General features: G+C 39.7%; 2 protein-coding genes across 3 annotated transcripts; one reads left to right on the forward strand and one right to left on the reverse strand.

Moving 5' to 3' along the window:
* Positions 1-13,538: 13,538 nt before the first annotated feature.
* LOC107649078 (zinc finger protein 91-like) lies at positions 13,539-16,456 on the reverse strand. Its single transcript, XM_056796871.1, has one exon. It carries the CDS (start codon positions 16,356-16,358, stop codon positions 14,139-14,141), a length of 2,220 nt encoding a protein of 739 aa, XP_056652849.1. The 5' UTR covers positions 16,359-16,456; the 3' UTR covers positions 13,539-14,138.
* Positions 16,457-28,269: 11,813 nt separating this feature from the next.
* Positions 28,270-60,695, forward strand: LOC100018510 (zinc finger protein OZF-like). 2 transcript variants are annotated; one of them, XM_056796873.1, is made up of 4 exons: positions 28,270-28,568; positions 39,447-39,573; positions 41,383-41,478; positions 56,665-60,695. In XM_056796873.1, exons 1-4 carry the CDS (start codon positions 28,521-28,523, stop codon positions 58,068-58,070), a joined length of 1,677 nt encoding a protein of 558 aa, XP_056652851.1. In that variant the 5' UTR covers positions 28,270-28,520; the 3' UTR covers positions 58,071-60,695. The 2 variants fall into 2 exon arrangements, with proteins under 2 accessions (XP_056652851.1, XP_056652850.1); XM_056796872.1 differs by having other exon boundaries at positions 28,276-28,568; positions 41,380-41,478.
* Positions 60,696-60,948: the final 253 nt, after the last annotated feature.

Genomic DNA, 60,948 nt, shown 5'->3' on the forward strand with positions numbered 1-60,948 from the left:
ATGTGAATATGCTTGGAATGCTACATATAAACAGAGAATACTTTGTGAGCACAGTAAGCAGTGCATCTGAAATCAGTTTATAATCAATAATCAAACGCAGTGCCTATATTAGTTTTACAGTCCTCCTTTTATTTCTACAGTCACAAAAATGCCTCAGAGCAGAATTTAGATTGTTCTAATCAAAGATTAAAAATTGAGTGTGACTATGAAATCATTTTGGGGGGTATTTAATCATCTTTCCCTTTATGACTTGAAATAAAAATATCCCAATGTGTGATTTCCATAAACCTTTTTTTCAAAAATCTTACACATTACAGTTGAGATCAAAACCTGTTCTTATTAGTGTTCTGATTTCATTCATATATAATCCATAACCTCAAACAACTTTCTTGTTTTGGGATTACTTATTCTTGTCTGTTTCGAGGAACTATTTTCCTTCAGCTTCTCTAGATAGTCAATGTTAGTTCCCTATTCTTTTCATTCCATATCTCCTTTATATTTGCTTTACTATGATTATTTAAAAAATGTTGTCTTCCTTCTTCCAATTCTTAATTAGTTTGTGATGAGATGGGTTTACTTCTCTTAGAAAATTCTTTAATTGTTCAGTCCTGCTTGCTTAAAATCATAGGTACATTGTTCCTAAATTGTATGAATGTCCGTGCCATAAAGTCAGTGGTGGAATTCTTATTCCAATACAGAATTAGCTTGATTTGTGATCTGTAACTTTCTCTGTTCTGCCAGTGTTGTCTTCTTTGCTCTGAGGAGAGGCTGGATGGTGAGGTGGGGAGTGAGGCAATGTGTGGACTGAAGCAGGCTGGGTAATGGAAAAGAGATGGGGAAGATGAGAGAGTCTGATTTCTGTTTTTTCCTCTCTTATCCAATTCTGTTTCTCTTTGCATTTAAACAATCCCTTAGGAGGTAATCCATTGCTTTCCTTTTTTGTCAAATCCTGCTTTAAGTCTCATTTTACTATGTAAGTTAGTCTGTAACAAAATCATTTTGATTCTTTAACCCCAATGAAAATGGTTATAGGCACCTTTTCTCCTTCTATGTGTCAGGAAAGAGTGAATGGGTTTGCAGAGAGTTTTTAAACTCCTTTGTCAAAGCTGTTTTCTAATGTATGACGTCTCTGTCTCTTACTTTGTTTATATATTGCTGAGGAATGAAAAAAGACCAAAAGTTCTTCACTAGCTCCCTTCTCTTCTGAACTCTTTCTTCATTTTTTGAACTTGCATGTTTGAAAAACTTCCTATTGCATTTCTCCCAAAGGATCCTAATTAGACTCCTTTCAAAGATCACTTTTGTAGATTATTGTTCCGGTGCAATTCTCACTGACTTCTGTTTACTTTTACATTTTATCTCAGAACATTCACTCTTTCCGAAACCTCTGCTTCAGGCAGATTCATGTTGTCGATTTTTTCCTTGTGATACCTCCTCATAGCCACATAGGTTTTTCATACACATCATGTCTTTACATATTGTCTTATCCTATTCACCTTAAGAATCAATTGTCTTGGGGGCATCTGGGTGGCTCAGTTCATGGAGAACCAGTCCTAGAGATGGGAGGTCCTGGGTTCAAATCTGGCCTCAGACACTTCCTAGCTGTGTGACCCTGGGCAAGTCACTTGACCCCCATTGCCTAGTCCTTACTGTTCTTCTGCCTTGGAACCAATACTCAGTGTTGATTCTAGGAGGGAAGGTAAAACAGAATGAATTGTCTTTGCTGTAGAAATTCATCTACCATTTGTGTTTCCCCCAAATTGCATTCTAAAAAATTGCATAGACAATGCTTTCACCATTTTGTTTAATACAGAATAGAATCTATCCTATTATTTAGTATAGAATAGAATAGAATAGAGGATAGAAGTTGGGTACAACCTGATAAATACTTCTCAACCTTCAATGACTTCACAGGACCATACGTACATTTCAGAATCATTAGTAGTTTTTCCACAGTCATATATGATTATCTTTAAAGTGGAATCTAAGTAAGCATCCATTCCAACTGTGGGATCAAATTTCCCTTCTGTCATGGTAGTACACCCTCCTTCCCTGACTCAGTGGCCATCTGAGAAAGAGAAGGAGAGCCATCTTTGTCCTTTATCAGTTATGTACAGTCTTAAAGTTACTTTGCTATGTCCAGAGACTCCCAGGCAGGGAGAATCAGAGTTCTCTTAAGCTCAATCCTCATTTTTTTATTTGTGCACACGAGACTGTTACAGACTATTGTGGTGAAAAATCACCTTTAAAGATTGTTATAATATTAAGTTATGGTCACCGAGGAATTTACTTATGCAATTCCTAAAATGAAACACTCAAGTCAGAATGGAGTTTATGGTGGTTTAATCACAATGGGAGTAAGGAAACAGGACAGGGAGTAAAGGAGAGAGGAGGAAAGGGAAAAGGGTTACCTCAACCTTCTGGCCAAGACAGAGGGAGATTAGGCCCTAAGGCCAAGGTAGAAAGGAAAATCAGTCCTTGACTCATGTGACCAATCTGAAGGAAAGCTGTCTGCGGGCCTCCTCTCTCCTCCAGTTCCTAGCACCAACGGGCTTCTAGCCCTGTCCACAGGAAGTGAGCGAATTCCAGAGGCTGTTCCCTACCTCACTTCCTGTGCCTCACAAGTGCCAATGGTGGCTCAAGCTTGGCTTAGGACAGCCCAGGTGGGCAGTTAGTTATTTCTGATTTGTCATTGACTAGCACATGCCTGTGTTGTGTGGGTGTGCACAATTTTGGGTGCTAGCCCAAGCAAGATGGAGATTTTAAAATTCACAATACAAAAGAATGGTTGCCATAAACTGTGACCATGAAAATGTGGGTTCAAGACTTTTAATTGCCCAAAACATGAAGATAATTTTTAGTGGCTTGATTTTATATCAAAAAATAAGTGGTCGCCATGGAAAAAGTTCCCAAATATGAAATACCCAAGTCAGCTGGGTTTTTATGGAGATTTTAATTAATAAAAATGAAGGAATTAAGGAAAGGGAAAGAGACAGAGTAAGAGGAAATAGTAGGAAAAAGGCCTAGCCAGCCTAGGCCTAAATCTTAAGAGAGACTATTCAGTCTTTAATCACTCACCACAAGATCTTTCCAAGCAAAACTCTAGTGTTCAGGGACTCCAGCTCCTATTCAGCTTCCAAAGCTGAACTAAATTGAACTACCTTGAACTGGTTCAGACAGCTCCTTTTAAAGAGAAATTTCTCTTGTGTCACCTCCCTTAAATTTTCACGTCTACCACTCACAGTAGATGCTTTTCCTAGGACAGCCCATGCTTAGTTTTTAGTTCTCACCTTCTCTGGGTAGATTATATCTTCTGGGTATTTCACACCTCTTTGGTAAGCTTGCCCCTTGCAAGTTGCAGTTTCCAATTTTTACAACAGGAGCATATTATAATGCATCCCTTAGTCCACATTGTGTAGTTCTTAAAATTCTGCAGCTACCTCTTTGAAGTGAAGGAGTGACATGATATAGTTCACAAAATTTTGCACTGCAAAGTAACTTCACTTGTTTGCATAGAATATTGAGGAATAATAGACCTGGCACTCTGATAGAGCTAGTGCTAGTGTGCTAGTGATCTGCCTGCTAAAAAGCAGTGGCCTCTAGGTCTTTTACTTTTGAAATTCCCTCATAGTTAGTTCAAGGGAGTTCATGTCCCTTTACTATGTGTTATAAAGTTTTCACTTTGACTTGGAAAGATAGCATACATTGATGTTTGATATTCACCTTTCAAACCAATAATCATAAAAAACATACAATGCATCATATATGATTTTAAAAGTTAGTTCTATGATCTTAAGCATTTGTCTACATGCAGTCAAGTTTGCTTTCTGCAAAAAACTATACTGTGCCAGTAACCACATAATAGGACTCTCTGCTATAGAATTTCTGCTTCTTCCTGATCATATGCAGTGAAAGTATGCACAGCATTATGAGCAAGGTGCAATGATGCTATTATTTTTAAACTATTACATCTAAATTCATAACTGAAAAATTTTGGTACTATGAATAGAATTAACAATTTTATCTACAAACTTTGCAAAATTCAATTGCCAAAACAGACATTGTGCAAGTAACATTTGAACTTGTATCCTTGTCATTGGTCTTAGACTAACATAAGAATCAGGACCAATATTTGTAATTTGAGTAAGTAGTAGTACTGCCAATTCTGAATTATTAATAAATCACTTTACTGGTCAACAAATTAATTAATAAAATTAATAAGGAAGCACTGGGTAAAAATTTGAATCCATCCAACAATGTGTCCACTCTGATGCCATGCAACAATGAGAGTGTGTCTCATATTTAGAACTGATGCTACATCATTTTGAGAATGATTATAAATAATTTGCTTTTTGGATAAAGTTGCATTAATATGCCTTATATAAAGTTTCTGAACTTCATTCAGGCATTTTAAACAATGTCTAATAATTTCTATCCTTGTTGACCTTTGTAAAAATGGAGACTTGAACTCTGGACTCCAAACCCCAGGAGTCCTTGCTAGCTCCCAAAATGCTCTCTAATCTCACTGAGATTTCCACCTGGGTGAGGTCAAGAATTTATGTTTAACCTGGCTGTAAAGGCTATTGGAGTCTTTCCTACTTCTGCTTCAGAGCAGACACCTCTCTTTCATGATGTAGGTGAGATTGTCTAGGCCTCTCTGGGCCTAGACACGTGCCTTCTTATTCTGTATTTTCACCTTTAATAAACCTCATAAAAATATAATACTCCTTGCAGAGAGAAGCTAATTTCTAACTGCCTCAGTTTCCCCCTAAATTTTAATTATTACAGTTTGGCGTAACCATTTCAGGAAAATGAAATACTCTCAATCTTCTGATTCTTTTCTTTACTGATCTTTTGTTCAGCCTTTAATAGCTACTGCCTAGAAAAAAAAAATTTTTTAAGCCACGTTTCTCCAAGAGGATTTTTTTGAAAACCATCTTGATCAGCTCCTGCCGGCAGCCATCCGCTTCGGACTTTCTTGATTCAATATCAGTAACCTGGTCACAGCCCTTCTGGCCTGACTACTGTTGCCTGTAATCTGGACCTGTTTGATTGATATCGCTCACCTAGTCCCAGCCCTGCCCACCCTGGCTGACCTCTTTGGCTCTGGCTCTGGCTCTGGCTCTGGCTCCTGCTCCTGCTCCTGGCCTCTCTCCATTCTCACCTGGTGCTCCCGGCCCTGATTTATTGCTTTCCTGTCCTGGCCCTGCCCACCCCAGTGGTCTCTCACTCATCTGGCCCAGCCGATCCTGGTCCAGCAAAAACTGGCCTCCGACCCAGAAGGCCAAACCCCAGGACCCAGGCTGCTGGTAGCAGACCCAATTTCTTCAGGATCAAAAACCAGCTTGTAACAAACGGGGTAATTTTCCCTTAGGCTAAGCCTCCACATGGGCAGATCATAGGAGGGGAGAGAGAAAAAGGGAAAGAAGAAAGGTTTTTTTCCAAGCAGGAACTTAAAAACATGGATATTTTACAAGGATATCTTTTTATTGCATTGATCCTTTTATTGACTTCACCTGCGTGTCGGAAAAAAAATCAGCTCTGTACAACCTTTTAGCTAACTTTGGGGAGTCAGCTGGGTGTCTCAGTGGACTGAGATCAGGCCTAGAGACAGGAGGTCCTGGGTTGGAATATGGCCCGAGTCACTTCATGGCAGTGTGCCCCTGAGCAGATCACTTGGACCCCATTGCTTAGCCCCTAACACTCTGCCTTCCAACAATAGGCATCTAAATGGATAACAACTCAAGGAACTTTAAAGAGACTGGAGGTTATATTTTTAAGGCATTTCAGACTCCAATGGTTTATATAAATTTCTATATTTCTATTGCATTTTACTGTTTGCTTTGGTTTAAGGTTTAATTTTGTGATTTTAAGTTCATTACTGGATTCAATATTCTGTTACACTGAATCACTTTAATGTACTGAGTTTTAACTACTGTTATATTCTGTTGCTTTTCCCCTATAACCATACTGAACTAATATCATTGTAATTAATCCCATATATGAAAACAGCTTTTCTATTTTTGACTTTGTAAATTGTCATATAGAGGATAGATGGACTTCATCAGAAATGGTTATAATTGCTATAACAACCTTTGGGAAATTTATTGTGCTAAATATCTCAACTGATTTTAAGGTTGTTTTTTTAAACATGATTTTAGAAAAAAATTTTAACAATCTCTGGTCATTTTTTCCTGCCCCTACCAAGAGGTGTAAGGCCCATTTTAGTAGCTGAATGGAAATACAATTATAACCCCCAACCTTCCCCCATTTCTAAATATGTGAATGGAAGTTGGGCAGTTAATCTCAGGGCATTTGTACCCCTAAAAAGCCTCCCAAAAGGAGCATCTCTCATTTATAACTCTTCAGCTCACCACTTTACTTCCACCAGAATGATATCTAGATTTCTTGATGATGTTCTAAACCTAACATGAGATTTACTTTGTTTAAAAATATGTTTATTACCAAGGTTGAAAGATTTGCTACGTTTGTAAAAATTTGTGACAAATATCCATCAATTCATAGGCTTTTAAAAATGTCATACAGCAACTTATGTGGAACATATAGTGTGTTTGTTTGCTATTGTGCTTAATTGGGCTATTGAGAATTTTGAGGATATTGATAACTACATATTTGTACTACTGCTCAATTCATTTGCTCATACTCACAGTGGATCATGGCCAGATATGAAGAGGAAATGGATCTCATTTTTGGTGAGAAAGCCTTGTAATCTTTATTTTCTCAGCTGACACAGAGTGTTAATGATTATAAGCTATATATTTTTAATTTTTTAAAACTCTTCTATTATTATATTTTTCTTGCATGTGCAATATACTTTTTCAGTTTTTTAATTTTTCTCTCCTTTTTTATATTTCAAGCACATGTCACCAGCATTAAGATTTTCTTTAACTTTTTGATTTTGCAGTAATATAAGTTTAAGATACATTTGTCAATGCATGCCCCAAAAGCTCGAGACTATAAAAATGATGCCATTAATTTTTTAAAATAAATTATGGGACTCTACTTAATAATTCTGTCTGATTCCAGGACAAGATAAACACAAAATAGCCATTGCACAGGGTCAAAGAAACCCCAATACAGGATGGATTGATGCACTTCTAAGCCAATGCAAAGGTTCTGAACCTAGTGTGAAGACTTGAGGTTACTGTGTTTAACATTGTTAGACATGGGCTTTCCTTGTGTCCACACTCACTCTGAAAATACTCACAGACAAGTATCCCCAAAGCTTGGCTCCTATAATCTGGTCCTTTTTCCTGACTTTCATAATGTGGTACCTTTCTGTAGTCCCGGCTATTGACTGGGTAAATGCATCATTGGTTAGATCATTTTAATTGGGCTCTGATTCAAGGACCTGTTATAGATTTATTTTTCTTTTACTTAGAATTTTTACACATAAGACTTGTATAGTCTATATTTTCATCCAGAAAGTTTTCTTTTTTATTTGGATTTTTGTGATTTTTTAAAATTTCTCTTACCAATTGATTCATATACATCATATCTCAGCCATGCATCCCTAAGTGATTTTTCAATCACCCTCTTAACAGGGGAATGTAAAAAATATCATTATTTAAATTGCAAAATTTAAATTCCTTTTGAGAAGAATTTTAGGTAAAGAAAGATGATACCTCTCTGAATCCAGAAACTGAACTGTTGGAGAAGACACCATGAAGAAGCCTCTAGACCACAAGATGCACAAAAAAAATACAAATTGAACTTTGGGTGTAGTTGATTGAACATTTATTTGTATGTATACTTTCATGCCACAGGAGACTGCCCCCTCACTGGCTTTTTTGTCAATGTGCCCAGAAATTATTAGTTTTGTTCTTTTTTTCCTCTTATCCTCAAATTATTTTAATCTTTTGGTTGATTATGTTTTCATGATCCTTTGGGAAAAAACCCTTTTTCCCAGAGGATCAAATGGTGGAATGTAAAAATGGAGACTTGAACTCTGGACTCCAAACCCCAGGAGTCCTTGCTAGCTCCCAAGAATGCCTCTAATCTCACTGAGATTTCCACCTGGGTGAGGTCAAGAATTTCTATTTAACCTGGCTGTAAAGGCTATTGGGGTTTTTCCTACTTCTGCTTCAGAGCAGACACCTCTCTTTCATGATGTAGGTGAGGTTGTCTAGGCCTCTCTGGGCCTAGACATGTGCCTTCTTATTCTGTATTTTCACCTTTAATCAACCTCATAAAATATAATACTCATTGCAGAGAGAAACTAATTTCTACCTGCCTCAGTTTCCCCCTAAATAAAAACAATTGTTCCTACATATTTGAAATTTGGCTATATTAGAAATTTCTCTAAAGTATATACCAATTTATGCTTGTCATTTAAACAATTGTACTTAGTATTAATTTTCCTTTTGACTAATTCTAGTACTTGTGATAAAAACTTTTAACCTAAGGTGCAGGAGATATGCCATCCACGTGGTAGGATAAATTTATCAATCTGCTGGATTAACCTTCCTTCTAATATCCAAATAGGTTTAGAAGCAAGTCATGTGGCTGTACATCTAATTAAAAGCCTTGAAAAATACTTTTTGCATCTTGGTACCTAACCTACAGTTATACTAGAATTTAGATTAAAGTTTTTTTACAGATAAAATATTACTTATCTAAAAAGATTGTGGTATATGACAAATATCAGAACTATGCAACTTTAAATTTGACTTCACAGTAACTTAATCTTTTAGCAAAAATCTTTTAAATTTAGGTTTTTTATCCTTTTGCTTTTACACAATAGTGTGTCTGGATTCTCTGGGAGTGCTTCACAAGAGTCTCCCAGATCCCTTTTTGATATGCTAAAATTGCGCTGAACTTTGCTAAGAAGAACAAAGTTTGTTGCTCTGGCTATCTGCTTGAGAGCAAAATGTCTTTGTTTTAGCTAGCCTTTTCTTCCTTATTCTCAATTTTAAAGTAACTCAGGATTATTTCATCGATGTAGCAATTTTGCTTAGGCCTGTGGTCTCAGTAGAAAAATTTAAGAAACAATCTCTGCTGTAAATTGACCTGATCTTTTGAAGTGTCCAGCTTTGCTTGAGGCAAAGCAAACACATGCTCTTCCTTTCAAATTAAACTGCATTCAGATTCCTCAGGACTAAAGGTAAAGGTTTGTTCCGCGTATAATAATTGCCTACCAGCCTTCAAAATTTACCTGTGCCAGATAATTCCTGATAGATAATGGGCACATGTATTTCCTTATGATTTTTAGCTTGTTCCTTGCATAGATTTTTGAAATAGGCAATTTTTAAGTAAAGAAAAGTCCCACCATAAGCTTAGCTTCAATTGCTATCAATGATCTGGCTTTAGAGATTGCTAACTTATCTAGACCAGTAGTCTTTAGTGAACAGAGCTTCATTATCATACTGAATTACCCTGCTTTAAATTTCTTTAGGAGTTAGGAGTTCCACACCCTTAGGCTGTACCAAATTTAAGTGTGCACTTTCAGAATTATCTCTAATTCCTGTTGGAGAAGCATTTCTGCATGCTCTCTTCTACAAATTTACTGGTGATTGTAACACTGCCTTAAGTTTTCTTGGAGGCAGAGTTTGAAATTGAGGAGTGGGGGGAAGGGGGGTAAAGATAGTCTGTCCACTCCTGTAGTAAGCTGACAGTGGGATAATAGCATGAATAGATAAGAGTCAGTGAAAGGAAAGAGGAATTCAGTTAATTACATTGTTAGTACCGTTAGTGAAAGGAAGGGGAAAAGACTGAGAAGTAAGTTAATCCTCCTTATTTAATGCGGCATATTAATTAGAGTCCATTTGCTCTCAATTGCAGGTAATATTTTTCTTAATTTCCAATCATCTGATGTAAGAAATTGCTGATTATTAGGATCTTCTCTTAGTACTACAGGGCACGCTAAAAATTCTGCTCCTTTTTTTTTTCAGGGGCTGTCTACAGCCTCACTGGTACCCTTTTGGTCGCCTCTGGCGGTAGAGGTCTGCGGTGAGGAGCAGGATGCATTTGAAAAGAAGCATCAAAAGATGAAGATGGCTGAGGAGAGGTAAATGCATTAGCTTGAATTTGTAAAGCTTTTTCTCCCATATCATCAGAATACTGTAATGGTTCTGTGTTTAATGCCATTTGTACAATGTTCCACGTGCTCCAATTAACTTTAAGCAATGCTTTGATCTTTGCCTATGAGATCTTAATACCTCTCTTTTACTAGCAAGTAAAAGAGCAAGGATGAGAGGGGCAAGTTTAATCCATTCCTTAAAGAACTGCATGTTACCTTGCTGGCCAGGCCCAGGTCCTGAGTCCGGACTCCAACCACATTCCACACAAATTCTCCTCAAGTGAGATGTGACCACAATTTTAGCGGCTTGGGTCCCATGTGGAGTGCCAAATATAGCAGTCCGTCCAGAGGTTGCTATATAATTTTTCTTTGTGGGATATAACTTGAGAAGGAAGAAGGAACCTGAGGAAGATGGGTGATAAATAAAGACTCAAAGACAAGTTAATTGATATGGGGAGCAGAGCTGGCCCCTGATAATATTTTACTTAGCAAATTAATTAAAGGAAAATATGAGAAATAAGAGAACACGTGGAAGTAAGAATTCTGAGATAGAAAGCACGTTGCCAAGAGTGGTGGTAGGAAAGATAAAGAGAGATAGAAGAAAGAGCTCCAAGGTTGCAGGAATCAAGAGGAAGAGCAGCACCCCACAACTGCATTTATTGAGGTGTGGATTGGGAGGTCTTCAATGAATACGTAACAAAACATAGTTAATTGACATTGGTTGAAATGGTAATGATGACAACCTAGAGGCCTGGGTAAATCTAACCAGGGCTTTCCAAATGAGTTTGGCTCTACACGCCAAACGTTAATGACCTTTGCTCTGAACAAAGGAAGCATGACCAAGTCAAGAGCCTAGCTCACAAATCATACACTGACTATCAAGAGGCCTGGTAATACAATATTATTACATCAATCATACTTTCATGCCTGGTATGTTACAGTCTCCACCTATCATTGCCATGTTAGCTGGTTTACAAGTCCTTCCTTGCCAAATTCCGTGTCTACATAGCATCTCAAGTGGTGATATGTGCAAATCTCCACTGGGTTGTGTTCTAAGATGGAACAGAACTAATAGCAGAATGTCTGTCCATTTTTGGTGTGTTTCTGCACAAAATTTTCCTATCAATGTTTTGATGTCTTTATTTAATCTCTCCACTTGCCCTGAACTTTGAGGATGATATGGTGTGTGGTGTTGCTTGTATTCCTAGATTTTTATAAATTTCATTTAATATTGATTGAGTAAAGTGACTTCTACTGTCTGAGTCCAATTTTGAGGGAATCCCAAATCTAGGTATGATTTCTTTTAATAGGATTTTGACCACAAATACCACATTGTTCTTTTTGGCAGGAAAAACTTCTGACCATCTAGTCAGTCTGTCTATGATGACAAGGCAATACTTAATACTTTGTCTTTTGGTATATTGATAAAATCTATCTGTATGCATCCAAATGGAGTATATGCTAAGGGATGACCTCCTAACCCTTTGGTCTTATAAACTCCCTGATTGAACTGCATGCAAATTTTACATTTATTTATATTTATTGGAGTAGGTGTGGGGATTGGAAAAATGGGGGATAATGGAAGGTTTGTAGCAGGGTATGGAGTTGAGGGGAGAGAGGGAATATTGCTGGTGGGGCAAAGGAGAGAGATGCCCCCTGCCAAGAGGCAGCAGCAGGGGTCCGATAAGGACTATTAGTCGTTGAATGACTGAACTGATATTCAGCTACCTCTATGTCCCAGAAAAGATAGTCCACTTATCTGACTGCAAATTCAAATAAGATAAAGTTTAATAACCAGTTTGGATTTTAGAGGTATCAGAAAAAAGGGGCAAGGGATGTCCCTAAATATGGTTGGAGTCTTCCTCAGCTTGGAGCTAAGGCCAGGCCTCACAGGCTGGTGGAGGGTTTCTTCCACTCCTGGCCTCTGCACTGGTTTTGTCAATTTCAGAAACTTAGCAGTAGACAGAAAGCAACAAGAAAGTCTGACCTTCAGAGCTGGTTGGGCCTGTGTCTTCAGGCTGAACCAGGAAGAACCCCTCCAAATTCAGACTGCAAAGCCAACATTCCTCCCACCTCCAACACCAGGAAGGAAGAAAACCTGGCAGGAAGGAAGTGCTAGTCACAAGACCCAACTGGCACTCCCAGTTGCCCCTTCCCCCACCATGTGTCAGTCTTGACAATTTCTTCTTCCTTGATATTCCTACTGTTGCTTGTTCCAACACAGTGCAGAAAGTTCAGAACTTATTCCTAGTTTCCTTTCCACACTAAACTCTGAGGAGACAACTTCCCTCTACCCTATCCCACCAAGCCACTTCTACCCTCTGTGGGCAGCTCTAATGTTATATGGTTTTCATCAATGGAGGAAATCCACTCTTCCCATCTTCTCTTGCCAGGTCTTATGAATCTTTCACTTTCATGGATTATAGGGACAACAAAGAATGTGGGGAAAGTAGGGCCCCTACTGGGAAAAGTTCTCTGCCTCCTCCCCAAATTAGCTGTAAGGTGTATGAGGGCTGCCCTTGTAAGATGAGGAAGTAGTCTACACGATTTGTCTAAATGCATCTTCTGAGACAAAATGGAAAAATCTCTCTGGAATATTGCCAAGTTCTCCCACTCCAAAAGACACTGTGAAGCCTGCTTGGAAACCTGGAATTAAAATCATTTGGAAAACTTTTTACAAAACTGTCACCTCCTCACTACTAGTATTCATCCATGGACAGAAGGAACCATTCAAGTGCAACTTGTAAAGCAAATGGAGAGAATTGCAATATAGTAGGGGGGAAAACCCATCAAAACTGAGAGACTTCTTTCCCTTCTCTTGGATTCCAGTGCTCACAACATCATTTTTCCTCCAACTCAATCGCCTTCTCATCTACGAGTCTGAAGCATCCATGGTGATACCCCCTCTAATAGGCTGGCCGCCCAGTTCTGTAGCCTCTCCACATCCAAGTTAACATTGTCTTGGTGACTTAGCCATCCATAAAGTTGATTATATGCTTGATTTAACATCACTCAAAACTATCTACCTCCATTATCTGGAAATCTATCATTTCCTTAAACACCCAATGCTTCCCATTTACTACTAGTCTGCATCTGCCCCTAGTAGTACAGATCCAAACTAATCTCTTTTTCCTCTGCCCTTTACAGACAATCCACCTAATGTGCAGATATTGTATGGATACCAACAGAGGACATATTCTGTTCAGCAATATTCCCTTATTTCTGCTACTGAACTTGTCCATTTACTGTCCCCATTATATGTTTTTGCTATAAATGAATAAATGAATGATGGAATTGACAAAAAGAATAAAAAGAAAATTATTGAAAATAAACTGAAATTCCTAAAATTTTAGAAATAGTTTGAATTTCTTATTAAAATAAGACATGTGAAATGTCTCAATTTAAAAAAAACTTATGATTTTTAAAAACCATTGAAGATAAATAATAAACAAAATCTCTAGTTTTAAAACAAGCAATTATTCTAAAAACAATATTTTATTATGACAGAAACTGCAATATTAACATCAAGATGAAGTGACATTCAAACTAGAAAACATTACCTTGTTTGAAATATATAAAGATAAATATCAATCCTATATAAAACTAGGAATAAATGAGAGGAGAAAATATATTAATAAAAATAATAAATATAAATTATATTATCTGATTGTCAAAAATGAGGTAAAGAATGAAATAAAAAATTGAATTCATTATTGCGCTACTTAACAGAAACACATTTCATGATTATCATACAGCCAAATGAAACTTGTGGACCTAATGTTTTTTTTTTTTTTCAGAATGAGTTTTCTAATGTAGAAAATTTTGTATTTTGTACCAAAACATTCTCACAAGCAGAGTAAGTAAAAGGTTTATATCTAACATGATCAGATGATCAATGATTACTAGATGCTTACAGAGCCCTTTGGCATATTCATCACATTACTGAAGTTTCTCACCAATATGGGCCCTCTGATGGTCAAGAAAATATGACTGAAAACTGAGGACTTTCTCACAGCCTTCACATTTATAAGGTTCCTCACCAATGTGAATTCTCTGATGTACCAGGAAGTTTGTTCTCTTATTGAAATCTTTACCACATTCATGATTTTTTAATAAGCTTTCCAGTATGAATTCTCTGATGGACAATTAAATTTGAACTCTGATTAAAGGCCTTCCCACAATCATTACATTTAAAAGGCTTCTCACCAGTATGAATTCTCTGGTGTATAATAAGTCTTGACCTATGACTGAAGACTTTCCCACAATCTTTACATTTAAAAGGCTTCTCACCAGTATGAATTCTCTGGTGTTGAAGGAGGGTGGAATTCTGATTAAAGGCCTTCCCACAATCATCACATTTAAATGGCTTCTCACCAGTATGAATTCTCTGGTGCTGAAGGAGGCTGGAACTCCAATTAAAGGCCTTCCCACAATCATGACATTGAAATGGCTTCTCACCAGTATGAATTCTCTGGTGTTGAAGGAGGTTGGAATTCTGATTAAAGGCCTTCCCACAATCATCACATTTAAATGGCTTCTCACCAGTATGAATTCTCTGGTGTTGAAGGAGGTGGGAACACTTATTAAAGGCCTTCCCACAATCATGACATTTAAATGGCTTCTCACCAGTATGAATTCTCTGGTGTTGAAGGAGGCTGGAACTCCAATTAAAGGCCTTCCCACAATCATGACATTGAAATGGCTTCTCACCAGTATGAATTCTCTGGTGTTGAAGGAGGTTGGAATTCTGATTAAAGGCCTTCCCACAATCATTACATTGAAATGGCCTCTCACTAGTATGAATTCTTTGGTGAACAGAGAGGTTGGAATTCTGATTAAAGGTCTTCCCACAATCATTACATTGAAATGGCTTCTCACCAGTATGAATTCTCTGGTGTTTAAGGAGGTTGGAGTTCTGATTAAAGGCCTTCCCACAATCATCACATTTAAAAGGCTTCTCACCAGTATGAATTCTCTGGTGTTGAAGGAGGTTGGAATTCTGATTAAAGGCCTTCCCACAATCATGACATTTAAATGGCTTCTCACCAGTATGAATTCTCTGGTGTTTAAGGAGGGTGGAACTCCGAATAAAGGCCTTCCCACAATCATGACATTTAAAAGGCTTCTCACCAGTATGAATTCTCTGGTGTATAATAAGTCTTGACCTATGACTGAAGACTTTCCCACAATCTTTACATTTAAAAGGCTTCTCACCAGTATGAATTCTCTGGTGTTGAAGGAGGGTGGAACTCCGAATAAAGGCCTTCCCACAATCATGACATTTAAAAGGCTTCTCACCAGTATGAATTCTCTGGTGCTGAAGGAGGCTGGAACTCCAATTAAAGGCCTTCCCACAATCATGACATTGAAATGGCTTCTCACCAGTATGAATTCTCTGGTGTTGAAGGAGGTTGGAATTCTGATTAAAGGCCTTCCCACAATCATCACATTTAAATGGCTTCTCACCAGTATGAATTCTCTGGTGTTGAAGGAGGTGGGAACACTTAATAAAGGCCTTCCCACAATCATGACATTTAAATGGCTTCTCACCAGTATGAATTCTCTGGTGTTGAAGGAGGCTGGAACTCCAATTAAAGGCCTTCCCACAATCATGACATTGAAATGGCTTCTCACCAGTATGAATTCTCTGGTGTTGAAGGAGGTTGGAATTCCGATTAAAGGCCTTCCCACAATCATTACATTGAAATGGCCTCTCACTAGTATGAATTCTTTGGTGAACAGAGAGGTTGGAATTCTGATTAAAGGCCTTCCCACAATCATCACATTTAAATGGCTTCTCACCAGTATGAATTCTCTGGTGTTTAAGGAGGGTGGAACTCCGAATAAAGGCCTTCCCACAATCATGACATTTAAAAGGCTTCTCACCAGTATGAATTCTCTGGTGTATAATAAGTCTTGACCTATGACTGAAGATTTTCCCACAATCATTACATTTAAAAGGCTTCTCACCAATATGAATCCTGTGATGTAAAATAAGTTTTGAGTCATTAATAAACATTTTCCCACAGTCATTGCATTGATAAGGATTTTTTCTAGTATGTGCCCTCCGATGTATGTTAAGTTTTGACCTATGATGGAAACCTTTCCCACAGACATTGCATTCATAAGGGTTTTCTCCAACATGAATTCTCTGATGTAAAATGAGTTTTGAGCTTTTATTAAAAGCTTTCCTACATTGAGGGCACTTGTAGAATTTCTCTCCAGTATACATGTTGGTACTTTTCTGAAATGAGTAAAGATGAAATGCCCCAAATGTGACTCCTGGTTTCTCTGATTTCTCCACAGAATTTGTTTTCATCAATTTCTACTTCTCCAAAGCAGAATGCAAGACCAATCTTTTTGCTTCCTTCTTCCTCAGGAATGCTTTATTTTGGAATTTCCTTCTTGCTCTTAGACCTGGACTCCCAGTCTGAAAGAGATGAAATGAAATACACAAATTTCCTTTGTGGCCTCTTCTAGGGGAACGGGACCCTTGTAGCTGAGAAAAACCAGGCACATACCCCACAGTGACAATAGCCCTAAAAGAAATGTCCTTGAGTTCTCTCAAACATAGCCTGAATTCATGGGGAAAAGGCAGAGAAGGTCAACAGAACTAGGAGGGAAAAGTGGCCATGATCCATGGGCAACACAGAGCTATTAAGGAATTGAAGGAGGTGGGTAATGAGGAGTGATCAGAGATTCGGGAATCCAAGCCATGAGAACTACCAAAAGAGTTCAAGGATGAAGGACGATGAGGGGAAATATCAAAAGGAGAACTGAATGATTGTAATGAATAAACACTGTATAAAAGGCAGTTGGAATGAGGTAGAGAGGCCTATCAATGCTGAACAGAGGAAGACTCTTGAATTCTTTGTTTTTTAAACCCTTACCTTCCTTCTTAGAATCAGTACTGTGTATCGGTTCCAAAGGTAAAGAGCAGGAAAGAGTAGACAGTGGTGATTAGGTGACTTGCTCAGGGTCACATAGTTGGACCCATGAATTCCAGAGCAAATGGGAGTCACTGGCATTTCTTGAGTAGGAGAATGGCATGGTCTGACTGAGATCGGAGAGTCAAGTTAGACTCCACCATCAGTCATAGGAAGCAGCACTGTGGCCTAAATAGAACCCTTGTTTAGGAGTCAGGAAATCTGGCTTCAACTATTAGACTACCTACTTAGTAGACACTGTGTCAATCACTGACTTCTCTTATTTCCTCATCTGCTAATTGCAGATAATGTCCCTCCTAATCTAGTTGTAGTGAAGTGATGGTGAAGGGAAGAGTTCACAAGGGCCTAAAGTCAGAAAGATTTGAGTTCAAATCTGGCCTCAGACTCTTCCTAGCTGGGTGACCCTGGCCAAGTCACTTTACCTCTGCTGACTCAGTTTCCTCAATGGTAAAATGACAACCTACCTCTTAGGATTGTTGTGAGGATCTTAAGAGATGGCATTAAAAAGTGCTCAGTATAGCCTAGCATAGAATAGACTAGCTGTCGATATTTTATTTATCCATTAAATTTATGTATTATCTCTAAATCTGCTTCTGAAGTTTCTAAATTTTCTATGTCAAGTTGTAACCGATTTGATAACACTCTAAACATGAAAAAATAGATCAGTGGACATGTGTTGAGAGCTTATTATGAGCTGTGTATTATGCTAAGTGCTGGACATCCAAGAAAGAGGCAAAAAATGGCCCCTACTCTGAGGAAGCTCACAGAAGACAACATTCAAACAAAAACATACCAAGGAAGCTATACATAGGATTGATAGGATATCCAAGGAAATAAATATCTCCTGGTTCCCTTGACCTTTCTTAGTATTGAGTTCCCTTCCGATTCCCTATGTTCTTATCTGTTTGCCTTAGGGTAAATGGAAAACTCCTAAAGGAAAGGCTTTTTTTGCCTTTTTTTTGCCTTTTTGCCTTTGGCCTTTGATTCCTCATCACCTAGAACTGGGAGTACCACCTACCAGAGATTTCATAGATAAGGGTTTCATTGGGGAACTAAGGCCCCTGAGGAATCCAGGGCCTCCTTTCCTCTGCAATCAGGGGTGACCCTCAGCTACCTTGTTCTAGGTCATTGGTCCTCATTAAGGCAGGAGGAGACCCCTCTGAGAGCTTGGGGTGAGGGACTGAAGCAAGGAGGACTTGAGGAGGAGAAGGAGAAAATGGGGCAGACTCACCCACAGCAGGAACAGACCCCAGAAGGCCCTGAAGCTCAATAGAGTAACCTCAGGTTCAGTTCAGTGGGACCAGAACAAGAGCTCCCACCTAAAAAGACTCATCAAGGCTGAGGGTTGCCTGAGGAAGTTTCCAACAGAGAGTGTAGTCCTGGTACCTCTCATTTCCTTATCTGGCCTCTTTCCTCCCAAGGTTCTGAAGCTCTGGGCCTCAGGCTCTGGGAGTTCTGCCTTTATTCCAGGCCTCAGCTCTGCCCTGCCCCATCTTGATCACCTCCAGGTGGTGGAATTTCCCCTTAATTCAGGCCTTATTTACTTCCCTTGGCAGAAGGCATTTTAGAAGGTTTTGATTTCTTTATCTAAGTAGCAGATTTTGGATCCAGTCTAGTGCATTTTTTAAAAATCATATTGTATCGTTACCCTTAATTATATGTAAAAATGATTTTTAACCTCCTTAAAATTTTTTTTTGAGTCAAATTATTTTCCTCTCTCTATGGGAGTCATGTGTGGAAGACTGGTGATGAGTGATTGGATCTGAGGGCTGTTATAGCCATGGAGAGTGAGAGTGAGCCAGCTAGGAAAACTAGCATCTAGAGAGAAAAAGTGAGATAAGGAGAAGGACCAGAAAGGTGAAGCCAGCATGCCTTTTGAGAAGGACCAGTGTGAAGAATCATGGCACCATAACTGGGGCTATGACTTCCTTTATTGTGACTAAAAGAAAGACTTTTATAGAGAGAAAAATCCTAAGCACAACAACATTCCTGGGGGCCTGGATGTGTTACTCTCCCACAGGATAATGTTTATGAAAATGACTCCACACATGAACATTACTAGGGTTGCTATTATAGAGGTAAGCAAGCTGAGAAACTGTGATTGCTAATCTCTTCTGTGTAACTTGGAGAAAGGGAAGTGTGGTACTTTCAGTCTTGGTATTACAATGACTTCTTTGCTTTCCAGAGTGAGGGGGGACTCAGGACTTCATGATGAGCTTTGACTGAGTGCAGTACTATTGACTATCAATTACTGTCTTTATAGATTGTTTAACTCTGAGAAGACCAAAGAAAGATCTGGTCTTTGGTTTGGACTCTGAGTCTGCTAAGGCTCAGAGTCCTGACATGGTTCTTGTTGAGACTCAACCAGCTATCCTTTGCTATTTTATAATTTGAAGGCAAAGATAAGATTTATCAGGATGATAGTGGTAGTTTTTATTTAGATAGTATAAATTTGGGTTAGTCAGATTAGGAAGGATTAGTATAGTCTGTGAAACACAGGATAAATGGTTTCTTCTGGAACCAGGGAGTTTTATTTGGGTGGAGTTGGAATCCCTTAGAGTTAGAAATCCTTTTATCCTCATATATTTCAACAAATACTTTATTTTTCGTAACCAGAGTGTCTTTAGGATCCTTGTTCCTGACCCTGAAATGGCATTCATTTATGAGCTTCACTTCACTGACATAAACTGAGAATAGTTTGTGAGCACAGTAAGCAGAGTATCTGAAATCATTTTATAATCAATAATCAAATGCATTGCCTTTATTAGTTCTACTGCCCCCCTTTTATTTTTTGAGTCATGAAAATGTCTCCTAGTAGTATTTAGATTGTTCTCATCAAAGATTAAATACTGAGTGTGAATATGACATTTTGGGGGTGTATTTAATCATCTTCCCCTTTATAACTTTAAATAAAAATATCCCAGTGGTGTGATTTCCATAAACATTTTTTTTCAAAAATCTTACACATTATAGTTGAGATAAAAACCTGTTCTTATTAGTGTTCTGATTTTATTCATATATAATCCATAATTTCAAACAACTTTCTTGTGTTGGGCTTACTTATTCTGGTCTGTTTCGAGGAACTATTTTCTTTCAGCTTTTCTAGATAGTAAATATCAATTCCCTATTCTTTTCATTCCATATCTCCTTTATATTTGCTTTACTATGATTGTTTAAAATATTTTGTCTTTCTGTCTTTAACTTCTTAATTAGTTTGTGATGAGATGGGTTTACTCCTCTAGAAAATTATTTAATCCTTTGGTCCTGCTTGCCTAAAATCATAGGTACGCTGTTTCTAAATTGTGTGAATGTTCATGTAATAAAGCCAATGGAGGAATTCTTATTCCAATACAGAAGTTGGGTACAACCTGATAAATACTTCTCAACCTTCAATGACTTCACAGGACCATACGTACATTTCAGAATCATTAGTAGTTTTTCCACAGTCATATACGATTATCTTTAAAGTGGAATCTAAGTAAATGTCCATTCCAACTGTGGGATCAAATTTCCCTTCTGTTGTGGTAGTACGCCCTCCTTCCCTGCCCCAGTGACCATTGGAGAAAGAGAAGGAGAGCCATCTTTGTCTTTTATCAGTTATGTATAGTCTTAAAGTTACTTTGCCATGTACCCGAGACTCCCAGGCAGGGAGAATCATAGTTCTCTTAGACTCAATCCTCATTTTTTAGTTTGTACACATGAGACAAGACAATGCCAGAGGACAATAACAAGTTAAACATAGACCACCTTTATTTATTTATTAAAACCCTTACCTTCCATCTTAGAGTCAATACTGTGTATTGGCTCCAAGGCAGAATGCTAGTAAGGGATAGGCAATGGGGGTCAAGTGACTTGCCCAGGGTCACACAGCTGGGAAGTGTCTGAGGCCAGATTTGAACCTAGGACCTCCCGTCTCTAGGTTTGGCTCTCAAGCCACTAAGCCACCCAGCTGCCCCCTAGACCACCTTTAACACAGAGTGATCATGTTCTAAAATCATTGTTGTTTTGGGATTAACTGCTGCTCAGACCCTTCTTGGCAGTGAGTTGTTGAAAAGTCCTCGAGACTCTTGGCTAAAGCTGTTTCTTTCCATCTCTCCAGGTCTTTCAATCTCTCCTCTGGCTGCACTTGTGCTCTCTTACATTGGGATGTATCCTCAGGCCTTGTCAAAGTTCTTTTTACATCCATCCTGGCTTTTGTGTCGAATTGATTCTGTTTCTGGTTCCTGCAATCTTTTTGGAAATGAAATATACTGGGCTGTCTCTTTGGAAAGGCACCTACGGTACTCCGGAATGGTTTGGTGTTTGGCTTGGTGGGGCTGTGATCTGTTGGTTCCACTTTTCACCTGCTCACTTGTGTCTTTTGTGTCCCTAAAGAATTGCTCTTGGCCAGGAGTCTTGTGAGTGGCGTGGATGAGCTGGTGGGGGATCCCTGCTGCTCGAGGAGAATCTGATTGGAGCATGTCTGTTTCTGGCTACTTCAGCTGCCATGTGTGATTGGATCTGAGGGCCATTGTAGCCTTGGAGAGTGAGAGTTAGCCGGCTAGGGAGACTAGCAATGAGAAAGAGAGAGACCAGGAAAAGGACAGGAAAGTGCAGCCAGTATGTCTTCTGAGAAGGGCAGAGTGTGGAAGAATCACAGCATCTCTCCCTTCTTCCCCTTCCCCTTCTCTGAGTAGTGAAATAACTACTGAAATAGTAGTAGTCTCTCAGAAACTGAGAATGACAATTGTCTTTGTGCAGTTTCATCTACTGTATACCCTCATGTGGCACATGGGGCATGGGACGCCAGTTGTTACGGGAGGTGTGGTTGTGGCCTGGTGTCAGCTTTCACGCGCAGCGGCAAGACGTCGACTTTGTTCATCTTCAAAGGTGGTGGCGGCATGGTGAGTGTGGGTTCGCCAGCTGCCTCTGTCAGAGGCAGCGAGTTCTAGTGGCTTTGGTGTAATGCCAGCCCACTTCAAGTTGGACTTTAGCTGATCCTTGAATCTTTTCTTTGGTCAGCCTTGTTTCCTGAGTCCAGCTGACAGTTCACCGTAGAATACCTGTCTTGGTATTCGCTGTGGGTCCATGCGGATGACGTGTCCAGACCATCGTAGCTGGGTTTTGAGGACCAGGACTTTGATGCTGGTGGAGTTGGCTCTGTCGAGGATTTCCTGGTTGGTGATTCGGTCCTGCCATCATATGCTCATGATTGACCGGAGGGAGCATTGGTGGAATTGCTCCAGCTGTTTCATGTGCTTCCAGTACAGTGTCCATGTTTCACAACCATACAGGAGCGAGCTGAGGACTACTGCGTTGTACACTTTGAGCTTCGTCGCAGTGCTTACACCTCTGTGTTGGAGGACTTTGGAGTGCAGCCGCCCGAGTGCCTGGCTGGCCTTTTGGATCCTGGCATTGATCTCATGGTCTAGGGACCCATCGTTGGCGATGGTGCTGCCCAGGTACTTGAAAGTGTTGACATTAGAAAGCTGTGTGCCGTCGATAGTTATGCACGGCTGGTTAGTTGGACTCCCTGGTGCAGGTTGAAACAGCACCTCTGTTTTGCTGAGGCTGATGGTCAGGCCAAACAGTTTTGTTGTGGTAGAGAACCTGTCCACAATGGTTTGAAGGTTATTTTCTTGATGGGCCATGAGAGCACAGTCATCTGAGAAGAGAGCTTCCAGGATGAGTCTCTCTGTTGTCTTTGTTTTTGTAGTCAGCCAGCGAAGGTCGAATAGTGATCCATCCAGTCGGTATTTGATGTAGATGCCCAGGTCTAGATCCATCACAGCATGTCGTAATACTTGGGTGAAAAATAGGTTGAATACTACCGGAGCGAGGACACAGCCTTCTTTCATGTCATTGGACTGGAATGTTTGCAAATAGTGTGGATCTCTGAGACGACTCACTTTGCAAGATGCGCGAACTGTCTGGGCACGTTTTGGATGGCGAGGCGCAATGCGCATTTGAAGAGTCGCTCTAACCAATCGGTGGTCTGTCAGGCATTCAGCTCCTCTCATGGCTTTGGTGATCTGTACATCTTGGATGTCTCGCTGGCATACAATGATGTAGTCAATGAAATGCCACTGCTTTGATCATGGGTGCATCCACCCAAGGAGAGAGACTATCTAGGTCTCTAGGTTCAACGCAGAAGAACTAAACAGAAACTCAACTCCTGGCTGCTCAACTGTCCTTCTCAGAAGGAACTGCCTGTCACTCTCCAGAGTTCTGGAACCTTGCTCTTCTGCCTTGCAGGATCTCTTGTTCCTGCTAATTTCCCTGTAACAGTGGGCAAGCAATCTGATATGGAGTGTACAGAAGCAAAACTGTCAAACCTTTCCCCATACTCATCACTGAGTGGAAGAGAAACTGAGCAAAGAAAAAAGGAAATCTCCATCCAGACTCCATCAGTTCCTTCTCTGGAGGCAGAGGGCCCTTTTGTCATGAGTCCTTGGTGTTGTCTTACATGTGGCTGTACTAATTGGTGTTGAAAGCCAATGCAGTGACTACATGAGAGTCAGAATAAGTAGAAGACTTTTGCAGATAAGTATTTTTCATTCCTTCTTGGAGACAAGCACTCATGGTGATAGACTCTTTGAAACTGACTGCAGGAAGGAGAAAGAGAGATCTCTTAAAGACAGGTAGGGGAAGTTGGATTCTCAGTCTATCCCCATTTTTCATTTGCTTTCCTAAAGACTTCTGGGAATTTTCCCCTGCATGATACTGAAGGCCTGTCTTTAGGTTGAACTCAGATAACTTGCTCCCCTTTGAGGAGCCATTTTCTTCATACCTTGCATATGTTCTCTGATTTTGGATTGCCCTTTATGAGTAAATGAGTTTCCTCAGTTTTTCCCTCTTCATATATAAAACCCAGTGGAATTGCTATGGGCGGGAAGTGGGAGGAGGGGAAGGAAAGAATGTGAATCATGTAACCATGGAAAAATATTCTAAATTTATTAATAAAAATTTCTCAAAACAACAAATTTCAGTCTCTTTGCTGTCCCTTGTGACAAGGAAATCACTTTAAAAGACTGATATATATTAATTTAAGGTCACCAAGGAATTCAGCTATGTAATTCCTAAATGAAAACTCAAGTCAGCAGTCAATCTTTTATGGAGTTTAATTACAACAGGAGGAAGAAAGGAATTAGAGAGTGAGAGAGAGAAAAGGGAGAGAAGGGAATAGGGCTTAAATACCCCTTCTGTTTAGGCTGGGCCAAAAGGCCCAAGCCCTTAGATAGCTGGGGCAAAGAAAGGAGATCAGTCCCTATTACTCACGTGACCAAAATGGAGAAACAGTCTCAGAGGCCCCCACCTTCAGCTTTCTTCAGAGCAAGCTTCTCAGAGCACACTCCCACCACTCAGACAAACTCCTCAACCACCACCCTGAGTCTTCAGACCCCTCTATCTTCCAAGAAACTATCCAAGTTCCCTCCCCTCAGCTCTCACATCTACCAATCACCGTCCATCAATTTCCCTGTGCCAATGGAGGCTCTAGCTTAACCCAGGACAGCCCAGAGGTCTCTGGCTTTGCACATGTCTGTTGAAGGTCATATTTTCAAATAATTAAATCTTTGATCCTTTGCTTCAGCCCTTCCTAAATCCTGTTAACCTGAGTAGGGTAGAGATTGGAATAATTAAATTTTGATCTATGCTGCAGCCCTTCCTCAATCCTGTTAGGACTGAGTAGGGTGGAGATTGATTCCAAGTATCTCCATTGTATCAATTCTAAAATCAATCATGACTCAAAGAAATTCCTGTTCTATGCTTAAGCATAGGTCAAAGTCCTTTCCATTGTTCAGCAAAAGGTTTCTGTCCTAAAGTAATCTTAAGAAGGGAGGAGGAGGAACCTCCCATGCCAATGGGGTTCACATTCCAATAGAGTTTCCACTATCAATAGGAAATTTTTCAAGTATGAAATTTCCCAATGGTGAAATTTCCAACATTTATAAATCTAAGGAATTTTAAGGTTTACACCCTCTAACCCAGGAAAGTAGAAGGTTCATGGGAATGTGCCTTGGCAAGAAAAGTGGGAAGGGAAGATCTTGATGCCATGGAAAGAAACCATCCTGAACATGAGAGCTGCCCAAAAGGAGTTGTTGGGGAAGGTTAGCATCTGGAATGTGAATTACCCCCCTTTGGGGATGTTGTAAAGAGTCAGAATTAGAGGGAAGGTCCCTTCCACCTCTGATTCTGGGATCCTCTGTGGTTTAGAATCCTTGGACTAGAATTCTATCCTTTGGGTATGCATGTGCCACAAGGGTATATGTGCATATGAGTCTGTTTTCTGTTTAGGAGTTTAATTAGAGGGGAATCTAGACCCTCCAGAAGGAAGGATTGTTTCCCTTAATGGTGTTAGACTTCCACTTGAAAGCCAGTATAAAAATAAAGAAAATATTTAGCTGGAAAAACTGTTTCTATATAGGTTCAAAACTTTTTAAAACTGTTCCAATACTTTTGATAGATGTAATCAAAAGTATCCTCAGTGATGAAGTGAAGCTCAAATGTGAACTTCCCGTCAGGCCCAGGTACAAAGATGCTAAAGAGACTGTTATTATAGACATAAAATTTTTGTTGAACTGTATAAGGATAAATAAAGGACTTCTAATTCCAAAGGATTCTAAATCCACCCAAATAAACTCCTAGGTTCCACAAGGAACTGCTTCTCCTGTGTTTCACAGGTATACTACTCCTCCCTGATCTGACTAAACCAAATTTATATTATCTAAATAAAAACTACTGCTATTATCCTTATACTTCTCAACTTTGTCTTCAAATTATAAAATAGCAAAGGCTGCTGTTTGAGTCTCAACAAGAATCAAGTTAGGACTCTGAGCCTTAACAGAGTCAGAGTCCAAACCAAAGATCAGGTTTTCCTTCTTAGAGTTAAACAATCTATAAAAACCACAATAGACATTCACTAGTGTTTCCCAAGTTGGGAAAGGAAAACCCTGAGCTCCTTCAGGTCTTTCCCTCAGACAGAGAAAGGTAAAGATGTTACCTCCTCCAGCCCTCAGAGAGTGTGTGTCTCTGCCAACTGCCAGAGAGAGTAATTGACACAGAAAAATGGTTATAACTATCAGCATTTGAAATGAACATGCTCTCTCAGCTCTGCTTCAACTCCACTTCTTTTCTCAAGTAGCCACTTTACTTCTTATCCCTAAACTAATAAAACAATACTTATTTCCTAATATTATCCTTATACCAGGCACTGTGGCCCTCAGAGTAGACCCAGTAAGACCCAACTGAAGAGATGGCCAGGGGTGTCTGTCTGAGCCTCTTGTCTCAGAATGTGCCCTCCTATTCCAGAGCCAGTTCATGCAGTGTAATGTGGGTCTTAGGAGCAAGGGAGAAAGGGCTGCAGGGAAGGCCGGGTCTCTCCCTGTTGGGTCCTCTCTTTGGTAGAGCCAGAAGCTGAGCCTGGGAGCAGATTGAGACTGATGGAGAAGCTCCAATCCCTACCTGTGCTAAGGTGCTACCTCTCTCCCTCCTTTTTCTCTGAATCCCCTAAATCTGAGTCTGAGTCATGGCTATGGCCTGAGCTTTATCTGGGTTAAGAAAAGTAGCCAGGGGGAGGAAGAGTAGGAAAGGAGCTCCTGAAATGAGGAGATAAGCAGAGAGAAGTAAGAGGTTGTCAGACAGGACATTGGAGATCAGAAGGGGAAAAGAGAAAATGCTAGAGATGAGTATGAGGAAGCTGTAGGGCCAGAGCAGCCTCCACTGAGAACACTGAGGGATAGGTCCTAGAGGGCAGATTAAGGGTCAAGGAGTTAAGAAGCATCAGGTCCTGGAGGGTGCTTCTTAGTTCTTCATCTAAGCAGAGGTGACCTGTCAGTGCTGGGAAGCTTTGGGACTTGGGCTCTGACCACTGCTTTTTGCCAAGCCTCAGGCTCACCCCTAGCCTCCAATTGGTCTGATTGGTTTAGACACCATGAGGAGAGAGCCCTGGGATAGAGAGGGTGAAACCTTAAAAAGAGGCTTTCTTCTTTTCCAGAATACCCAGACATGAATGAAGTTACAAAGGGTAGCCCCTGCTCTCATCTGCCTAAACTGACTCCTATGAGTAGGTTTGTTCCCTGACTGGCCTCACCTCAGCCAAGGGAGAGGAGACTCACCCCTCAGCTTCCATTCTCCCAACAAGCCAGCTTTACAACAAACCATGGACCAAGGGCTGTCAGAGTCTTTTCAAGACCTATTGCCTCTTGGGCATTGGAAAGAAGAGGGAGTCAGCCAGGAGAGCTTGCTCAGACTATGCTAGAAAGACAGGGGACCATTGAGGGGGCTGGGAGGATCCCTTATTTTCTTCAAGACTTGACTCAAATATCATCTTCTACAGGAAACTCTTTTTACCATCACAGATGTGGGAACTCACCTCCCCAAGACATACTGGAATACAACCAACCAGAAGATAATAGAGACATAGGGACAAATATGGAGAAATAAAGCCGTGGCGGTATGCAAAAGGTCAGCCACCCAAAGCAGGAAGCAGCTTCAGGAAGTGTAAATGCCACAACATGCAATGCATTCCTGTGCCACATGCCTCTCCCTATTTTTGTTCTTTAAATTTGAGCTCACTCTTCCCAAAGATCTTCAAAATGTGCAGGGGATAAGAGTTTGCCAGAATTAGAGGAGTTTTGTATCAACTGTTCTGACATTTCAATAGTAAATGTTCATTGGTAAAAGGTGGCTGATTAACAATGGGCAGCACACTAGAAGGGGCTCCTGAGTAGCCCCTACTACGAGAAATTTAGTCCTTCCGATTACTTTGGACTCCGAGAGAGAAGCCAGTTGACTTCTGAATTAACTTGAGTTAGTTTGTCCCATAGAACAAGTGAGAAGGAAGGAAGCCAGGAAGGAAGAGAAGGGAGGAAGAAAGAAAGAGAAAAAAGGGAAGAAGAACCAAAGAGAAAAAAATAAGTAAGGAAGGAAAGAAGTGAGGAAGAGGAAAGGAGCACACAAGAGGTTATCATGTTAAAAAGAAAAAAAGTAACGGTTTTTATGTCTTTACGAAGCCTGATGGATCTCTCACTGTAAGCCCGGTTAGCTTCTTCCTCTTGAAAGACCCAATCAAAATAGAAGACATTGCAACCCTTTTTGCTCATGCGCAGAATACATGCCTCTAGTCTTCGGACTACGATTCCCTGAATTCTCTGGGGCCAAGGTCTTTTCCACTTCCACTCGTCTCATGATAGTCTTCGGGTTCAACATCCGCCGTTGTTTCCTCTTTGTTTTCGGTCCACCCCGCAACACGTGACTCCACCTGCCAGCCAATCAGCAATGTCTACCGGTGTCCTATTCCGCCCCGCCCCCCAGGGATCGGGCTTCATTCTGATGCGTGATGCTTTTGCGGCCCCTGGCCCGAGGGCCGTCCGGTCTGAGGTTGGGGATGGCTGGGGTTCGGTCTCTGGCCAAACGGCCCTCTCCAGAAGCGCCCTGAGCCTCAGCCCTGGCCCGGCCCGGCGCGGGATGTGCCGTCCCTTCTCCGGGCCGGGCCGCTCGGGGGCCTTCGCTAACTCCAGGCCTGCCTGCTGAGTAGGAGGAACCTGGAGAGCGGGATGGAGCCGGGGCGGATCCTGACGTGCGTGTCGGCTCAGGCCCCCGAGGTGAGCCTCCTGGAGAGGGGAATGGGGAGGAACAGAGGGAGGGGCCTGCGGTATAGACCCTCCTCTGGGCCACCTATCGCAAGGACCCCTAGTGCAGACCTGTAATCCTCGGGGGCATCTCTGGGACGCTCCCTGGTGTCAGGGCTCTCCCCACTCCCTTTGCTCCTCAGTCCGGCCTGGGGTCTCCTCCCGCCTCAGGGGAGACACTCTTTGCCGCCCTGTCCCAGTGTATAAGTATCATTGATTACGATTAAGGGCATTTCCATGAGGGGTCATGGCCTCACTTTCCGGCCTTTACCTTTCTCCTGGCTTCTCCGCCTCCACTGCATTCTCTTCCTGTCTCAAAAGAAATGGCACCCAAGTTTTTTGAGTCTGGACAGACTCTTTGCCTTTGTGCTGGAACTAAAAGATCTGCTCCATGCTTGCCTTAATGCCTCATTTCCCTCCCCAACATTTATTCTTTTTCCGGGGCATTTAGGGATGCTAGTTGTGATGTGGGAGAAACACACTCAAGTCTGTAGTTCTGTAGTAGGGTCTCACCCCGAGAATGGGAGACTCAAACTCCATTCAGTCCTGAAGTAAGAAAAGAATTTTATTTGAAGAAGAGGTTTATGGTGTTGTTGTAGCTGGTAGAAGAGTCCGGGGGCTAATCAGGTAGCCTTAAGGCTGATAGATAAGCTGTGAGGCTCGTAGAATAGCCTCCTTGGAGCTGATAGTATGGAGTAGCAGCTCTGCTATAGGGTGGCAGCTTCCTCCAAGGAGTGAAGCTGCTCTATAGATCAGGGTTGGTATATTTATTGGGGTCTGGTAACTTAGCATCTCTTTCCAAACTCAGGTATGGGTATGTTTTGGGGTTTGTTGCCCTAGGGAATAAGAAGCATGTGCATGATTGGGGACCTTAATGTGGAGCCTCAGTGGCCTTCCATTGTCCACCTTGTCATCATTTGCCAGGGAGAGGTCGTGATACCCTTCCAGAGTGGGAACATGGGGAGGGGATACAGTACACTGGATGACCACTTTAGGTAATTATTTCTAAGAACACTATAAGCAATTAATAGTGATTACAAAGCTGATGCCTAGCATAGAACCTTACTGATCGATGGTACACAGAATGGCAATTGAACAATCTAGAATTCATGCTGAAACTACAGGTGTTGCAGTTGATGTTTAACTAATGCTAACTAGTGAGAAATGTAAGATTTTAGAGTATGAGGGTCCCATTCCTATTACCACCTCTTACTGTCCACTGCCAGACCACATCAGTTGCTCAGCCCTAAACAAAAGATGAATATGAGAGAGGACCTCACATGAAAGTTTTAGTATTATTGTCCTGACACAGTCTAGACTTTCCTGTTAGTAGTCATGCACTTGCCTTTCTGTTTGTAGGAAGAAAAGTTTTTAGGATCAAAGATTTAGTTGGAAGAAATCTTGGAGGTCAAGTCCAACCCCTTCATTATATTTTTTGGATGAGAAAAAAAATGTACCTTCATTTTCACCAGTCTCTAACTGAAAATTTTAACATTTTTTAAATTGTGAGTTAAAAAAAAATTATTCTGAAAAGTCCAGAAGCTTCACCAGCCTACTCAAAAAGCCTATGATACAAAGAAGATTAAGAATTCCTGGCTTTAGAAGGAATGCTTATCCCTTGGAATCACAAAATCTATAATGTTACATAGTTCTTAAGTCCCTTTTGCAATGGCAAACCTTTTAGAACCACTCTCTTACCCCAGACAGGGGAGGGAGGAAGTCCCATTGCACAATATTGACTCCAAGACAGAAGGCAAGGGTTTAAAAAAAAAAAAAAAGAACTGGAAGGAACCTTTAAAAGCTATCTAGTCCAACATACACTTTTATTTTGTTTATTTGTTATTAAATTTTTTCAGTGAACAAAAATCTGCTTCCTCTTCTTCCCCACAAGAAAAACAAGCAGTTATAATAAAGCAAAACAAATTACAATCTGTCTGTACCATCACCTCTATCAAGAGACAGGCACTGTGTTTTATCATTAGTCCTCTGGAATTGTGGTTGGTCATTAAATTCATCAGGATTCATGCCTTTCAAAGATTTTTGCCGTTATAAATTTTTTTATTCTACTTCTGTTCACTTTATTCTGCATCAGTTTATATATAGACCTTCCCATTTTTCTCTAAACCCATCCCCTTCATATTTCTTACAACACAATAGTGTTACATCATATTCACATAACTTGTTTGGCCCTTTCTCAGTTGTTAGGTATCACCTCAATTTCCAATTCTCTGCCACTACAAAAGGAGCTGCTATAAATATTATTGCACATATAGGTCCTTTTCTTTTTAAAACTTCTTTAGAGGTGTAGATCTAATAGTGGTATTGCTGGGTCAAAGCTTTGGGGCATAGTTTCAAATTGCTTTTCTGAACAGCTGGACCAGTTCACTTTACCAATGCTACATTAATATAACCTGTTTTCCTATAGTATTCTCCAGCATGTCATTTCCTTTTGTCAACTTTGCTAGTTATTTTGTTTTACTTAGTTCCTCCCTTAATCTGCCTTCCTCTCATTCCTTCCCTTTCTTTCCTTTTCCACCTATTTCATTGTTGAGTGAAATTTATTTTATATATCTGTACGTGTATATTCTTTTCTCTTTTGACCAGTTCAGTTGAGAGTACAATTCTACCCCTTCCACTCTTTCCAACTGCATATTTCAATTACATAAGATGATTTTCCATCTTTTCTCTTTCCCCCTCCCCACTAATATATTCCTCTTTCCCTCCCTTTCCATTCTTCTTTTATGATTATGAAGGTATAACAGAACCTCTCCCAGACCCTTTTGTCTATTTAGACTCCTTCTGTGACCCCTGATGAAGATAGAGTTCTGAGGGGACACATCTATCATTCTCTGTATTAAAATGTAAAATATAGAGTAAAATGTAAATAGTTGATATTTATTTAGTCCCTTAGGACTACTCATTCACATTTACCTTTTTATGTTTCTCTTGACACTTGCGTTTGTATTTCAGTTACTGCTCATTCTGATCTGTGATCAGGAATGCTTGGAAATTTTCCTTCATTAAAAGTCCATTTTCTTTCATAGTTATTATATTATACTCAATTCTTGTGTGACAAGGAAATCACTTTAAAAGACTGATATATATTAATTTAAGGTCACCAAGGAATTCAGCTATGTAATTCCTAAATGAAAACTCAAGTCAGCAGTCAACCTTTTATGGAGTTTAATTACAAACAGGATGAAGAAAGGTATTAGAGATAGAGAGAGAGAGGGAGAGAGAAAGCGGAGAGAAGGGAATAGGGCTTAAATACCCCTTCTGTTTAGGCTGGGCCAAAAGGCCCAAGCCCTTAGATAGCTGGGGCAAAGAAAGGAGATCAGTCCCTATTACTCACGTGACCAAAATGGAGAAACAGTGTCAGGGGCCTCCACCTCCAGCTTCCTTCAGAGCCAATCCTCAAAGCACCACCTCTCAGACCAAAAACCTCTTCAACCACCCCCCCCCCCCAGTCCTCAGACCCTCTATCTTTAAGGAAACCATCCAAGTTCCCTCCCCTCAGTTCTCACATCTACCAATCACTGTCCATGTCTTCCCTGTGCCAATGGTGGCTCTAGCTTAACCCAGGACCGCCCAGAGGTCTGTGGCTTTGCACATGTCTGTTGAAGGTCATATTCTCAAATAATTAAATCTTGATCCTTTGCTACAGCCCTTCCTAAATCCTGTTACCCTGAGTAGGGTAGAGATTGGAATAATTAAATTTTGATCTATGCTGCAGCCCTTCCTAAATCCTGTTAGGACTGAGTAGGATGGAGATTGTAATTTCGAAGACCTGGTTCTGTCATTCCAAGTATCTCTGTTGTATCCATTCTAAAATCAATCATGACTCAAAGAAATTCCTGTTCTATGCTTAAGCATAGGTCAAAGCCCTTTCCATTGTTCAGCAAAAGGTTTCTGTCCTAAAGTAATCTTAAGAAGGGAGGAGGAGGAACCTCCCATGCCAATGGGGTTCACATTCCAATAGAGTTTCCACTATCAATAGGAAATTTTTCAAGTATGAAATTTCCCAATGGTGAAATTTCCAACATTTATAAGTCTAAGAAATTTTAAGGTTTACACTTGCAGGATAAGATCTTCTTGGTTGTAAGTCTACATATTTTGCCTGCTGGAACATGGTACTCTAATCTCTCTGCTCCTTTATAGTGGTGGCTTCTAATTTTTTATAATTCTCACTGGGCTTCTTGGTCCTTGAAAAAAAATTTTTTTCTGGCTGCTTGCAGTATTTTTTCTTTAACCTGAGATCTGGATTTTAGCTATAATGTTCCTTAGAGTTTTCATTTTGGACTTTCTTTCAGTTTATCTCTGGATTCCATTTCCATTTTCCTTCTGTTTCTACAAGATATAGATAACTTTTCTTTTATGATTATTTGAAATATATTGTCTAGATCCCTTTTTTAAAAATTTCTTTAGGTAGTCCAATGCTTTCTTAAATTTCCTCTTCTCTGTCTTTTTTTTTTGGCAAGTCATTTATACATTTTTTCCTACCTTTTCAGTCTTTTGACAAATATTTCTTATTATTGTCTTTTGGTTTCTGTTTGGTTCATTCTAATTTTCGTGGAGTTTCTTGTTGGGTAAGGTTTTATATTTTTTATCCTGAACTGTTAATTCCCTACCTAATTTTTTCTTTCATAACTCTCATTTCTTTTCCAAATTTTTATTCCAATACTCTTATTTCATTAATAAAAACTTTAAAAACCCTTGCTCTCAGCTGCTTCAGGAGTACTAGCTGTCCTTTTGCCCTAATGGAATTTTCTTTGAGGATTTAATTGAAAGTGTTTTGTGATGTGGGGATGGTGAGATTAGGGTCTCATCTAAAGAATTTGACAGCTCAGGCCAGCTTCTTGAGGAGAGAACAGGCTTTATTATAAGAGTATAGCAATAATGTTGTAATAGAGATAGAGGGTTAGCTGGTAAGGAAGAAAGGTAGGTGAGCAGATAAGGTGCCAGAAGGGTTTTCAGGACTGCTTTTTATCTTGATTAGTTGCTAAGGAAGGGGTCATTTTTTGGGGTGGCTGTTGCCCTGCTGTTCCTAAGGAATTGATATTCTTTACCCATGGTTCACTTTGGTCTGTGTGGCTGTACATCCATATTTTTCATATGCTAATTCCTCCTTGTAGGAGGAGGAATTTATTATGACTCCTACCCATTCAAAGAAACCTGAGATATTGGAGTAATTCTCCTCCTTACTATTATAGCAACCTCATTTGTAGGATGTATGCTTCCATGAGGACAAATATCCTTCTGAGGAGCTACAGTAATTAGTATCTCCTATCACCCATCCCCTATATTGACCCCATCTTACTCGAACAAACTTGAAGTGGCTTCTCTATAGATAAAGCTATACGAACCCGGTTCCTCACCTTCCACTTCATCTTACCTTTCATTATCCTGTAATTGTAACCTAGTAATTGTTCACCTACAATTCCTCCATGAAACAGGCTCCAACAACCCATCAGGCACTAATCCAGACGCTGATAAAATTCCATTCCATCCTTGTTATACTATTAAAGATGCCCTTGGATTGGTCCTAATATTACTCCTACTAGCAGTATTTTCACCAAATATACTAGGTGACCCAGACAACTTTAGTCTGCCAATCTACTCACTCCTCCCTACAGTAAACCAGAATGACATTTATTTGCCTACACAATCCTCTGGTCTCTTCCTAATAAACTCGGAGAAGTCCTAGCCCTATTAGCATCCATTCTAGTCCTACTAATTATTCCATTCATCCACACATCCTCACAAGAAAGCCTGATATTCCAACCCATCTCACAAACATGATTTTGAATACTAACAGCCAGTCGTCTTACACTAACCTGAATTGGAGGCCAACCAGTAGAACAACCATACATCATCATTGGCCAACTAGCCTCAATCCTCTACTTCACACTCATTATCTTAATACCCCTAGCTGGCATATTCGAAAACTACAAACAACAGCCATAACCCATCAGTCCAAGTAATTTAACAACAATATTGACCTTGTAACCCAACAATGAAGGGAAATGCCTTCCTTGGACATCACTCAAGAAGAAGGTAACAAACACCTCACCATATTGCTCCCCACTGAATTTTGCTCATTTTGTACAGGCTCCAAGGAAGGCAGTGATTGGGGAAATGGAGCATTCTTTGAACCTAGTCTTATGTGACTGGGAAACTGAACTCTCTTAAGCAAGGATTTAGGTTATACCTAAAGATTGCTGTGAAGAGTTTCCTCATAATTGTGAATCTAAGCAACCCCTATGTCTTAGCCGAAAGGTAGCCCCATACTGATCAATTAGTTATGGTTTCCATGCCCTTTTGATTGTGCACAGCTACTTGGCAGGGTTAGTGGGGCGCTTCGAAGTCATTCCCCACTTCTGGGTTTATGTCTTCAGGATCTGTCGCCACAAAAGCTCCTTATTTTGAGATTCTCTGTTTGTATGCTGGCTGTTCCATCCTACTTCCAGAGCTTAGGCATTCGGCTGGAGCCTGCATACCTCTGGCCCTGCTGCTGCTTTCTTGGGGTTCTGAGGATGGTACTATTTCAGGAACTCGGGAATAGCTCACACTGGGGATTTGAAAACTTGCAGGGCTCCCAGAATTGTCTGATTCAGAGCAAAGTCTGATCACGGCTCCAGGGGGCCTGACCTAGTTACAGTGATCCCTCACCTGTCGCGGGAATTACGTTCCATAGTCTCCCATAATAGCTGAAAATGTGCAAAGTAGCGGTGTTATATTTATTTATTACTTACATATATTTAAGGCTTTATAAACCCTTCTCATTCTCCTATAAAGCTTTCCCACACTCTTATAAAAACAGAGCCAATCAGCACCCAGGATACAGAACACAGCACTGTGGTTGGTCCCATAGTATAGTGAAAACTACACGATACAGAATTATATATATACGTATATATATAATTTTAAATTAAAATGATACATTGTAATGTTTTTATTGTATTTTCCCATCAGGACCCGTGTGCCCCTTCCCTCCTCCCCCCCCCCCCCATCATGGTGTATCATTTTTCCAGCCTAAGAAGATGGAGAGGGACTGGACATTGTTTAGGGTACAGGAACATTTGGCAGCTCCTTTGCTCATTACCTGGTTCAAAATCACATTCTGGTACATTTTTCTTGTGTCCCCTCCCCCCCACATATGAATTTGTGATCTTTGATGGGATAACTTATGATTTGATCAGGATTGGGGTCTGTCATTAGTCATAAGACCACAAATGAGGGGGCAGTTGGGTGGCCAAGTGGAGTGAGAGCCAGGGCTAGAGATGAGAGGTCCTGGGTTCAAATCTGGTTTCAGACACTTCCCAGCTGTGTGACCCTGGGCAAGTCACTTAACTCTCATTGCCTAACCTTTACCCCTCTTCTGCCTTGGAACCAATACACAGTAGTGATTCCAAGATGGAAGGTAAGGGTTTTAAAAAAAAAGAGAAAGAAGGCAAATGAGAAGTAAATCTGTTGTACAGTTGGAGGAGCAATGAACTGGGACATCCATTCTGGAAAGCAATTTGGAACTATACTGAAAAAGTGACGTAGCTGTGCATGCCGTCTGACACAGCCATGCCTCTCTAGGCTTATACTCCAAAGACATCAGCAAAAGAAAAGGATCCATGTAGATAAGAACACGTGTGAAAAGTCTTTTTGTGGTGGCCAGATCCCAGTCACCAGCACTGCCAAAGCAACAGCGACAGCAAGTTGGACACAAAGGAGGTGACCGTCAATTGAGTGATGGCCGAGAAAATCATGGAATGTTAATATGTTGGATTGCCATTATGCTTTGGGAAATGATAAAAGGGATAATTTCAGAGAAACTTGGGAAGCTAAGAATGAACTGGTATAGAGTGGGAAGTAAGCAGAACAAGGAGAAGAATTTTGATAATAATGACAACAAAAGTTGTTTATAAAGACAAAAAATTTGAAAAGACTTAAGAATTCTAATCACTGCAGCTAGGTGGCACAGTCAATAGAATGCTGGGCCCAGAGTCAGAAAAACCCTGAATTCAAATCCTACCTCAAACATTTACTAGCCTTGTAAACCTGGGCAAGTCACTTTTCCTTTGCTTCAGTTTCCTCAAGTGTAAAACAGGGATAATAATGACACTTGCGTCACAGCATTGTTGTAAGGATCAAATATTATTTGTAAATGGTAAACAGAATCAGATAATATTTGTAAAGCACTTAGTACAGTGCCTGGTATATAGAGGATGCTTATTAAATACTTTTCCCCTTCCTTTCCCCCTCCAATCAATGCAGTGGTCAATGACCAACTCCAAGAGGACCAATGACGAACCCATACTATTCACTTGCAAACAGAATGGTGATAGACTTATTTCTTTCTTTATTAAAAAAATATTTTAACTAAAATAATGAAGCTTCTGGATTTTTGGATCTTTTCTTCAACAACAAGCATGATTACTTTATAATGAAACAAACAATGTGGAATTTAAAATTTTTAACTATTTAAATTCTAGGTGGGAAATGTTTTCCTTCAAAATATTATTTAAAATTAAAACATTATTACTTTGGTGTTGGAGGATGTTTTTTACTCAAAAATTAGTTTACGTTGCCCAAGTCAGCACTGGAAATAAAATGCAGTTAACTCAGTCTTCCTTCTTGTTTATTCTTTTTTATACATAAATATATATTCATATATATATATATATTTACCAATTACATATAATAACCACCTTTTTTTTTAAACCCTTACCTTCCATCTTGGAATCAATACTGTATATTGGTTCCAAGGCAATAGAGTGGTAAGGGCTAGGCTAAGGGGGTTAAGTGACTTGCCCAGGGTCACACAGGTGGGAAGTATCTGAGGCCAGATTTGAACCTATGACCTCCCGTCTCTAGGCCTGGCTCTCAATCCACTGAGCCACCCAGCTGTTCCCTCCTGTAATAATCTTTTTTTTCTTAAAATAGATTTAAAAAAAAGGTGGGGGTGGGACCTGAATACAACTCTTAGTTGTGCTACAAATTACTTTCTCTTTTTGCACCATCAGTACCTAAGGGGGCGACGGACTCATTTCTGAATGAAACAGATTTTTGGAGACAGCCAGTGCAGGAATTTGTCTGGGCTGTGCATATTAGTTACAAGAGTTTCATTGTTTTTTCAGTCATTTAACATGCACTTATTAAAGCTTATGTCTCAGGGGGTGATGCTAAGCTTTGGGATATAAAAATAATCTACCTTAAAAGAGTTCACATTCTTATGAAAGAGACAGCGTACAAAGTACTATATATAATACACATAGTGTGTGTGTGTGTGTGTGTGTGTGTGTGTGTATACAAAGCGGAAGAAAAGTAGAACCACTACCATAAAAGGGGATTGGGAAGAGCTTTTTGCAGAAGGGGAGGTCTTTAGCTGAGACTTGAAGGAAGCCAGGAGACAGACACGCAAGAGTGCGTTCTAGGCCTGGGAGATAGCCAGGAGGTGGAGGGTCACGTCTGAGGGAAAGCACGGAGACCAATGTCCTTGGACCGTCTGTGGAGCGGAGTAGAATACAGAAATGTTGGAAAGGTAGACGGGGGCTCCGAGGCTCTCATCGTTGATCTCGTAGGTAATAGGAAGCAGTAGAGTTCATTGAATGGGGGGATAGCATGGTCAGCCCTTCACGTACGGAAGTTTACTTTGACAGCTGAGTGGAAGGTCGACTGGAATGGGCAGAGATTTGAGGCAGGCTGACTCACTAGCTGGCTACTGCAAGAGGCCAGACAGGAGGTGGTAGCAGCAGTATCAGAGGAAAGAAGGGGATCTATTCAGATGTTTTTAAGGTAGAATCAATATGGCATCTCACTAGATTGAATATGGAGAGTAAAATAGTGAGGAACAAAGGGCGACCCCTAGATTTCAAGCTTGGGTAACTGGGAAGATTGTGATGCCCTCAGGAGTAATAAGAAAGTTAGGAAGGAGAGAGAGAGAATGGCTGGACATAATGAGTTTAAGTTGTCTACAAGATGTCAACTGGAACTACGGATTATTCAGTAGGAAGTTAGAGGTCAGGAGAGAGGTCAGGGCCACAGAAAGAGATCTGAGTATCCCATTGTCACTGGGCCAACACAAGGCAACCTGGAAAGACTCAGGAGCAGGGAGGCCTTAGGCAGGCATTGTGATACAGGGTGAAGGCAGAGGACACGGATGGGCAAGTTGAATTCAGGACTCCTGTGGCAGTTTCAGGGGCAAAGCCAGAGGCCACAGGCAGACTCGGACTGAGTCGGGGTAAAGTTGAACACTTGGAAAGCCCTGGAAAGGCAAACAGTAATAGGGAGCCTTTTGGATCATTGGGGAGGGGCAAGGAAAAGGACTTGTTAATTAGCAAAAAAACATAGTTAAATAAAAGTAAATCGGAAACTTGAGAACCATGCCCAAAGTTAGACTGACCTAAAGAAGTAACTTCCTGTGACGTATGCTTTTCAAGGTAAAAATGTTACCCAAACTCACAGGTTAATGGTAGCTTTTGAGGAAAGCTTTATATAAGGATTTTTATCATTCCTAGTAAGAATCTATGAGGTAAGGCTGGTGCCTTAGAAGGCCTGCTAGCAAGTTTTAGTTAGTCAGTGGGAAATGATATAACCAGGAGAAAGTTACTAAGGCAAGTGTCTCTTATCTGACAGAAATAGTACTTGATTATTAATGGAAGTTGTAGGAACCGTAGACCAATAGTCGTCATTGTGTAGGGTGAATAACAGTAAACTGGGACTCTGAAAACCTGAGGTCAACTCCCACACAGTTGCTTCACCCTTGAAGCCATACCCTAAACTTCCTATCCACTTCATCTCATCTGGAGTTCCAGGTAAGCAGTAGTCTCTGAATAAGCAAGAACATGTTTTGTGTTTCAGGAGTCAGTGACATTTAATGACGTGGCTGTGGACTTTACCCAGGATGAGTGGAGACATCTGGATCCTTCCCAGAAGGAACTCTACAGAGATGTGATGCTGGAGAACTATAAGAACCTGGTCTCTCTGGGTAAGAGAAACTCTTGTGACTCATAGTTTATACTTCAAAATCTTTTGGAGTGTTTCTGCACTTGCTAAGTGCTGCGGGCTATTCAGTGTTTCTTGGGCATGGAAAGACCAGAGATTCCTTGGTTTCTGGGAGTTAGGGTACTTTTATACATTCTAGAAAAGGGAAGAATGTAAGCATTTATGTTGCAGCTACCATATATACCAGGCACTATGATAAATGTTTTGTGATTATTGTATTTGAGCCTCACAGCAACCCTGGAAAGGAGGTACTTTTAGTATCTCCTTTTTATAGAGAGGAAACTGAGTCAAACTGAGGTTTAGATTTGCCCAGGGTCACACAGGTAGTAAATGTCTGAGGATGGATTTGAACTCAGGTATTCCTGGCTTTACTGTTCTGACCAATAAAATTTCCGAGCAACTGGGTTCTGGGTAAGAAAAATAAATTTATTAATTATCTAGCAATAACCAATAAATTAATTGGTCTGTGATCTCTTCTGTTGATCAAAGACAATTCATCCAGAGTCTTAAATCATTTAAATACAATTCTGAAAACTCATTATTCGGCCGTCCCCAATTAGCCCAAGACATCTCCAATCGGTAGATAATTAATGAGGAGGTAGGCTAATATTTTCCAGGCCCTCTCTGTTCCCATCATCATGATGGGGAAAAGTCATATGCTTGATCACAGGATTCCAATATCCTTGCTGATCTAGACAGAGAAATCAGTTCAGTTAAATTTGACTTCCGCTATTCATCTTAATGGAAGAAATCAAAGTCATGGTCATTCCTCTCTGGATATATTTGACTGAAACTTGTTTTGTTTACTAGACAGGATGGAGCTTACATCTGTCAGGACAAAGGAATGAGGAAAAAATGTGAACAAAAATGTAATATTTGCAGAATAATATTAGAAATCAAAATGATACAGTATTGGTAATAAATCTTATATCAGAGACTAAATCTTCTCACTCTACTGTGCCATCTGGCTGCCACTACTCAGTAGAAGGATGTTTGCTTTGTAAAACTGGAAAGGGGCATCTTCACTTGGTTGCCATTAAGGCTGTGCCATTTGTATCTTTTGTTGTTTCATCAAGGACATTTTCCCCTTGTGAAAATAACTAAAAGCAAGAAAGACTCTTAGCTGTCTAGTAGGCAACTAGGTGATGTAATGGATGGAGCACTGGTCTTAGAGTTAGGAAGACCTGGGTTCAAATCCTTTCTCACTCACTAGCTTTGTGACCTGAGGCAAGTCACTTAATCTCTCTGGACCTTATTTCCTCAACTACAAAAGGAGGGAATTGAACTTAAAGGCTTATAACAGTGATGACGAACCTATGGCACAGGCACATAGAGCTCTCTCTGTGGGCATGCGACTCCCCTCCTCCCCACTCCCCTTGAGTTTGTTACTAGAAAGGCAGAGCAACTCAGACAGAGTTGCTTCCCTTCTCCACTGCGCCTGATGACATTTTTTCACATCATCCACCCCTCTGCTCAGCAGCCCAATGGGAGTGCTTTCTCCCTCCCCTGTGTGGGTGTGCCCAGCATTTGGACAGGGTGTGGGGTACAACACATGGTCTTTAAAAGGTTTGCTATTACTGGCTTATAAGGTTACTTCCAGCTCTGAATCTGTGATTCAATGAGATGGACAAATGACCTAATTTTCTTTCTTTTTCCAACCCTCAAGATCTCTGCTTCCTAGGAATTCTTGCCCTTTGATTATTCTGGGATGCTCTGTCCTTAAGATGAAAGGGTTGTGATTGAATTTGAAAATGACTCTCTATCCTCACCACTTTTTATTTTCCACAAGCAGGGCTTCCGATTTCCAAACCAGATGTGATCTCCCAGTTGGAACAAGGGGAAACCCCCTGGATCCTGGAGAATGAAAGGTTTAAAAGTTCTTACCCAGGTGAGTAAGTAAAATTCAGCAAAAAGCTGCCCCTTGGATTCTCCCCATCATGGAGAAGGACAGCAACAGAAAAGCTTCCAAGAGAAGATCCCTCATTTGTTCTCAACAAATCACTTTCCTCCAGCTTTCTTTTGTTTCCTTCTTTGTCAAGGAAGAGAAAGCTGTAAAGCTGTAGCCCTAGCCGGACACAGAGCTTTCTTTCCCATTTGCTCAAGGTCACCTTTCTGAATCAGCCCTTCTCTTACCTTACCTCCACTGACCATTCCTTACATTATTCTGTTTGGAGGCCTGGAGGTGGATGGTACAGGCCTGTTCTAGGCCTTATAAGAGAAAGGCCATATCTGGTGCCTGATATTGGAAAGGCAAATAATAACATCTTCCCACTGTTCGGTCAAAATGAATGATAGAACCCCTCTTTCTTGGGCATAGCGAGGAGAGTAATTAATAACTTAATAAGTATTTATTTAATTAAATGAACATTTTATGTTCTATTTTCTAAAGTCACTTACTTATTTTATTAATTAATTTAGAATATTTTTCCATGGCTATGTGATTCATATTCTTTCCCTCCCTTCCTACCACGCCCCTCCCATAGCCAACGAACAATTCCACTGGGTTTTACATGTGTCACTGATCAAGACCTATTTCCATATTATTTTTATTTGCATTGAGGTGATCGTTTAGAGTCTACATCCCCAATCATATCCCTCTCGACCAATGTGATCAAGCATTTGTTTTTCTTCTGTATTTCTGCTCCCACAGTTCTTCCTCTGGATGTGGTTAGCTTCTTAAGTCCCTCAGAATTGTCCCGGGTCATTACATTGCTGCTAGTAGAGAAGTTGATTACAATCGGTTGTGCCACATTGTTTCAGTCTTTGTGTACAGTGTTCTCCTGGTTCTGCTCCTCTCACTCTGCATCAATTCCTGGAGATTGTTCTAGTTCACATTGTAAGGGGTAAAATTTATGGTTGGACTAAATATGTTTTGAGTTGGTTGCAAGGGATTTAAGTTACTAAATCCCAATGAATTACTCAAGTCAGAATGGCTTTTATGGTAATTTATTTACAATAGAGGGAAGAAATTAAGGAAATGAGATAGAGAAAGAGAGAGATAGTTGCTCTGGCCTGGTCTGAACCAGGCAGGAATTCAGAGGCTCCAGCCAAGGGGGTCAGGGGGCCCAGAGGATTAAATTTAACATGACTTCCAGCCATGAGGCCTCCTCCAAGACGATGGGCCTCTCCAGAGGCTGGTGCCTCCAGAAAAGCTAAGGAAAGAGAGTCAGCCTTTTCACTCACCACGTAGAAGTCCAAAGGAAGCAGTCTGTGGGTTTTAAAAATTAATAATCGACTAAATATTATATTTTATAAAGTTTTACTAATAATAACTAAAACAAAAGAACTGCCTGACTTCAGCCTGGTCACAGGTCCAAGAGAAAGAGGGAGGAGTTACAGCCACTTAAATACAATCACGCAAAACGTAGGGACGCAGGAAAATGGAATTTTGGGAAATACTAAGGGACTTCTGGGGAATGAAGTCCAAAGGTTCAAAATCTCCATTTATACACATCCCCCCGTGATCCTATTGGGAAACCAGTTTCCCCAAAAGGATCATGGAAACATAATCAACTTAAAAATTTCAATAATTTGTGGATAAAAGGAAAAGAGAACAAAACCAATGATTACTAGGTTGACAAAAAGCCAATTTTGGGTCAGTCCCCTTTGGCATAAGAGTATACATTCAAAACAAAGGCATTTCAACCCCCCATAGTTCAATTCACATCTCAAAGTTCACTCTGGGTCTTCTGGTGCAACATATGGTCTCTGCAGGCATTTATCTTCATGGGACATTCTGGATTCTGGGAGGTAGCAAGTTTCTTATCCTAAAATTGCTCAAATTTAAATCAAAGTTCACATCAATAACTTGGCCCCCCTGAATAATAACAAAAACAGTGATAACACAGGTATGCATGGCTGAGTTAGGAGGTATATGAATCAGTTTGCAAAAGAAAATCAAAAACATGAAAAAATCCAAATGAAAGAGAAAAAATAACTTGTGAATGAAATAAAAAATGTAAAAGTGTTATGTCTAAAAAATCTAAGTAAAGGAAAAACAAGTCTATAACAGGTTCTTGAATTAGGACCCAATTAAAATGATTTCAGCAATTATGCATTTACCCAATCAGTAGCCAGGACTATTGAAAGTTTGCCACAACATGAAAGACCAAAAAGGGACTAGATTATAAGAGCTTAGGAACCAAATTTGAGATACTTGGTAGAATGTGGGAAGACCTGCCTTTAACACATGTCAGACAGCTGCAACCTTGAACCCCAAACAAGTTAAAGTTCTCTTGTCTTGGCTCAAAATTACATCAATCCCACTGCAATCTGGTTTCTTTGACCTTGTGCTTCATAGGCACTATGCAGGTGTTCTGTGCTTCTTTAGCACTGTGTGATGGCTCTTTTTGTATTCTCTTGTCCTGGAATCAGACAGAAGAATCCTTAAGTAAAGTCCCATAATTTTTTTTAAACAATCAAGGGCATCATTTTTATAGGCTAAAGCTTTTTGGGTATGCATTAATATGAGAACAAATGTATTTAAAACATATATTACTACAAAATAAAAAAATTTAAAAATCTTCTCAATACTGTTGACATTTGCTTCAAATACAAAAAGGAGAGAAAAAATAAAACTCAGATACATGCAAGGAAAAAATCAAAGTTTTTTAAAAAAGTTTTAAAAATCAAAAATATATAGCTTAAAATCAGTGACACACTGTCAACCATGTGTGAGTACAAATCATTTTCAGAATAAAACAGTAACACAGTAGATAATGCACCTTCAAAGAAGTACCAAAGTCCCCAAAATTCACAGTAGCCCAGTTAATTACAATAGCAAACAAACCTATCATATTTGACATAAGTTGCTGTATGGCATGAAAAAACCCTGCAAACTGATGGATATTTGTCACAATTTTTACAGATGTAGCAAATCTTTCAACCTTGGCAAGCATATTTTTTTTTCTTAAACCCTTACCTTCTGTCTTGGAGTCAATACTGTGTATTGGCTCCAAGGCAGAAAGCTGGTAAGGGCTAGGCAATGGGGGTCAAGTGACTTGCCCAGGGTCACATAGCTGGGAAGTGTCTGAGGCCAGATTTGAACCTAGGACCTCCCATCTCTAGCTCTCAATCCACTGAGCTACCCAGCTGCCCCCGGCAAGCATATTTTTAAATAAAGTAAAACTTATTCGGGCTAGAACATCATCAAGGAATCTAGATTGTTCTGCTTGGAAGTGAATTAAAATGAAGAATTTTGCAGGAGCTCTTTTATTCGGCTTCCTGATTCATAGAAACACCTTAGTAGGAATATTTCTTTGTTTCTCCACCTTCAATACAACATTCTTTATAATGTATATAAATATTTTAAAAATCATCCATTCAGAAACTACTAGTTATTAAATTTTTTTCTGAAAACCCCTTAGAATTGCCATTTAAATTCTTAGCTTATTAAATTCTACAAAGGTTGCACACAATTTAACCAGTTTTGTTGAAATCCATCCATCATCATCTATGTGACAATTAACAAAGGTGATCCTCAATGGATCTAGTGACAAGGGTTTGGGCAAGATGTTCATGGGCTTATACAAGTGATATTTTGTTCTTCAGCAAAGATAAAGGTACAAATGAAAGATCAATATAGGCAAAACATAGTAGCTTAAAAGGATTCAGTATAACAGAAAGATATTGATTAAATTAAAACCAATAAACTAAAAAAATTTTAAACCTTAAAGCAATCAGTAAATATATATATATAAACCAATGAGAAGGTGCAGACAGGCCATGCAATCAAAATCCTTTTCACCAATCCCAATAGCCTTGTTTGCTATCATAGGAGGAGAATAAACTCAAAATAGTTAGCAAGAAACTTCCAGATCTCTTTTAAAGTTCCCTTCCCCTCCTCCAGTATTTATTATCTATTTAGATTTTATTTGTCAGAGGTCTGAATTTCCTCATAGAAGGACAGGGCAGAATCTCCACTCTGCATATTGAGAGCAGTTAGAACTTTTAGAACTTTGTCAAGATATTTCAGGTTGGTTTATAGCATAAACAGCCTAGCTTGTGGCATATTCTTGAGGAGAAGGAAATAAAGTGGGAAATCTCCAATGAAAATAAAAAGTCCCAGGAAAAGAATTAAGCAGATCCAAACCGCAGTTTTTAGCTCTACCAACTCAAAACTATTGTTTCAGAGTTTCAAGCATGCTTTGCAATAGCATTTTTCCTGAAAGTTGCTGAATGGGGTTGTTTAAAGAGTAAACAGAAAGAAGCAAAACTTCAAGGGAAAATAATATAGAGTATTTGCATATGAGAGAAAAAGTACTTCTCCTTGGTGCTTTGGGTCAAGAGAAAGAAGGGGGAAAAATCAGGCTTATTCCCCAAAACTGATTTTAAATCTACTGATTTGGAACTAACTACCCTCCTTGTGAAAACCCTTTAGTAACAGCCTTCTAAACTAGGAATCCAGGGTCAGCTTAAAAAAAACTGCTTGAAAATTAGAAGGTGTGGGGTTCTTTTTTCCACACTGAAAAATGGCTAGGACAGGCTAGAAACACACACGTGGTGTGTGGAAAGGGATTGGGGTGGAAAGATTTTTATACATTACCCTCAGTAGAAAAAAAATGGCTGGGATTGGCAGGCTCTTGTGGCGGGTCTGGTCTCTGCAAAATGAGGCTCCAAGCTGGGTGAAGAGCAGTAAGGAATGATGGCCGAGTAGATGGACAGGAGAAACAGCAGGCAGCAGTAGGCAGCAGGGTGGGGCAGGAGTATAGAGACATCCTGTCACTGGACCTTGTGGTGGGCAGTGACTGGGCAAACTTACTATCTTTACTGTAAGGCTATCTGCTCAAAAAGTTTTGAGGGGGCAGCTGGGTAGCTCAGTGAATTGAGAGCTAGCCCTAGAGACAGGAGGTCCTAGGTTCAAATCTGGCCTCAGACACTTCCCAGCTGTGTGACCCTGGGCAAGTCACTTGACCCCCATTGCCTACCCTTACCACTCTTCTGCCTTGGAGCCAATACACAGTATTGACTCCAAGACAGAAGGTAAGGGTTTAAAAAAAAAAAGTTTTGAGAATTCGTAATTGCTTTGTGATAAGCCAAACTGTGGGTTTAAAAAATTAATAATAAATAACTTATATTTTATTAAGTTTTATTAATACTAACTAAAACAAAAGAACTATCTGACTTTAGCCCGGTCACAGGTCCAAGAGAGAAAGGGAGAAGTTATAGCCACTTCAATACAATCACGCAAGATGTGGGGACGTAGGAAAAGGGAATTTTGGGAAATACTAAGGGTCTTCTGGGGGGGTTAAGTCCAAAGGCTCAAAATCTCCATTTATACAAGTCTGAGGTCTCAGACTGGAGCTCCTCCACAGTCAAGTTCCAGTATGAAGATCTCCTCACAGAAAGTGACTGCAAAATATAAAGGCAGTTCTTTACGTCACTTCCTGTGTCTCACATGTAGCAATGGTGACTTAAACTTGGCTTTTGGACAGCCCAGGGGGTCAGTCAGTTGTTTCTGATTTGTCAGTTGCTAGCACACGTGGGTCATAGACCTTCCTCCCCCACACTTAATCCTTAAGTAGGGGTGTATACATTCCTGGTTGCTAAAATTCTAAAGAATGAGTAGGGTGGAGTAAATCTCAATATCACAACATGGAATCCCTCCACTTCATTATTCCATCATAGTATTCCATCACCAACAGATGCCACAATTTGTTCAGCCATTCCCCAATTGAAGGGCATCCCCTCATGTTCCAATTTTTTACCACCACAAAGAGCGCAGCTATGAATATTCTTGTACAAGTCTTTTTCCTTATTATCTCTTTGGGGTACAAGCCCAGCAGTGCTATGGCTGGATCAAAGGGCAGACAGTCATTTAGCACCCTTTGGGCATAGTTCCAAATTGCCCTCCAGAATGGTTGGATCAATTCACCACTCTGAGAATAATCAATAGAGTGAAGATCCTGGAAGGCTAAATAAATAGAGAATGAACAAAGTCCTTTTGGTATTTGAATAAATGCTGAAGGGAGATTGAGGTCTTCTAGTAGAGGGAACCAATATAAGAAAAGGGTATACAGTTTAGAACGAACAGGATATGTGACTAGAGGGACATGAGAGAGTCTTTTTGAAGTATCATGTATTTGTTGGAGAGAGGTGGGATAGAAAGATGGAACAAGATTTTGGAAGTCTTTGAATGCCTCCGTGACATGAATTTTCTGTATTCTGTACATAGTCTAAGAATTCACTGAAATAGTGTTGTAGTGATGGATTTGGGAAGTTTAATACAAAAACTGGGTGAAGAATAGATGGGATTTAGGAGCCTGTTTATTTCAAGTATTTCTCAGGGAGTTTAGAGTTTTTATCTTAGGCTTTTCCATCAATCATCTCTGAATATTCTCCAGCATTTCATTTTATTCTTTATTCCATTTTTATCAACCCTCCTTCTCTTTTCTGGATGGATTGATATTTTCTATGCTGGTCTTTCTTTTGGATCATCTTTAACTTGGATGGAGGCATAAATGCTCATATCATATTATTGCATGGCACAAACCTTGAAAAGGAAAGTCAACTTCTCGTTCTTTCAAAATCAGGACATTAAAAGATCTAGAGAGCTACAGGCCAGAGTGATAGATCACACCTACTCAGGCGATATTTAATCATGGTAACCATAAAGTCCTTTGTCTTTGATGGTGAAAAAGTTTATTATAAAAATCTCTACAGATCTCTTCAATTTTTCTTCTCTTTGTTGTCCATCCATTTTCATCTTTAATTGGCTTCACTTGAGTCTTTTGATGAGCTTTCTTCAAAATAATTTTAACTCATTGCCTCTCTTTCTTTTGGGATATGATACTGACTGTACTCTTTGACTAGCTTTCTGTGTAATATTTTACAAACGAGTTTCTATTTTTAAAAATTATTTTTCTAGATGAATAATCTTGTGATTTTATTATTTTTCCATTCTTTAAAAAAATTCCTTAAGCGTTCAGCTGGTTGGTTCAGTGGATTGAGAGCCAGGAGATGGGAGGTCCTAGGTTCAAATATGACCTCAGACACTTCCTAGTTGTGTGGTCCTGGGCGAGTCACTTAACCCTCATTGCCTAACCCTCACTACTCTTCTGTATTGATTCCAAGGTGGAAGGTAAGGGTTTTAAAAAAAACAAACACTTTAGAAAACCAAGAGAACAGTAAATATTCTGTTGAGTATTCTGTAAAGCCTTTTGTCTCTTTTAGGATAAAGACTAGCTTGTCCTTTATTCAAACATTGCTGTTATGCATTACTCACTTTTTAAAGATTAATAACCTTTATTCATAAGTGTCCCAACCTCTCCTCACCTTCCTACATCACAGAGTACATCATCTGGGAGACAAACATATTCATGCACATTATGTCTTTCATGTTTCTACCTTTCAGTTCATTCACTGGAGGTAACATTCACAATTCTCAAGTATTAAATCTGTACCTGGATATGATATTCTCTTGGTTCTACTCATTGCACTTTTCATTATCCAGGTAATTATTTCCAATTTTTTAAAAAATCCACTTGCTCATTGTTTCTTATGGCACAGTAGTATTCCATCATAATCATACATTGAATTTTGTTTAGCTATTCCCCAGTTGATGGACATTTCCTCAATTTCCAGTTCTTTGCCACCACAAAAAGAGCTGTTATAAATATTTTGGAACATATGGCTTCTTTTTCTTTTCTCTTGATCTCCTTGGGAAACAGATCTGACAATCCATTGCTAGGTGTAAGGGTATATACAGTCTTATAACTCTGGGTATTCCAAATTGATCTCCAAAATGATTGAATCAATTCACAGTTCCACCAGCAGTGTATTATTGTCCCCATTTTTCCACATCTCCAACATTTGTCGCTTTGCTCTTTTGTCATTTTAGCCAATCTGATGGGTGTGAGATGATATCTCAGAATTGTTTTAGTTTGCATTTCTCTAATCAGTAGCAATTAGAGCATTTTTTCATATATTGATTTCTTTATCTTAAAATTGTCTGTTCATGTATTTTGCCCATTTATTGATTGAAGGATAATTCTTATTATAAATTTGACAAAGTTCTCAATATATTTTAGATATGAGACCTATGTCCAAAAGCCCATCTATAAAATCCTCTCCCCGCCCCATTTTCTCCTTTCCTTCCAGTGTTGGCAAACATTTGTTTTATTTGCATAAACCTTTTCAATTTAGGTACCCAAAGTTATCCATTTTACATTTCACAATACTTTCCATCTCTTGTAGACTCATAAGTCCCTCTCCTATTCATAAATGTGATGGGTAATGTTCCCTGTTCTTCTAATTTACTTAAGAGATCTCCTTTTATGTTTAGATCATCTATCCATTTACCTTAGCAAATGGTGTAAGATATTGGTCTGAACCCAGTTTCTGCCAAACTTTCCAATAGTCCCAACAATTTTTACCAGATAGTGATTTCTTATCCCCCAAACCTGGAACTATCTTTGAGTTCATGTTTTAAAACCACCTTTATATATCCATCTGCTTGGCAAAAAATTCAGTAATTCAGTAAGTGTTTTATTAGGTGCCCACTCTATACCAGGCAACATTAGGTGATACAACTAGAAGTATAAATATTTGCTAAATCACTTTCTATATTCTAGTTTTTATTTTTATGGCATTTGGTTTATGCCAGTGTAAGACTTAAAATTAGGTTTGACAAATATAAGAATTTAAAAAAGAGTTGTTTTGGTTGCCATTTATGAAAATAGTTCACTTCTTAAGTAAAAAATCTGTTAGAAGCTCTTAATAATTTAATATAATATAAATATAGCAAAAGAGAAATGTAAGAGGGAAGTAGAAAATATTGCCTAGCTAAATATCCTAGCTAAATACCCTATAATTGCTGATTTTAAGAAATTCAGCTCAGTTCTGACAAAAGCTCCCTCAGGTCCCAATCTCCGTGTGGAAGTCTGATAACCTCTTCAATATGGGTCTCACCAGTGTAAGCCTCTTCCTTCAGTTCCAGTCATTCACCCAGAAAGCCTCCAGTGCAGAATTATGCAGAATCCTCCTTACCCAGGAGAATCTCCTCAATGACAAGTCAAGGAATGAATGAAGATTCTTTTTGATCTCGCCTTTTATAACCCCTTTTCCACCTTACTTCCTGTTCCCCCACCTCATGGGAATCAATCACAGCTTTCTAATTTTCCTAGCACTGCCCAGTGTCTGTGCAATCCACCTTCTGTACTCTGAGAGTATGATTAATTGAACTGGATCTTCGATGCAGTGTGTGGTTTCTTTAGGCTTCTTTATGGCACTTTGTCCAAACAGTTCTGATTATTTCTTTTATCTCTATCTTATTTTTCATCATAAATAACTTTGAGACAGATTAAGATGGAGTTGTACTCTTAAGAACTGGTGGTCTCAGTATACAAACAGCTGATCCTATCTTGAAGATTTGTTGTAAAGGTCAAGAGATAATATTTGTAAAGTGCATCACAGTATGTGGCACATACTCCCTTCCATCTCCTACTTCCAATTCAGGAATAGCTCCGTCTTTGGTAACAAGACATGTATCGATCTTCAAAAGATAATTAATTTTGGTTTTTGTGATATTATTAGGTACTCACCATGGTCCAGTGCCTTCTAATTATTTACTTGAAGAAATTATTCATGATATGTAGGCATGAAACTTCTATTGAATCTCTAATTTTGGGGCCTTCTTATCCCTTTTCTTCTGATGGGAATTTCCTAATATATTCTTTAACAGCTTCACATATTCCCATTTTTGTGTTGAAGCAACTAGTTACTAAAGTCTATGTTCATTTTTACAGTCTTATCGATGTCTTCATAGAATTTCTCTACCTCTTTATTTTCTGCAACAGATACTCATACATGAGCTACATTTAGTTTTATGGTGATCTGTTGTATATGGGCAGTGTCTATAATAAGTGACACAAATTATGTTCCTTGTTGCCTTGAGATGCCTGAGAAAACAAACTCTGTTATTTCCCTCTTTGAGGAAATCTTGGGAGCCATCCTTCTGTTTAGCTGAAACTTGAGGGAGAGTGTTTTTATCTTGAGAATTTTAAGAATGATACAATTCATTTCCTCCAACTCTTTGTCATTGTCAGGGATCTCATACTTGGTTTACCAATAAATTAGCTAAAGTTTTTAGATAATCAAAAAACTTTAGTTCTTGGAAACTTTTCCCTCCCTTTCTACTAGTCTTCTACATTCACTGAAGAATCAAAAAGGAGCTCCATAAGATTGGGAACCATTTTGTATTTTACTTTGTTTTATGAGTTGTCATAGCCAAAAAATTTGTTTCTTGGGAATACAGATTTAGTCAATTGCCAGAACCTGCTTCAAGCCTTTCCAAAATGAAAGAATTTGGTTATGCTTACTCTATTTAGTCATAACCATTCAGAGCCCATGGTTACCTCCATGCCATGAAGAGGCATCAATTTATGATCATGCAGATATTTTTTTCACCATTAGAAACAATAAATCCACCCTGTGTATCTGAACTTGAATATCACAGTCCCTTATAAATTAAGAGAAGAGCCTAAAAATGACATCTGAAGATAAGCAGACTGGGAAAGTAGTTGAATTAGAATGAGTTCATATGGAAAATCCATGCTGGGGTAGGTGACTGAAGGAGGGGAAGAAACCTAAGGTGTACAAAAACAAACATGCTGACCCTATTAATACCATAGCAGCAGGGGTGGAGAGTGGAGGAGATGATGGAGAGGAATCGCAACAAGTATGGGACCTGAGTTGGATTGGGAGGCACTGTTTTGCTTATGACTACTAAGTTCAAGGGTCTTAGGTTGTCTCTATTAAGATTTGAGGGAAGGGCACCTAGGTAGCTCAATGGATGGAGTGCCAGGCTGGAGTCAGGAAGACCTGATTTCAAGTCTTGCCTCAGACACTTACTAGCTGTGTGTCCTTGGACAAACCATTTAACTCCATTTGCCTCAGTTTCCATCATCTATAATATGAGCTGGAGTAGGAAGTGGCAAACCACTCCAGTATCTTTGTCAAGAAAACCCTAGATGGGGGACTATGAAGAGTCAGATGTGACTGAAAATAACTAAACAACTCATTCGTCTGTCCATCCTGCCTGTAAAGATAATTTTAGCATTGTGACTTAAAAATCTAAATTAATTTGGTCTCCAGGGAACATCCCAACTAATAAAATACCCAAGTCATCTGGAAATTATGGTGATTTAATTAATATAGAGAGAAGGAATTAAGGAGAAGAGAGAGGGAGAGGAAAGAGTTAATTTAAACTGCTCCAGCTCAGGCTGAGCCAAGCAGGAGTTAAAGGCTTTGACCAAAGTGGCCTCCCTGAGCCCAAGGGAAAGGAAGTCAGTCTTACCCAAGGCACCACAAGACTGTCTCAAGGAAGCTGTCTGAGGGAGCTCCTCCAGGCTGAACTGAACTCTATGTCTGAATCTCCCCTTCTGGCCTTTACATCCTCTTTTTTTAAAGATCTTTTCTCGTGTCACCTCCCCTAAATTTTTACATCTACCAATCACAGCAGACACTTTTCTCCAGGACTGCCCATTCTTTAGTTCTCACCTTCTTTGGTTAGATTTTTCTCCAGGACTGTCCACTCTTTAGTTCTCACCTTCTCTGGTTAGATTATATCTTTTGAGCTACTTCACACTTCTTTGTTAAGTTCACCTTTTGTTAATTACTTGACCTTTTTGAGATTAATTTAACCTTTATAGTTACTTAACACCTTTTTTGTATTAAGACACTAAAAATAGACTTAGTTTAATGTTCTAGCTTCACTATAAGGTGAGAACTAAGTACCTTTATTGTTCAATTAGGAGATTACAACTTTACCTTCCCCTAAAGTACTGTCTGGAGGGGTATTATCTCTGGTATGGAGGGCTTGTCGTGCCCTCTTAGGGAAGCTCTCCAGCCTCTGACCCCCATCTGACACCCAGCTATCACTTGTGGCTCCCAGTAGCTGCTAGCATGCGGCAGCGGCCACACCCCGGGCAATGGCTTCGACAGGCCGGCTAAACCTTGTTAGGGTAGACATCGGGTCGTCGACCCCTGGTGAACCAGGGCTTTGCTCACCCAGCATGTGAAGACTGCTTCGGCTGAACAGATGGAAGAAACCAACAAGAAGGTTCAACGGCTGAGATGGCAATGCAGCAAAGCACTGTAGAGTGCTTAGGGCATGTTGGAGCACAAAAGACAACATGGCCATCCAATGCAGCTGAGGAAGTCTCCAGGCATAAAGATTTTTCGTGCCACTGGACCCAGGCTTCCAACACCGAGAGAGTGGGACTGTCTCTGTGCATCGACTTTTCCACTTAAATCTCCCTCACGCACAAGTGTCTTTGTGCACACTCATCTACATCACAGACGAAAGCGCACAAAGACAATCGTCATCCTCGGTTACCGAGAGACTACTACCACCAAAGTACTGTCTAAGTAGGGTGGAGTAATTTTAAAGTTCACATGCCTCAGATTTTGGAAGAATAATAAAAATGGCAAATGTTTTTTTAAAAAAAGATTTTGAGGGGAGATGGTGATCAAGATGTTTTGGTGGTTTGGCTTGCCTGGCATATTCTGCTTCCTTCCGTCCCTCTTTCCCTTCCTCTCTCCCTCCAACACTCCCCCTCCCCCCGACCACCCTCTCTCGTAGCAGGCAATTCTAATGGGAGAAAACAGCACAAAATAAAGAGCTGCCAGATGGTGACCAAGGGAAGGATAAAAGGGAAGATGTCTAAGCTGTGGTAGTGGGATCTGGAAAGGGGTCTTGAAAGTCAGGAGTGGAGCTTGGAAAGGAATGAAGACATGGGTGGCCTGAACCAGTGAATTAGAAGAGGAGGCCACAGTTGAGAAGTGGAATAATCTTCCAAGGTGAAGAGGCTTCTGTGGCCTGGTTGAAAAAGGTCAGAAAATCAATTATTCTTCCCTTCATTATTCCAAACTCTTGAAACAAATCTGTGCTGTGTAAGTGGTGGGGCTTAGGAACACTGAATTTTTAAAAGTCTGAGGAGGCAATCCAATGTAACCTTTCATTCAGTGCAACAATTCTCTCAGTGTTCTTAGCAAAGAGTTGACCAATGATTTGAAATAGTGAAGTGTACCAAACTGCATTTGATGCAGTTCATCTGTATTGAGACAGCCCTTATTCTTAGGTTCATCTTGTTCACTTGAATGCTGATTCCCTGAAATTTCTTTTGTTTTTAATCCTTATTTTCTGTTGTAGTAGCAACTCTAAGACAGAAGGGCAAGGCTAGATAGTCTGGATTAAGTGATTTGCCCATGGTCACACAACTAGGAAATGTTTGAGGCAAGATTTGAACCCAGGTCCTCCTGATTCCAGGCCTGATACTCTATCCATTGTGCTACTTAGCTGCTCCTTTCCTATAGTCTCCACACATTCATATACACAGATATACTAGATGTACATAGAATAAATGTACTCCATTTTGAAGAAGAGCAACATGGGAAGAATACCTTCCTGAATATTTCATTATTTCCTTTGTGGGTTATGCTGTAAGAACAAGGGGGATGGGTGAATAGAGGACTTCACTGTTTCTCTTTCAATATCAAGAGAAAATGATGAAGATCTCCTGCATGCATTGCATGGACTCTCTCTTTCGAACTGCAGGAACTCTACTGGATGGACTATCATGGTTGAGCAATGATGGCATTATTGGAGGGAAATCCCAAATTGACCAGATCACAGATCCATTTGAATATCACAATTAATACATTATCTTTCTCAATCCTCAAAGGAGCCCTTTGAGGTCTATGAATTAATATCCCCATTTTATAAATGATAAAACTGACTCTTAAGTGACTTTTGTCTATGGTTGCCAATTACTACTAAGTTTTAGAGTCTGGATTTGAACCTATGTCTCTTGTAGCTCTATTTCTAGCACTATTCTTCTGTGTCAATACTGGCAGCTAATTCAGTTAGGTCCATGTTGGCGAACCTATGGCATGTATGCTGAAAGGGGCTGCTCCCTTCTCCCTCTTGTGAATTTAGATTTACTCCACCCTGCTTAGTCTTAACAAAAGAGGAATGTCTACACCCCTACTTAAGGATGGCCTATGACAGACCTGTGCTAGAAAATGACAAATCAGAAACAACTGACAGTCTCTTGGGCTGTCCTAAGTCAAGCTTAAGCTACCATTAGTACATGTGAGATGCAGGAAAATGATATAAAAACGGTCTGTATATTTGGCATCACTTCCTCTTTCCGGTCTCTTTTTGTGCGGAGAGGTGACTGGCGGCAGTGTGATGAGGTCTTGGCATCTTGGCATGGCGACAGCTATTGTCCAGGTTTGGCAGTGAGTTTCCTTGATCCCATACTAGAGGAAGTTGAGTAGCCTAGTTCAGGTGAGGCATCTTTACTGAGCTCTCTCAGAGTTTAGGCTGATTCTTTTCTCCTTTACCTTTCAAACACTATCCTCTTAGGAAAGCCTCTAAACTTCTGAAAAAATCTCATGGCAGAGGTCTTTGAACTCCTCCTGGCACAGGCCAGATGGGAGAAATCCTATACCTTTCCCTCTCTCTTCTCCTTAATTCTTTCCCTCTATATTAATTAAACCACCATAAAAATTTCCTAACTGACTTGGGTATTTTATTTGTGATATTCCTTGGTGACCAAATTAATTTAGATTGTCACAACCCTAAAATTACCCTTACATTCTTCACTTGCACCTGAGGACATTTCTCACAAGACCCACCCCTCTGCTCAGCAGCCCAGTGGGAGTGCTTCCTCCCTCCCCTCTCTGGGGTAAGGCAGGGGGTTCATATGCAGAGTGAGGGTTGTAGTTTGGGCAATTAGTCTCTAAAGGTTTGCCATCACTGAGTCAGGTGTAGCATGCAGCATCTAACTTTTCCTCCTTCTTAAGTATTTAGATATCTAACATTCGTTACCATTTTAGTACCTCTTGTTTGCCATGATTTTCCATAAATATGCAAAATTTCTTTATAAATTATGATTCTACATGCAAGATGGTGTTATTTTTGTGGTTATTATTCACCTTCAAGGTTAAATATTATCTTGAAGGCACTGGTTGAGTTAGCAGTAGAGATGATTCAGGAATAAATATGTTGCAATTCTTTTTCTTCAAATGGAGAAGAGACAATAGTGATGTGTTTGTTTGCTTATTACAGATTGGGAGACAAGATCCAAAATTAATGAATCAGCTTCAAAACTGGACTTTACTTTGGATAAATTGTTCCAGGAAAGAAACCCAAGTGTTGGTCATCAGGATTCCATATTGAAAGAAGCCTGGAATTATGATATTAAGACACTTTCCCAGGATAATGAATGTGAGGAACTTTTCATTTGTGATTCAAACATTCAGGATCATAGAATACACTTTGAAGAGAGAACTTATAGATATGGTGAATGTGGGAAAGCATTCCTCCAGGGAAAACATCTTAATGAACATCCGAGAATTCATCCGATTGAGAAACTTCATAAATGTAATGAGTGTGGGAAAGCTTTTAGCTATAGCTCATCCCTTACTTTCCACCAGAGAATTCATACTGGTGAGAAGCCCCATGAATGTCATGAATGTGGAGAGGCCTTCAGGTGGAGCTCACAACTTACATACCACCAGCGAATTCATACTGGAGAAAAACCTTATCAATGTAATGAATGTGGGAAGACCTTTATCCAGAGAACACAGCTGACTTCCCATCAGAGAATTCATACTGGAGGAAAGCCATATGAATGTAATGAATGTGGGAAAGCTTTTAGATACAGCTCATCCCTTACTTACCACCAGAGAATTCATACTGGAGAGAAACCTTTTGAATGTAATGAATGTGGACAAGCCTTCAGGTCAAACACACAGCTTAATTCTCATCAAAGAATTCATACTGGAGAAAAACCTTATCAGTGTAATGAATGTGGAAAGACCTTCATCCAGAGCACACAGCTTACTTTCCATCAGAGAATTCACACTGGTGAGAAACCATATGAATGTAACGAATGTGGCAAAGCCTTTATCCAGAGCACACATCTTACTTACCACCAGAGAATTCATACTGGAGAAAAACCTTATGAATGTAATGAATGTGGCAAAGCTTTTAGTTCCAGTTCATCCCTTACTTACCATCAGAGAATTCATACCGGAGAGAAACCTTTTCAGTGCCATGAATGTGGGCAAGCCTTCAGGTCAAATTCACACCTCACTTCCCACCAGAGAATTCATACTGGAGAGAAACCTTATGAATGCCATGAATGTGGACAAGCCTTCAGGTCAAACACACAGCTTATTTCCCATCAGAGAATTCATACTGGAGAGAGACCCTATGAGTGCAATGAATGTGGGAAGGCCTTTAACCAGAGCACACAACTTACATTTCACCAGCGTATTCACACTGGAGAGAAACCTTATGAATGTAATGAATGTGGGAAAGCCTTTATCCAGAGCACACAGCTTACTTATCACCAGAGAATTCATACTGGAGAAAAACCTTATCTATGTAATGAATGTGGGAAAGTTTTCAGGCACAACTCATCCCTAATTTACCACAAAAGGAGCCATACTGGAGAAAAACCGTATTAATATAATGACTATAGTCAAGCCTTTAGATGGAACACACTTCAAATGTCGGCAAAAAAATTGTCCTGGAGAGAAACTTCTAGTCTTTGGACTAGGATTTTAGCTGAAACACAAAACTTAATAACACTGAAGAATTACTTTTTTAGCAAAACCAAAATATTATGGTGGAATGGTCTTTAGCAGAGCCACATAATTGAATATCAAACAATTCATGGTGGAAAAAACTTTATAGGAGTGGTTTCTGGCCATAGAACATCTCTTCCTAGTTATCAGAATTTGTACTGGAGAGAAACCATATTGATACAGTGAACATGAGAGACCGTTTATTAGTTGGAAGATAATTTAAGAATTTCATATTAAAGGGGTAACCCTTAAAATGTAGCAAAGGATTCATCTTAATCGTGAACCTTACTGAGCATTAGTAAATTCATATTTAACAGAAGCCCTACAAATATTTCACAAAATCACAGAATCTTGATGTTAGAAGGGACTCAGAAACCATTTAATAATTCATACTGGATAAAGCATACCCCCAAACAGCCCACCCCACAAATAGTCATCCAGCTTCTAGTCAAACATCCCTAGTGATGTTTATCTTCCAAAGCAGCTCATTCTACAATGGGAAGAGCTCTAATTGGGAAGCTATCATCTTCCCCTGAATCTTCCTTGCTCCTTCAACTGGTTGCATATGGCATGAGCTTGGGCCCTTTCACCATCTTCATTGCCTTCCTGTAGACATGGTTTTTCCATTTTCTTTCTAACATGTAACACCTAGAACAGAACACAATATTCCAGACGTGATTTGACCAGGGCAGAGTATAAGAATAATACCTCTTTATTCTTGAAAGCCGATGCCTCAAAATGGCTAAAGATCCTAATAGTATGGTGCCCATTGACTAAACCATGACTCTTCCTCCTGGGGGGAGCAATTTTCCATTTATCCTTTTTATCATTTCATCTCATTCTGAAAAAGCAGATGTTTCCTAAAAAGCATACTCGCTGACAAAATTAAGTTGCCCAAACAAGTCAAGCAAATCCAGCTGATAGAAATGTTTACTGATTGTATATGGCATTTCCCTCTTTTGTAACTTACCATTTGTTAACATAAAGGAAACGTGCTTTGACTTTTATAATTTAGTGCCAACATTTTTGTGTGTACGTGACCAGTTATAATCAGTGTGTAGTTTGTTCTTTAGGTTATGCCTTCCTCTTCATGTCATTTCCTATAAGTCTTTCCATCTTTCCCTGAATTTATATTTATCATTCAGATACCACCATTTCTTTAGTCATTTCCCAGTCAATGGGTACACCATTGCATTTTCTCTCAATTTTTTGCTCTTAAGAATATTTCTTTGTAAATATAGGTCCTTTCTTTTCCATTTTTGGCCAGTGGGATACACATCCAGCGAAGAGATTGCTAGATTAAAAATATTTAAAAATTACTTCTATAATTCCAGATTATTTCCCAGAATAGTAACCTATTCACAGCTACACCAGCAGTAAATTAGCCTGCCTGTCTATCAACAGCCCCTCTGATATTGAATTTTTTCACTATTTACCGTCTGCCAATTTGATATATATATATGAGGCAATAGCACACAGTTGCACAGGCTGTCCCCCATGCCTGGCATGAATGCTTTCCTCCTCTTACCTTTAAGGATCAGCTCAGGTACCATCTTCTAGGAAAGGCCTTTCCTGAACCCCATGGCAATTCCTATTCTTTCCTTCCACTTGTATTTATTTATCTCTGTATACGTCTCTCCAGTAGAATAAGAACTCTGATGGTAGAGACTTTTGTTTTACTATTCCCAGCATTTGGCACAGTGCCTTGCACCTATTGGTGCTTAATAAGTAATTTCTTCTTCTCATACTTTTAAGTTTTTTCTTCCCTGTGGGCTTTATTTTGTATAATTCTCTATTGTCTTCCCTTAGTAATTTGGTATGGCATCAATTCTGTACACTAATTTGATTACTGTTATTATTTTTGTGATATGGTACAATTCACCTTTGAACATTTAATAGTTTTCATGCTGAATCTATAAATTAAGACAAACTTATCTTTGTAAATTCAGTCTTAGACATTTTTAATGGAATTCCTCTTCTATCATTTCCTCTTTGTTTTTGTCATTTATACTGTAAACTATACCGTGGATAGAGATGCCAGTCTTTCGGGGGGATTTATTTTGTATCTCTCACTTTCATGTAAATAGAGATGGTTTTGATTCCTTTTTACTTACCCATTTCTCTTGTCTGATTTCAATAGCTGGCATTTTTAGCATGATCAGATAAGATTAAGGAAAAGACGTGTGCCCACATTTGCTTGGTTACTACTGAAAATTTCCCAGCATGTTTCCATTGCAAATAATGGTAGCTCTTGGTTTTAGAGAAATACTTTCAATCCCATTTAAGAGCCCTTTCTTATCTATGTTTTTATTCTAAGTCTAAATACATCGTTAGAGCCTTTTACGTGTCTATTAATATCAGGGTTTTTTTCTTTATCTGATAAATTGTCATTTTTCCAATGTTGAACAATCAGTGGTATGAATTCAACTTGGCCATAGTCATTTTTTTAAAGCTGTATTGTTGTATTGTCTGCTAACATTTTATTAAAATTTTACTATCAGTCAATTTGTAGTTGTGAAGTGCCGACTATGTGCCAGCAATATCAATTAATGCAATTTCTCTACTTCTTGGAGAGGACTGCTCGATTTGTCAAGAATTGCTGGGGCAGACTGGAAAGCTATTTGGCTGAACAATAACTTCAGTGCTGTACTATACATACCACAATGAACTCTAAATAAAAAGTTATATCATTAAAATTTTAGAGAACAGCTGGTACATTTCACAATGACGGATCAGAGAACTGTTGACAAAACAGGAG

The sequence above is a fragment of the Monodelphis domestica genome, chromosome 4 (assembly GCF_027887165.1).
Source record: "Monodelphis domestica isolate mMonDom1 chromosome 4, mMonDom1.pri, whole genome shotgun sequence".
Taxonomy (NCBI): Eukaryota; Metazoa; Chordata; class Mammalia; order Didelphimorphia; family Didelphidae; genus Monodelphis; species Monodelphis domestica.

Excerpts from the sequence above, each read along its gene's own strand:
- LOC107649078 (XM_056796871.1), bottom strand. The coding sequence starts at position 16,358 with ATGAAAACAAATTCTGTGGAGAAATCAGAGAAACCAGGAGTCACATTT.
- LOC100018510 (XM_056796872.1), top strand. The coding sequence starts at position 28,521 with ATGGAGCCGGGGCGGATCCTGACGTGCGTGTCGGCTCAGGCCCCCGAG. Across the intron at positions 28,569-39,446 it reads TGTCGGCTCAGGCCCCCGAG|GAGTCAGTGACATTTAATGA; the intron begins GTGAGCCTCCTG and ends TTTGTGTTTCAG. Across the intron at positions 41,479-56,664 it reads GTTTAAAAGTTCTTACCCAG|ATTGGGAGACAAGATCCAAA; the intron begins GTGAGTAAGTAA and ends TGCTTATTACAG.